This window comes from Magallana gigas, chromosome 10 (genome assembly GCF_963853765.1).
Source record: "Magallana gigas chromosome 10, xbMagGiga1.1, whole genome shotgun sequence".
Lineage (NCBI taxonomy): Eukaryota > Metazoa > Mollusca > Bivalvia > Ostreida > Ostreidae > Magallana > Magallana gigas.
The window spans coordinates 25,478,280-25,550,368 of NC_088862.1; the positions used below are offsets into that span (position 1 = coordinate 25,478,280).

The 72,089-nt window shown below is 34.9% G+C and overlaps 2 protein-coding genes across 2 annotated transcripts; both read left to right on the top strand.

Annotated features, from left to right (window-relative positions):
* The first annotated feature begins 22,814 nt into the window (after window positions 1-22,814).
* On the top strand, window positions 22,815-51,924 carry LOC105331180 (tolloid-like protein 2). Its single transcript, XM_066073688.1, has 14 exons — window positions 22,815-22,921; window positions 23,455-23,610; window positions 28,290-28,374; window positions 28,501-28,628; window positions 31,941-32,102; window positions 36,703-36,810; window positions 39,133-39,238; window positions 39,395-39,507; window positions 39,651-39,815; window positions 43,298-43,382; window positions 47,324-47,445; window positions 50,772-50,918; window positions 51,077-51,214; window positions 51,727-51,924. The coding sequence occupies exons 4-14, from the start codon at window positions 28,502-28,504 to the stop codon at window positions 51,861-51,863; spliced, it is 1,410 nt and encodes a 469-aa protein (XP_065929760.1). The 5' UTR covers window positions 22,815-22,921; window positions 23,455-23,610; window positions 28,290-28,374; window position 28,501; the 3' UTR covers window positions 51,864-51,924.
* Window positions 51,925-67,885: 15,961 nt separating this feature from the next.
* On the top strand, window positions 67,886-69,946 carry LOC117680657 (uncharacterized protein KIAA1958-like). The gene is made up of 2 exons (XM_034451992.2): window positions 67,886-69,051; window positions 69,355-69,946. Exons 1-2 carry the CDS (start codon window positions 68,097-68,099, stop codon window positions 69,759-69,761), a joined length of 1,362 nt encoding a protein of 453 aa, XP_034307883.2. The 5' UTR covers window positions 67,886-68,096; the 3' UTR covers window positions 69,762-69,946.
* The last annotated feature ends 2,143 nt before the right edge of the window (window positions 69,947-72,089 follow it).

The window sequence follows — 72,089 nt, forward strand, 5'->3', positions numbered from 1 at the left end:
GCTTCTATAACCTTTCACAAAATATCTCTCAGTAAAGGGCTACAGATTAAAGACTTAAGAGCCATTTGGTCCCCTTATTTGAGGAGCCAGCCCCTTTTTCTTGATATCAAATGAAAGGCAATTTAATTCTAAACAAATTTTGTTTAGAAATTCGTTACCGTTCTAGAGATATATGAGAATGAAGGTTTTAGGGCCGATCCCAAATCTCCTTATAGGGGCCGTTTAACGAAATTTTGAAGGCTGCATTTTGTTGAGAACATCATTTTGAACAACTTTTCTTTTGTACTGCATTTTAGAATATTTTTTCTTTCGGAGATATGGGTGATCAAAATTTTGAACTTTTGCCCCCTAAAAACCCTTAATCACGTGACACGTGATAAAATCATTACATTACTTGGATACATAACTGTAAGATAAACACATTTGCTTCTATAACCTTTCACAAAATATCTCCCAGTAAAGGGCTACAGATAAAAGTCTTAAGAGCCCTTTGGTCTCCTAATTGGAGGAGCCAGCCCCTTTTTCTTGATATCAAATGAAAGGTCCTGTAAATATAAACCTTTTTTACAATACATGTCTTAACAAAATATTTTTCAGAAAAGAGATAAACAAAGAAAACCAAAAAAAAATACGGCATTTTCTTTTAACTCAATTTTTGGGTCCAGGCGAGCTTCGGCGCCTTTCAAGCCAGATAAAAATGAAATAAAATTGCACATCTACAATCTTTCGTCTACTATCCCTGAAAGTTTAAACTCAATATCTTTTATAGTTTAGGAGAAGTAAGAGTAACAAGCCACCCCTCTAAAAATCGCTAAAACGTCAATATCTCAAAAACGGAAGTGACGTCATCAATATATTTAATACCTATAAGGTTTCGATGACTATCTATCATATCTGAAAGTTTCATGAAAATCGGTCGAGCCGTTTCTGAGTAATCGCGTGCACAAAATTTGTAAGAAAAAAAAGAAAAATAACTATATACGACCTCGTTACGAGTAACGAGGAGGTCTTCCGTCCGATTTTTTTTTAGTTTAAATAATACCATGAAATATCGATACAATTTCAAAATTCCCCACCCCCCAATTTTAAGATAAAGAATAAAAACCCTGATTACGTTAAACATGGGTCTGACGATGACTTTTTCAAACCGATAATGTAGAGATCAACAACTTTGATTTTAAAATGCATAAAAGAAAAGTTATCGTTTTCAAGTTATTCGTAATAGATTTAACTAGTCTCTTAGTCCCTAATTAAAGGGGCCATCCCCTTTTTCTTGACTTTATTGGATAGAACTTTTAATTCTCTACATCTTTTGTTCTTTATGTCTTAACAAAATATCAACTGATAAAAAGATACTGATCAAAACATATGAAAATTTTGATTCGAAATCCGTACCCCATTTTCGTGCCTAAGCGAGTTCCAAGAAATAGCGCCACTGGTGCAAAACAACTAAATAGTGCACAACTTCAAACCATGTTCTACATATCCTGAAAATTTCAAAGTCATGTCTCTAATAGTTTCTGAGATCAGCTCTGCACAAAATTGGTCGTAAACAATTACAAAATCGACCGTAAATCCGGACCGGAAGTGACGACGACAAAAAATTCAAAAACATTTAAAATTCAGATAATGTCCCATCATCTGTGAAAAATTTGTTGAGATCAGTCGAGTAGTTTTCGAGAAATCGCGTGCACAAAATTTGGAAAAAAAATAAATAAACAGTACGAAAACAATAAGGTCTTCCGTTGGAAACAGAAAACCTTAATAATAACTAGACACGATCTCGTTGCGAGCAACGAGGAGGTCTTCCGTCCGATTTTTAGAAGAAAATATGACATCATCGACTTTGATTTTCGACAAAAAGGAGTGAAGTACTAATGCTTTATTGTATCGCTTTTTATAAGTTCTATTCCATTGCTTTTTAAAATACTTGCATTTCTTCCAATTAAGAATGAAAAGATTAAACTTGTTGACATCTGGTCCCTAAAAACCCTAATTGGGTAACGCAAGAGAAAATCACTATATTGTTGGGATATATCAACGTATTATACCTAATCTAGCTTTAATAACCTTTCACAAGATGGCTCTCATTAAAGGGCTATAGATAAACATTTTTAGAGCCCTTTGATCCCCTAATTTAATGGGCCAGCCCCCTTTTTTCTTGGAATCAAATAAAAGGACATTTAATTCTGAACAAATTTTGTCAAAAAGTGTGTAAAAATTCGTTACCTTTCTGGAGATATATGAGAAAGAAGGTTTTAGGGGCCGATCACTTATAGGGGCCGTTTAACGAAAATTTGAAGGTTGCATATTGTTAAGAACATCCTTTTAAGGTAGCTCCCTACTCGTAAAATTCTCTGAGGAAAGTTGAAAAACCGAACTGATTTCGATTTAATAGACTTAAATGTCATCAATTGTTAGAAAAAATATACATGTCATCACACTTTTTGAGATGCCAGATAAACATAAACTAAAGCATATTTTAGCATTAGAAAAATGTATTTTTTTTCTGTCAAAAGTAAAATCTTGTAGGCAGAAATTTGTTTTTCTTGTTTAATTTTAATGTCAACTTTATCAGAAAACTAAAATTACAAAAATATTTTAAAAATAATCGTTGGAATAAGAAAAACTATAGCATTTAGACATACAACTGAGAGAAAAGTCAGAAAAGAGTTATTTCCCCTTTGCATAGATAAAATATATGAAAATTTGGAAATTTAGTATAAAATTAAGTGCAAAAATATCTTTAACCTACCAATAATTCTAATTACATCCATGTGATTATATTCACATAAAATAAATAAAACTATCTTGCACAATTTTTAAAGAATTCAAAGTTTTACAAAAAAGTGTGACGTCACAGAACACTGGATCTACTTTAAACAATTTTTTTTTGTATTGCATTTCCAAATATTTTTTCTTTCTGAGATATGGGTGATCAAAATTTTGGACTTTTGGCCCCTAAAAAACCCTTAATTACGTAACACATAATAAAATCATTACATTGCTTGAATACACAACTGTGAGATAAACAAATTTGCTTCTATAATCTTTCACAAAATATCTCTCAGTAAAGGGCTACAGATTAAAGACGTATAGCCCTTTGGTCCCCTTATTTGAGGGGTCAGCCCCTTTTTCTTGATATTAAATGAAAGGTCATTTAATTCTAAACAAATTTTGTTCAACAAGTGTTTAGAAAACCGATACCATTCTTAAGATATATGAGAAAGAAGGTTTTAGGGGCGGATCCCTTATCCCCTTATAGGGGCCGTTTAAAGAAATTCTAAAGGTTGCATATTGTTTAGAACATTAATTTAAACAACTTTTCTTCTGTATTGCATTACAAAATATTTTTCCTTTCTGAGATATGGGGGACCGAAATTTTGGACTCTTGGCCCCTAAAAACCCTCAATTACGTAACACATAATAAAATCATTACATTGCTTGGATACATAACTGTGAGATGAACATATTTGCTTCTATAATCTTTCACAAAATATCTCTCAGTAAAGGGCTACAGATGAAAAACTTTAGAGCCTTTTGGTCCCCTTTTAAAGGGGCCAGCCCCATTTTCTTGATATTAAATGAAAGGTCATTTAATTCTAAACAATTTTTGTTCAACAAGTGTTCAGAAAATCGTTACCGTTCTGGAGATATATTAGAAAGAAGATTTTAGGGGCCGATCCCTTATCTCCTTATAGGGGCCGTTTAACGAAATTTTGAAGGTTGCATATTGTTAAAAACATTGATTTGAACAATTTTTCTTCTGTACTGCATTATAAAAAAAATTTCATTTCTAAAATATGGATGATCGAAATTTTGGACTTTTGGCCCAGAAAAACCCTTAATTACGTAACTCATAATAAAATCATTACATTGCTTGGATACATAACTGTGAGATAAACATATTTGCTTTTATAACCTTTCACAAAATATCTCTCAGTAAAGGGCTACATATTAAACACTTTAGAGCCCTTTGGTTCCCTTATTTGAGAGACCAGCCCCTTTTTCTTGATTTCAAATGAAAGGTCCTGTAAAGAGAAACTTTTTTTACATCACATGTTTTAACAAAATATTTTTTAGAAAAGAGATAATCAAAGAAAACCAGAAAAAATTACGACGTTTTTTCAATCTCAATTTTCGGGTCCTGGCGAGCTTCGGGGCCTTTCAAGTCAGATCAAAATGAAAATAAAATTGCAAATCTACAATCTTTTGTCTACTATCCCTGAAAGTTTGAACTCAATATCTTTTATAGTTTAGGAGAACGTAGAGGAACAAGCGACCCTCTAAAAATCGCTAAAACGTCCATTTCTTAAAAACGGAAATGACGTAATCAATGTAATAAAAAACCTATAAGGTTTAAGTTATTATCTATCAGATCTGAAAGTTTCATGAAAATCGGTCGAGCCGTTTCTGAGAAATCGCGTGCACAAAATTTGTAAGAAAAAAAAATAAAAATAATAATAACTAGACACGATCTCGTTGCGAGCAACGAGGAGGTCTTCCGTCTGATTTTAGAATTTGAGATATATGTTAGATCTTGATTTTGCTAAACATGATTTAGAATAGAAAAACGGGGTCTACATTCTAAGGGCCAGAGACTATTTTGTTTCAAGGATAAGAGCTTTGTTCAACAAGTGTTTAGAAATTCGTCACCGTTCTTGAGATATCTGAGAAAAAATTTTTTTGGGGCCAGTCCTTTACCTCCTTATTGGAGCCGCTGAACCAAATTTTGAAGGTTGCATTTTGTAAAGTACATCATTTTGAGTATCTTTTCTTCTACACTGCATTTCAAAACATTTTCCTTTTTGAGATATAGCTGGTCATGTGTATGGACCCTTGACCCCTAAAAAATCCTTATTCCATAACACATGAAAAAATCATTACATTACTTGGATACAGAACTGTAAGATAAACATATTTGCTTCTATTTCATTTCATTAAATTTCCCTCAGTAAAGAGCTACAGATGAAATATTTTAGAGCCCTTTAGTTTCCTAATTTTATGGGCCAGCCCCTTTTTTTGATATCAAATAAAAGGTCAATTGAATCTCAACACATTTTGTTCAACAACTGTTTAGAAATTCGTTACCGTTCTTGAGATATTTGGGAAAGAACGTTTTAAGGGCTGATCCCTTAACTCCTTATAGGGGCCATTTAACGAAATTTTGAAAATTGCATCTTATTAAGTACATCTTTCTGAGTATCTTTTCTTCTTTACTGCATTTCAAAATGTTTTTCCTTTCTGAGATATTGGTGATCAAAATTCTATAATTTTGACCCCTAAAAAACCCTTATTATGTAACACATGATAAAATCATTACATTGCTTGGATACATAACTGTAAGATAAACATATTTGCTTTTGCTTTTGCTTTGGCGCCTTTCAATCCAGTTCAAAATGAAAATAAAATTGCAAATCTACAATTTTTTGTCTACCATTCCATGAAAGTTTGAACTCAATATCTGTTATAGTTTAGGAGAAGTAAGAGTAACAAGCCACCCCTCTAAAATCGCTAAAACGTCAATATCTCAAAAACGGAAGTGACGTCATCAATATAATTAAAAACCTATAAGGTTTCGATCACTATCTATCATATCTGAAAGTTTCATGAAAATCGGTCTAGCCGTTTCTGAGAAATTGCGTGCACAAAATTTGTAAGAAAAAAAAAAATAATAATAGGGAAAAAGAAACCGAACGAAAACAATAAGGTCTTCCGTTGGAAACGGAAGACCTTCATAATTGGGAAAAAGAAACCGAACGAAAACAATAAGGTCTTCCGTTGGAAACGGAAGACCTTAACTAGACACGATCTCGTTGCGAGCAACGAGGAGGTCTTCCATCCGATTTTTAGAAGAAAATATAACATCATTGACTTTGATTTTCGACAACAAAACTTGATATGGAAAAAGGAGTGAAGTACTATTGCTTTAATGTATTGCTTTTCATAAGTTCTATTCCATTGCTTTTTAAAATACTTGCATTTCTTCCAATTAAGATTGAAAAGATTAAACTTGTTTACATCTGGTCCCTTAAAACTCTAATTGGGTAACCCAAGAGCAAATCATTATATTGTTAGGATATACAAACGTATTATACCTAATCTAGCTTTAATAACCTTTCACATAATGGCTCTCATTAAAGGGCTATAAATAAAAAATTTAAAAGCCCTTTGATCCCCTGATTTAAGGGTCCAGCCCCTTTTTCTTGGCATTAAATGAAAGGTCATTTAATTCTAAACACATTTTGTCAACAAGTGTTTAAAAATTCGTTACCGTTCTGGAGATATATGAGTAAAAAGGTTTTAGGGCCGATCCCTTATCTCCTTTTAGGGGCCGTTTAACGAAATTTTGAAGGTTGCATAATATTGTTAAGAACATTAATTTGAACAATTTTTTCTTCTGTTCCTTATTTCAATTTTTTTTTTCTTTCCGAGATATGGGTGATCAAAAGTTTGCAGTTTTGGCCCCTTAAAAACCCATCATTACATAACACATAATAAATTCCTTACATTGCTTGGATACATAACTGTAAAATGAACATATTTGCTTCTATAACCTTTCACAAAATAACTCTCAGTAAAGGGCTACGGCCCCTAATGGGAAGGGTCAGCCCCTTTTTCTTGATATCAGATGAAAGGTCATTTAATTCTTAACAAATTTTATTCGAAAAATGTTTAGAAATTCGTTACCGTTCTTGAGATATATGAGAATGAAGGTTTCAGGGGCCGATCCCTAATCCCCTTATAGGGGCCGTTTAACGAAATTTTGAAGGTTGCATTTTGTTGAAAACTTTTGATTTTTAGTCCCTATAAACCTTTAATCACGTGACACATGATAAAATCATTACACTACTTAGATACATAATTGTAAGATAAACACATTTGCTTCTATAACCTTTCACAAAATATCTCTCAGTAAAGGGCTACAGATAAAAGACTTTAGAGCCCTTTGGTCCCCCAATTGGAAGGACTAGTCCCTTTTTCTTGATATTTGATGAAAGGTCCGGTAAATATAAACCTTTTTTACGTTACATGTTTTAACAAAAAAATTTTCAGAAAAGAGATAATCAAAGAAAACCAGAAAAAACCGACATTTTTTAAAACTCAATTTTTGGGTCCAGGCGAGCTTCGGGGCCTTTCAAGCCAGATCAAACTGAGTTTTAGAGAAATCGCGTACACAAAATTGGTTGGAAAAAAAAATAACTAGACATGATCTCGTTGCGAGCAACGAGGAGGTCTTCTGTCCGATTTTTAGAATAAGGAATGACCTTACTCTTGATCTTCGTCAACGAAACTTATCCGGAAAAGGAGGCGGAATCTATGAGTGTAATGGGTGAGAGACTTTCTATCCCTTTGGTGTCCCTTATTTGAGGGATCAGCTCCTTTTCATTCATTTAAGTTAAAAGGCATTTTTGTGTACCGCTAATAAGTGTTTAGAAATTGGTTACCGTTTTTTAGATATCTAGGAAAAATCGTTTTGATATGCGGTCCTAAAACTCCTTTTAGGGTCCAGATAACAAACAATATATGGTTGTACATTGTTAAGCACATTATTTTGAGCATCTTTTGTAAAATGCTGCTTTCCAGAATTTTCCTCTATTTCGAGATATTGAAGATCAAAGTGTTGGACTTCTGGCCCCTTAAAATCCCAAATTACATAACAAAGGAGGAAATGATTACCATGTATAGGTAAATGACATTAGAATGAACTTTATTGCCTTTATAACGTATCACAAAATATTTCACAGTAAAAAGTTATCATTAAAAGACTTTAGAGCCCCCTCAGCCCTTTATTTGAAGGGCCAGCCCCTTTTTCTTGATTTCATAAGAATGTTCTTGTCAATTCAAACACATTTTGTTCAACAAGTGTTTACAAATTTTGTACCGTTCTCGAGATATCTTGAGAGGGTCGTTTTAGGGGCCGACCCTGTAACTCCTTTTAGGGACCGCATAACAAAAAAATATGGTTGCAGATTGTTAAGCTCAATATTTTGAGCATCTTTTGTTCAATATTACTTTTTAAAATTTTCCTCCATTTTGAGATATTGAGCATCACGTTTTGGACTTCTGGCCCCTTGAATCCCCTAATTATGTAACATAGAAGTAAATGATTGTCATGTGTAAGTGAATAACGTTAGAATGAACATAATTGCTTCTATAACGTATCACAAAATATTTCATGGTAAAAAGTTATCATTAAAAGACTTTAGAGCTCCCCCAGCCCCTTATTTGAAGGGCCAGCCCCTTTTTCATGATTTCAAATAAAAGCTCTAATCAATTCACAGAAAAATATATAAACCATATGTCAGATTTACAACCTTTTGCCTACAATCCCTGAAATTTTGAACTCAATATCTTAAATCGTTTAAGAGTTTACTCCTGGACAAGCCGACCCTCTGAAAAGCGTTAAATTGTGAGTAACTCAAAACCGGAAGTGAAGTCATCATTAAAAAAAAATTCCAATAAGGTTCAAATCATTTTCTGTCAGACCTGAACGTTTCATGTAAATCGGTGGAGTTGTTTTAGAAAAATCGTGTACACAAAATTGGTTGAAAAAAAAAGAAAAAAAATAATAATAATAGGGAAAAAGAAACCGAACGGAAAACAATAAGGTCTTCCGTTGGAAAACGGAAGATGTTAACTATACACGATCTCGTTGCGAGCAACGAGGAGGTCTTCCGTCCGATGTTTAGAATAAGAAATGACATTGGTCTTGATCTTCGTCAAAGAAACTTATCCGGAAAAGGAGGCGGAATCTATGAGTGTAATGGGTGAAAGACTATCTATCCCTTTGGTGTCCCTTATTTTAGGGATCAGCTCCTTTTCATTCATTTTAGTTAAAGGTATTTTTGTGTACCGCTAATAAGTGTTTAGAAATTTGTTACCGTTTTTGAGATATCTAGGACAAATCGTTTTGATATCCGGTACTATAACCCCTTTTAGGGTCCAGATAACAAACAATATATGGTTGTACATTGTTAAGCACATTATTTTGAGCATATTTTGTTAAATACTGCTTTCCAGAATTTTCCTCTATTTCGAGATATTGAAGATCAAAGTGTTGGACTTCTGGCCCCTTAAAATCCCTATTACATACACTGTAGCATAGGAGTAAATGATTACCATGTATAGGTAAATAACCTTAGAATGAACATAATTGGCTCTATAACGTATCACAAAATATTTCACAGTAAAAAGTTATCATTAAAAGACTTTAGAGCCCCCTCAGTCCCTTATTTGAAGGGCCAGCCCCCTTTTCTTGATTTCATAAGAATGTTCGTGTCAATTCCAACACTTTTTGTTCAACAAGTGTTTACAAATTTTGTACCGTTCTCGAGATATCTTGAGAGGGTCGTTTAAGGGGCCGACCCTGTAACTCCTTTTAGGGACTGCATAACAAAGAAATTATGGTTGCAGATTGTTAAGCTCAATATTTTGAGCATCTTTTGTTCAATATTGCTTTTCAAAATTTTCTTCTATTTTGAGATATTGAGCATCAAATTTTTGGACTTCTGGTCCCTTAAAATCCCTAATTATGTAACATAGGAGTAAATGATTGCCATGTGTAGGTGAATAACGTTAGAATAAACATAATTGCTTCTATAATGTATCACAAAACATTTCACGGTTAAAAGTTATCATTTAAAGACTTTAGAGCTCCCTCAGCCCCTTATTTAAAGGGCCAGCCCTTTTTTCATGATTTCAAATGAAAGCTCTAATCAATTCCAACACATTTTGTTCAACAAGTGTTTAAAAGTTTGTACCTTTCTCGAGATATCTTGAGAGGGTCGTTTTAGGGGCCGACCCTGTAACTCCTTATAGGGACTGTATAACAAATAAATTATGGTTGCAGATTGTTAAACTCAATATTTTGAGCATCTTTTGTTCAATATTGCTTTTCAAAATTTTCCTCCATTTTGAGATATTGAGCAAAAAAGTTTTGGACTTCTGGTCCCTTAAATCCCCTAATTATGTAACATAGGAGAAAATGGTTGCCATGTGTAGCTGAATAACGTTAGAATGAACATAATTGCTTCTATAACGTATCACAAAATATTTCACGGTAAAAAGTTATCATATAAAGACTTTAGAGCCCCCTCAGCCCCTTATTTGAAAGGTCAGCCTCCTTTTTCGTGATTTCAAATGAAAGCTCTTATCAATTCAAACACTTTTTGTTCAACAAGTGTTTACAAATTTTGTACCGTTCTCGAGATATCTTGAGAGGGTCGTTTTAAGGGCCGACCCTGTAACTCCTTTTAGGGACTGCATAACAAATAAATTCTGATTGCAGATTGTTAAGCTCAATATTTTGAGCATCTTTTGTTCAATATTGCTTTTCAAAATTTTCCTCCATTTTGAGATATTGAGCATCAAATTTTTGGACTCCTGGCCCCTTAAAATCCATATTCACTTAACATAGGAGTAAATGATTGCCATGTATAGGTGGATAACGTTAGAATGAACATAATTGCTCCTATAATGTATCACAAAATATTTCACAGTGAAAAGTTATCATATAAAGACTTTAGAGCATCCTCAGCCCTTTATTTAAAGGGCCAGCCCCTTTTTCTTGATGTCACATAAAAGCTCTTGACTTAATAAAGATTTTTTGTTCTACATGATTCAACAAAATAAAATCTAGGAAAGAGATATTGAAAGAAAACCACGAAAAATCACGACGTTTTTTTTAACTGTACTTTTCGAGCTCGGGCGAGCTTCGGTGCTTTTGGTCACAGGAAAATATATATACCATGTGTCTGATCTACAACCTTTTGCCTACAATCCCTGAAAATTTTAACTCAATATCTTAAATCGTTTAGGAGTTTACCCCTGGACAAGCCGACCCTCTGAAATTCGTTTAATTGTAAATAACTCAAAACCGGAAGTGACGTCATCATTGACAAAAATTTCCAAGAAGGTTCAGACCATTATCCATCAGACCTGAAATTTTCATGTAAATCGGTGGAGTAGTTTTAGAGAAATCGCGTACACAAAATTGGTTGGAAAAAAAGGGAAAAAAATAATCACTAGAGCAAAGCTCGTTGCAAAGCAACGAGTGGGTCTTCCGTTAATGTCGGAAGTAAAGCTGGAAGTTTCTGTAAGAAGCAGAGCTCTTAAACCAATAAAAGGAGTAACTAAAATTAAAAGATGAAAAAAATCGAATATTCCTGGTACGACTTAACAAAATACGAATGATTTTAAATACGACTTAACAAAAACCTTTCCGATTTTAAGAACGACATAGCAAAATTAAATCCGAATGTGTTCAAGTACGACTTAACAATTATTTTTGGTACAGAACATTCTGAACATTACGCTATTTTTTAAAGCAAGGACGTGGAATCAAAATTTCCGGAAAAATCAATTTTTAAACCCCGATATCTCTGTAATGCATCGTCCGATTTTAAAATTTTTAGTGTTAGATTCAGCTTCATAAGCTTTTCAAAACACATTTTCATTTTTTTTTTTTTGATCAGAAAATTCATTTTTTCGAAAAATTTGTTTCACTTCCGGTTTCGACCGGAAGTGACAGATTTTCATTTCGAGCCTTATTACAGAGGTAAATCGACCAAATCATAACCATTGAAATTTTCAAGCCTCTATCTTTAAGCGTTTTTGAGAAACGCCGCGGACAAAATGACTTTTTGAAAATTTTAAAAATGACGTAACGTAAAAACGGAAGTGACGTTTTCAAAGAAAGTTCAGAAACTTTGAGGTATTATAGTTGCACATAATCTCTAAAAATTTCATTAAAATCAGTTGTAAACTTTTTGAGTTATAAAGCCGAAAAGGAGTCAGAAAAAGAAAAAAGAAAAAGAACTAGAGCAAAGCTCGTTGCAAAGCAATGAGTGGGTCTTCCGTTAATGTCGGAAGCAAAGCTGGAAGTTCCTGCAAGAAGCAGAGCTCTTAAACCAATAACAAGAGTAACTAAAATAAAAAGATGAAAAAATCGAATTATTCCTGGTACGACCTAACAAAACCCAAATGATTTTAAGTACGATTTAACAAAAACCTTATTGATTTCAAGAACGACTTAACAAAAAAATCCGAATGTGTTTTAGTACGACTTAACAATTATTTTTGGTATAAGTTTATTTTACTATAAACATTACGCTATTTTTTAAACCAAGGACGCGGAAACAAAATTTCCGGAAAAATCAACTTTTAAACTCCGATATCTCTGTAATGCATCGTCTGATTTTAAAACGGATTTCAGTTTTTAATGAAGCTTAATAAAAGCTGCTTTGTTGCATTATAATAAATATCAAATTATTGGTCAGAAAAGAGTTATCATAAAAAGACTTAGTAGCCCTTGTACACCCTAATTTGTGGGGCCAGCCCCTTTTTCTTGATATCAAATAAAAGGTCTCGCTAATATAAACATATTTTGTTCTACAAGTGTTCATGAATTGTAAACCGTTCTCGAGATATCTGTACAAATGTGTTTTAAGGGCCGACCCTTTAACCCCTTATCGAGGCCACTAACAACAAAACTTTGGGTTTAATAATGTTCAGAACATTATTTTGAACAACTTTTGTTCTACATTGCTTTTTAAAATATTTCTCCTTTTTCAGATATTAATGATCATAGTTTTGAGTTCTGGCCCCTTGGAACCCCTAATTACGTAATATATGACTTCGGTATGGTACTGTATAGATGAACAGCTGTACAATGAACATTTTTGCTTCTATAATTAATAACAAACTATTGTTCAGTAAAGAGTTATTGTTTAAAGAAATTAGAGCACTTTTGGCCCCTAATTTGAGAGGCAAGCCCCTTTTTCTTGATATCAAATTTAAGGTTTTGCAAATTTAAACATATATTGTTCAACAAGTGTTCATGAAATGTTAACCGTTCTTGAGATATCTGCACGAATCTGCACGACCCTTTAACTCCTAAATGGGGTCATAAACAAAAGCATTTAAGGTAGCATATTGACAAGAACACCATTTTAAGCAACTTTTGTTCTACAATGCTTTTAGAAATATTTATCCTTTTTCAGATATTAATGATCAAAGTTTTGAACTTCTGGCCCCTTAAAACCCCTAATTACGTAACATATGACTTAAGTATGAAACTGTATAGATAAACAGCTGTACAATGAACATTTTTGCTTATATAATTAATAACAAATTATTGTTCAGTAAAGAGTTATTGTAAGAAGACTTTAGAGCCCCCTTGGCCCCTAATTTGAGGGGTCAGCCCCTTTTTCCTGATATCAAAGGCAAGCTCGTAAAAATTGAAACAACTTTTGCATTACATGTTTTAAAAAATTATGTGCACATCGAAAGGTATTACAGAAAATGTGCAAAAATTTCGTGGAAAAATTTTGTGCTAATTTTCAGGTTCAGGCGAGCTTCGAGGCCTTGAGCAATTTTCATAATTGGAAGCATGGGGGTACATCTACAGACATTCATCTACAACCCCTGAAAATTTCAAGCTTCTATCTTGTTTAGTTTCGGAGGAGATGCGTGGACAAAATGACCCTTAAAAATTTACAAAATCATCTTTATCTGAAACCGGAAGTGACGTCATCATGCAAAAATTTAATAATATGTAGCGACGATGATGTTCTATCACTCCTAAAAATTTCGTGCAAATCGGTTGGGTAGTTTTTGAGAAATAACGCTCAAAAAAAGTCAGAAAAAGAAAAAAAAGAATAACTAGAGCAAAGCTCGTTGCAAAGCAACGAGTGGGTCTTCCGTTAATGTCGGAAGTAAAGCTGGAAGTTCCTGTAAGAAGCAGAGCTCTTAAATCAGTAACAAGAGTAACTAAAATAAAAAGATGAAAAAATCGAATTATTCCTGGTACGACTTAACCAAATACGAATGATTTTAAGTACGACTTAACAAAAACCTTTCCGATTTCAAGAACGACTAAACAGAAAAAATCCGAATGTGTTACAGAACGACTTAACAATTATTTTTGGTACGAGTTAATTTTACTTTGAACATCACGCTATTTTTTAAACAAAGGAAGCGGAAACAAAATTTCCGGAAAAATCAATTTTTAAACCCCGATTTCTCTGCAAAGCATCGTCCGATCTTAAAACGGATTTCAGTTTTAAATTTAGCTTAATAAAAGCTCATTTGCTGCTTTATGATTAATATCAAATTATTGGTCAGAAAAGAGTTATTATAAAAACACTTAGTAGCCCTTCTGGCCCCTAATTTGAGGGGTCAGTCCCTTTTTCTTGATATCAAATAAAAGGTCTCGCTAATATAAACATATTTTGTTCTACAAGTGTTCACGAATTGTAAACCGTTCTCGAGATATCTAAACAACTGTGTTTTAGGGGCCGACCCTTTAACCCCTTACTGGGGCCACTAACAACAAAATTTTTGGTATCATATTGTTAAGAAAATTATTTTGAACAATTTTTGTTCTACATTGCTTTTCAAAATATTTCTCCTTTTTCAGATATTAATTATCAAAGTTTTGAATTCTGGCCCCTTGAAACCCCTGATTACGTAATATATGACTTAAGTATGGTACTGTATAGATAAACAGCTGTACAATGAACATTTTTGCTTCTATAATTAATAACAAATTATTTTTCAGTAAAGACTTATTGTATGAAGACATTAGAGCCCTCTTGGTCCCTAATTTGAGGGGCCAGCCCCTTTTTCTTGATATCAAATGAAAGGTCTTGAAAATATAAACATATTTCGTTTTACAAGTGTTCATGAAATGTTAACGGTTCTTGAGATATCTGTACAAATGTGTTTTAGGGGCCGACCCTTTAACTCCTAAATGGGGTCATAAACAAAAACATTTAAGGTTGCATATTGAACAGAACATTATTTTGAGCAACTTTTGTGCTACATTGCTTTTGAAAATATTTATCCTTTTTCAGATATTAATGATCAAAGTTTTGAACTTCTGGCCCCTTGAAGCCCCTAATTACGTAACATATGGCTTAAATATGGTACTGTATAGACAAACAGCTGTACAATGAACATTTTTGCTTCTATAACTAATAACAAATTATTGTTCAGTAAAGAGTTATTGTAAGAAGAACTTAGAGCCCTCTTAGCCCCTAATTTGAGGGGTCAGCCTCTTTTTCTTGATATCAAATGAAAGCCCTTGTAATTTAGAACAACTTTTGCATTACATGTTTTAACAAAATATGTACACCTCGAAAGGTATTACAGAAAATGTGCAAAAATTTCGTGAAAAAATTTGGTGCTAATTTTCAGGTTCAGGCGAGCTTCAAGGCCTTGAGCATTTTTCATAATTGGAAGCATGGGGGTACATCTACAGACATTCATCTACAATCCCTGAAAATTTTAAGCTTCTACCTTGATTAGTTTAGGAGGAGATGCGTGGACAAAATGACCCTTAAAAATTTCCAAAATCGTCTATATCTTTAACCGGAAGTGACGTCATCATTTGAAAATTTGATAACATGTAGCGTCGACGTTGTTCTGATACTCCTAAAAATTTCGTGCAAATCGGTTGAGTAGTTTTTGAGAAATGACGCTCCAAAAAAGTCAGAAAAAGAAAAAAAAGAATAATAAGAATAAAGAAAAAGAAACCGTAGAATAACAAGAGGGTCTTCCGTTGGAAACGGAAGACCCTAATAAGAATAAAGAAAAAGAAACCGTAGAAAAACAAGAGGGTCTTCCGTTGGAAACGGAAGACCCTAATAATAATAACTAGAGCAAAGCTCGTTGCAAAGCAATGAGTGGGTCTTCCGTTAATGTCGGAAGAAAAGCTGGAAGTTCCTGTAAGAAGCAGAGCTCTTAAACCAATAACAAGAGAAACTAAAACAAAAAGATTAAAAAATCGAATATTCCTGGTACAACTTAATAAAATCCGAATGATTTTAAGTACGACTTAACAAAAACCTTCATAATTTTATGAACAACTTAACAAAAAAAAAATCCGAATGTGTTCAAGTACGACTTTACAACTATTTTTGGTACGAGTTTATTTTACTTTGAACATAATGCTATTTTTTAAACCAAAGACGAGGAGGTCTTCCGTCTGACTTTAGAATTTGAGATATATGTTCGATCTTGATTTTGCTATTTAACTGCTGAACATGATTTAGAATAGAAAAACAGGGTCTACATTCGAAGGGCCAGATACTATTTTGTATCAGTGATAAGAGCTTTGTTCAACAAGTGTTTAGAAATTCGTCACCGTTCTTGAGATATCTGAGAAAAAAAGTTTTAGAGGCCAGTTCCTTATCTCCTTATTGGAACCGCTGAACAAAATTTTGAAGGTTGCATTTTGTAAAGTACATCATTTTGAGCATCTTTTCTTCTATACTGCATTTCAAAATATTTTCCTTTTTGAGATATACATGTAGGTGGTCATAGTTTATGTACTCTTGACTCCTAAAAAATCCTTATTACATAACACATGAATAAATCATTACGTTACTTGGATATATAACTGTAAGATAAACACATTTGCTCATATGGCCTTTCATTAAATTTCCCTCAGCAAAGAACTACAGATGAAAGATTTAAGAGCCCTTTAGTTCCCTAATTTGCGGGCCAGCCCCTTTTTCTTGATATCAAATAAAAGGTAATTTAAATCTAAACACATTTTGTTCAACAAATGTATAGAAATTCGTTACCGTTCTTGAAATTTATGAGAAAAAACGTTTTAGGGGCTGATCCCTTTACTCCTTATAGGAGCCGTTTAACGAAAAATTTTTGAAAATTGCATATAATTTAGTACATCATTCTCAGTATCTTTTTTTTCAATACTGCATTTCAAAAAAGTGTTCCTTTCTGAGATATAGGTGATCAAAATTCTGGACTTTGGCCCCTAAAAACCACTTATTACGTAACATATGATAAAATAATAACATTGCTTGGATACATAATTGTGAAATAAACATATTTGCTTCTATAATTGTTCACATAACATTTCTTAGTAAGGGGCTACAGATGAAAGACTTTAGAGCCCTTTGGTACCCTAATTTGAGGGGAGATAATTCAGAAGCGAAAGTGAATTTTCAGACAGAAAGTAAGATGCAAAAACCGATTGAAAAATGGCTGAGAAATTAAGGGTGACCACCAAGAAACAAAATAATAATATAGAAGAATGAGAACGCGTAGAAAAACAGTAAAGTCTTCCGCTGAAGACGGAAGACCTTAACAATAGGAAAAAACGGACAAAAACAATAAGGTCTTCCGTTGGAAACGGAAGACCTTAAAAATAATAGGGAAAAAGAAATCGTACGAAAATAATAAGGTCTTCCGTTGGAAACGGAAGACCTTAACTGGACACGATTTCTTTGCGAGCAACGAGGAGGTCTTCCGTCTGATTTCAGAACTTGATATTTATGTTTGATTTTGATTTTGTTTTTTAACAGCTAAATATGATTAAAAACAGATAAGGTGTCTACATGTACATTCTACGGGCCAGATACTATTTTGTTTCAGGTTTAAAAGCTTTGTTCAACAAGTGTTTAGAAATTTGTCACCGTTCTTTAGAAATCTGTGAAAAAGCGTTTTAGGGGCCGGTCCCTTATCTCATTATTAGGGCTGCTGAATTAAATTTTAATGGTTGCTTGTCGTTAAGTACATCATTTTGAGCATCTTTTCTTCTATACTTAATTTCAAAAAAAAAATTCCTTTTTAAAATATAGGTGATCAATGTTTTGGGTTTTTTTTTACCTCTAAAAATACCTTACACACTGTATTAAGTAACACATGAGAAAATCATTATATTGTTAGGCTACATAACTGTAAGATAAACTTATTTGATTCTATAATCCAGTACAAAATATCCCTTGGTAAAGGGCTATAGATAACAGACTTAAGAACTCTCTAGGTCCCTTTTTTTAGGGGCCAGCCCTTTTTTCTTGATATCAAATGAAAGGACATCTAATTTTAAAGGCATTTTGTTCAACAATTCTTCTGAGATTTGTAACATTTTTGAGATATCTTAAAAAGAATGTTTAAGGGCCCGGTCCCTTATCTCCTTATTGGGGTCGCTAACCAAATTTTGAAGGTTGCATAATGTTAAGTACATCATTTTGAGCAATTTTTTCTGTACTGCATTTCAAAATATTTTTCGTTTTTGAAGTAAAGGTGATCAACGTTTTGGACTTTTGACCCCCTATAACCCCTTATTACGTAACACATGAAATAAATCATTAAAATTCGCTTATACGATAATTTATCGAAAACGGAAATGACGTCATCAATATAAAAAAATTCCAATAAGGTGCAGATCAATATCTATCAGATCTGAAAGTTTCAAGAAAATCGGCCGAGCCATTTCCGTGAACTTGCGCGGACAAAAGAAAAATAACTAGATCGTTCTCATTGCGAGCAACGATTGGGTCTTCCGTCCAATTTTTGAGTAGATAAGCCGACTTTTAACACGAAATTGTTAATCTACGTAAAAAAAAAATAGGGGAAAAAATCGACACTCGGGGCTTGATCCCGGGTTGCCTGGGCACATGTCCTCGACTCTAACAACTGAGGTACTCGGACTCTCGCCTTGATGCTTAATATCTCAAGAACGCTTTGATCGATTTCAAAACAAATTACATATTCTGAATCAGTGAAAGGGTCGCTATCAACTCTAAATATGAAAAAAAAAACAATTTCAAAGTTGAAAAATTCAATTTTTCTAATTTCCTACCGGTGACAACCGGAAGTGACGGCGGACATTTACTTGACAAAGGTGCAACAGAAAAACGGTGGATCTATTATCTCTGAAAATTTCAGCCCTATATCTTTACTCATTTTTGAGAAATGTCGCAGACAAAATTCACTTTTGAAAATCGTTTTTCGACGATAACCTCCAACTGGAAGCGAATTTTTGAAAATTGAAATAAAAAACCCAATGAACTTCAGATACTAACGCGTGGCTATTGAAAATTTAAATAAAATCGATAGAGCCATCTCCGAGAAATCGTCTGCATAAAATTTGTAAGAAAAAAAAAAAGAATAATAACAATAAGAAAAGTGAAAAATAAACAACAAAATAATAGAAGGGTTTTCTGCTGAAGACGGAAGACCCTAATAATAGGGAAAAAGAAACAAAGCAAAATTAATAAGGTCTTCCGTTGGAAACGAAAGGCCTTTACTAGACACGATCTCGTTGCGAGCAACGAGGAGGTCTTCCGTGCGATTTTATGAAGGTTATATGACCTTGACTTTGATATTTGACCCTTTATCTCCTTATCGGGGCAACAAAAAAAAATGTTGATGGTTGAATATTGTTAGGAATATCATTATCAGTATTTTTATTCTATATTAATTTTCAAAATGATGCTTTTAAAAATATTTGTTCTGTTTGAGATACTATGGTTTCATCAATATTCGTTGAATACCAATTATCGTGGATTTCGTTGTAAAGTTTATCCATGATATTAAGTGTTCATTGAAGTGCACTTTCTACTAATAATTTGTATTGAAAGGGTCATTGGCTACGAATTTACGTATCCTTGAAACTGTAATTTTCACTTTATCCACGAAAATTGATATCCTTGAATATTAATGAAACCACAGTATGTTATCAAAGTTTTGGACTTCTAGCCCCTTAAACCCCCTTAAAAACCTCTTATTACAGAACACATGATAAAATAATTATAATTTATTGTTGAACAATAAATATTGCTTCTTTAACATATAACACAATATTTTTCAGTGAAGTGCCATAAAAGACTCCAGAGCCTTTATGGTCCTTAAAAATAGAATGTTAGGTCTTTTGATATTAAATATATTTTGTTCAACAAGTGTTTAGAAATTCTTTGCCGTTTTTTAGCTATTTTGTAAAGACCGTTTTAGGGGCTGACCCTTAATTTCCTTATTGGGGCAATATGACAAAATTTCGATGGTTGAATATTGACAAGCGCATCATTCAAAGCATTGCTTTTCAAAATATTTCTCAGTAAAGTGCTATGGAAAAAAATACTTTAAAGCCCTTTTGGCCACTAAATTGAAGGACCAGCCCCTTTTTGACATCATATGAAAGGTCTTTTGATATTAAACATATTTTGCTCAACAAGTGTTTAGAAATTCGTTGCTGTTTTTTTAGCTATCTGGGATAGTACGTTTTAGGGGGCCAACCCTTTATCTTCTTATTGGGGCCATATAATGTAACTTTTATGATTGAATATTGTTTAAAACATCATTATAAGCATCTTTTATTCTGTATTGCTTTTCTAAACATTTATCCTTTTTGAGATTTAATTGATCGAAGTTTTGGACTTCTGGCCCCTTAAAACCCTTAATTGCGTAACGCATGATAAAAATTTTATAATGTGTAATTTTAGTTAGTAAAAGATGAACACTTTTGCTTGTTCAACATATTACAAAATATTTCTCAGTAAAGTGCTATGGAAGAAAGTCTTTAGAGCCCTTTTGGTCCCTAATGTGAGGGACCAGCCCCTTTTTCTTGATATCAAACGAAAGCTCTTGTAAATATAAATTTTATTTGCTCTATATTTTATGTTAAAATATTTTCAGGAAAGGAGATAAAGAACGAAAACCATTCAAAATCACGTAGTTTTTTCAAACTCGATTTTCGGGTCCAAGCGAGCTTCGACGCCTTTAAAGCCAGACAACCATACATGCCTTGAAACACATCTACAATCTTTTATCTACAATCCCTGAAAATTTATATTCAATATCTTTTTTCGTTTAGGAGGAGATAACAGGACAAACCGACCCTCTAAATATCGCTAAAACGTCAATATCTCCCAAACAGAACTTACGTCATTAAAATAATATATATATATATATATATATATATATATATATATATATATATATATATATATATATATATATATATATATATATATATATATATATATATATATATATATATATAAGGTTTTAATCAATATCTACAAATCTAAAATTTTCACGAAGATCGGTCGAGTCGTTTTCAAGAAACTGCTTGTACAAAAAAGCGTAAGGAAAATATAAAATAAAAGGTAACTAGAGCAAAGCTCGTTACAAAGCAACGAGTGGGTCTTCCGTTAATGTTGAGAGTAAAGCTAGAAGTACCTGTAAGAAGCAGAGTTCTTAAACCAATAACAAGAGTAACTAAAACAATAGGAAAAAAATCGCGGAATCAAAATTTCCGGAAAAATGAAATTTTAAACCCCAATTTCTCTGTAGTGCATCGTCCCTAATTTGAGGGGCTAGACCTTTTTACATGATATCAAATAAAAGGTCTCACAAATATAAACAGATGTTCTTCAACATGTCTCGAGATATCTAAACAACTGTGTTTTAGAGGCCGACTCTTTAAGTCCTTATCGGGGCCACAAAGAACAAAATTTAAGTTGCCATATTGTTAAGAACATTCTTTTTAACATTATTTGTTCCACATTGCTTTTTAAAATATTTCTCCTTTTTTCAGATATTAATGATCAAAGTTTTAAACTTGTGGTACTGTAAAGATAACAGCTGTACAGTGAACATTCTTGCTTCTATAATCGATAACAAATTATTGTTCAGTAAAGAGTTATTGTAAGAAGACTTTAGAACATTTTTGGCCCCTAATTTGAGGGGCCAGCCCCTTTTTCTTGGTATCAAATTAAAGGTTTTGCAAATATTAAAATATTTTATTCAACAAGTGTTAATCAAGTATAAACTGTTCTCGAGATATTTGTTCAAATTTGTTTTAGGGGCCGGCCCCTAAACTCCTTAATGGGACCATCAACATAAAATTTAAGATGGCAACTTTTGTTATACATTGCTTTTGAAAATATTTCTCTTCTTCCAGATATACATGATCAAACTTTTGAATTTCTGGCCCCTTGAAACCCCTAATTACGTAATATATGACTTAGATATGGTACTGTATAGATAAACGGTTGTACAATGAACATTTTTGCTTCTAGAACTAATATCAGGCAACCTTCAAGGCCTTGAGCAATTTTCATAATTGAAAGCATGGTGGTATATCTACAGACATTCATCTAAAATCCCGCAAATTTTAAATCTTCTATCTTGATTAGTTGCGGAGGAGATGCCTGGACAATATGACCATTAAACATTCATAAAATCGTCAATATTTGAAACCGGAAGTGACGTCAACAAAAAATATAACTAAAAACATTTATCTTCTCCAATGTCCTATAAGTCCTGAAAATTTGTTGCAAATCGGGCTAACAGTTTCCGAGAAATAAAGCTTTAAAGAAAGCAGAACAAAAATGTTAAGAATAATAATAAAAGAAAGAAATAGTAGAAAAACAAGACGGTCTTCTGTCGGAAACGGAAGACCCTAAAAAGAAATAAAGCAATAACAATCTGTCAATGCTAATACTGTCATTATTATTGCATCTATTATATTTTGTTTATATGTTGTATTTAATGACAAGATAAAATAAAATTACAAAAAAAAAATAAAAAAAAATTAACAATCCGGTCTTCCGTTGGAAACGGAAGACCTTAATAGGTAAAAAGAAACCGAACGAAAACAATAACGTCTCCCGTTGGAAACGGAAGACCTTACTATTTGAGAACTTTGAGAAATCAAAGAAAACATGTATAACTATATAAATTGAATATACACGAATCAAACAATCGCAACATCTCAGTGTCCGGCAGGGCTCGGACAAACACCTTATACATGTATGACTGTTTCTATATTGTAATAATTCAAACAATTCCGAACCCGATGAGATATATTTAATCGGCCAAATTCGTCCTTGTGGCACAAATATGGTTAACAAATGCTGTGGATCTTGCTACGATGCGAACATAAAATATGAATACTAGTAATAATTGATAAAACCATATTCATTGATTTTCTTTCCTTCTGCTGTGCAAATATTCGATTGGTTAAAATCTAAGTTGTATTTTATACACAGGTCCACAACATGTGTTTGGAAATTCAATACAGAAGCAGACCTGCGAATTGCTCTTGGTGGTACGGATATAACGAAAGATGCAACGGATACAATAACTCTGAGAGATTCAAACGGTATGAACTTAAAATATTTATTAAGAAAATGCATCATCAATAGCGTTGTTTCTGGTTGAAGGTCGCTAAAAGAAAACATTTCCACAACAAGGGATGAAATGTTATGTTTTAAATAATAAGTCTAACATTTTAGTAAGTCTAGTGTATAGTTAAGATTATGTTCAAATTATTTTGATTTTGATATTATACCGGTTAAAACAAATATACCGGTATAAATATAATTTGATTTACTCGGAAAACATCAATTCTATGAATAAGCTCGCGTAGTTTTTCGGGAAATGCGTTTCTTTTAGTGTAATGCTATATCTGAGAGGTTTTACATGGTGATTTCAATTTTTTTTCTCCTGATCTAAGTTAATCTAAATCCTATTCATGAGTTATTTTTTAGCAGTATAACGTAAACTATTCCTCTTTTATCATGTCATTTTAAATAACTTTGTAAAGCGCTTAAGAGTTATGTTATATACATATTACATGTATCATTTTTATTAAGCTTGACATCGTACAAATTATTCATTAACTCTGACTATCAGGGGATATTTTGCCAACTACATCTGTCGCTGTTGGAACGAGAGAAGGTTTCAAAATTGTTACCTCCACTGGAAATTCCATTTCCATACAGTTAGACACGAACGAATCTTCTAACGACGAAGAAATATATATCTACGTCATTTCTGGTGTTGATTCTGGTATGTATGCATCAATGAATAGAATACGCGTACATATTCTTTATACATGTATGTATTCTCGATATTCTGTAGCATTTCTTGTGTCATCAAACATTTGTAAATCACTCCCCTCCTAAAAAATCCCCCCTAAAAATCGAAGTCTGGGATTATCTTATTGAAACCCCTCCTATTTCAAACTCTTTTTTGAAAGAGGGTTCAGAATATTCTGGCTGCGATATATCGAACCCCCTTCACACTTCCAATTCCAATTGGTAAAGGGGTTCAAAATATTATGGCCGCGATATTTTTAACCCGTCTCCTATTTCCAATTCCCTTTGGAGAGGGTGTCCAAAAAATAATGGCTGTGAAATATTTGAACCCCGACTTCTTTTCATTGCTATTCAGAAGGGGGTTAAAAATATTTTGTTTGCGATATATTGAAACCCCCCCCCCCTCCCATCTTATGTTCATTGCTATTATGGCTGTGAAATATTTAAACCCATCCTTTTTCATATTCCTTTAGGAGATGTGTTCAAAATATTATGGCTAGAAAATATTGAACGACACCCCTTTTATTTCCAATTGGAGAGGTGGATCAGGATATTGTGTCTATGAAATTTTTTAAACCCCCTTAGATCGTATTAGCAACTTCATGGTTTTGGTATACTCAGTTACTCTATGTTTCTCATCAGGTGGGAGAAAGAGAGCTAACACCTGTGTACTGTATATACACAGGGTTCGTAAACATTCAATTCCCATACAACCTTTTTAGTATCCCTATAATGCAATACCAGTAGTGAGGGTTTTCAAAATATTATAGCAGCAAATCATTTAATCCTTAATTGATTTTGAATTCCTACTAGAGAGAGGGTTCAAAACGTTATGACTGTGAAATAATGAAAACCCCGCTTTTTCTTTGGCTATTGGAGAGGTGGTTCAAAATTTTATGGCCATGAAATTAGAATAATTGCCATCTACCTCCTTGATTTCAAGAGGGGTTTTAATATATATATTGTAATATTATAGCTATACGTGAAATATTGAAACGCCTTCTTATTTTTAATTCTCATCAATGACCCTTCCCCCCTCCCTCCCATACCAACTTCAGGCATACACATACAAAAAAAGGCTTAATTTGGAATTCCTTTTTTTTTGGTGGGGAGTCAGGTGGTATAATTGTGGGTTTATTTGTCAGTCTGTAATAAATTAAACATATTATGAATATCAAACATATTGTTTTGGTGAATCTTTTTGTTACAAAGAACATAGAATGTCCTGCTTGGAGGATATTCTAAATGCTTGTCCTAAGGTGGGAGAAAATGGGGTTAAGAACTGTGTATTGCGTATACACATCGGTGTTAGGTAAATATTTATCAGCTCCGATCATAGCTGCTTTCAACCAGTATAGTATCCCAGTATAGGGGTATATATTGCGGACATGATATTTTTCACCCCTTCTCTACTCTCCAATTGGAATTGGAATTAGGAATATATAAATTAAATAAATTGCAGCCATACTATTTTAAACCCACTCTACAAAAGCAATTGAAAAGCAGATTCGTGCTCAATATAATTATCGCTGCCATTATATTTTAATAAGAATTGCAATTTGAAGGGGGGTTGAATATATCGTGTCCATAATGTTTTCCACCCTCTCTCTTATTGGAATTTCTAACTGGAAGTGTGTGTTTAAACCTCCACTCCAACTGAAATTAAAAATTGGATGGGGGGGGGGGTTAAATATATCGCGGCCATACTATTTGGAACCCCCTCTCCAAAGAGAATTGAAAATAGGTGGGAGGGGAAGTTCAATATAGCACTGCCGTTATATTTGAAACTCCCTTTCAAATGGGCGTATTGAATAAGTAAGGGGTTCAATATATTGCAGCCATAATGTTTTGAACCCCCCCCCCCATTGGAATTGAAAATAGGTAGGATGGGGGGCTCAAAATATCGCAGCCATAATATTTTGAACCCTCTCTCAAATTGCAATTGGCAATCGGAGGGGGGGGGGGTCAATATATCAGAGCTTAAACACTTTGGACCCCTTTTCTATAAAATTCCAATCGGAATTGAAAACCAGCAGGAGGGATAACTATATCGCGGCCGTACTATTTTTAACGCCCCTCTTTACTCTCCAGTTGGAATTTGCAATAGGAGGGGGTTCAATGAATCAAAGCCATAATACTTTGAACCCCCTCTCCAAAAGCAATTAAAAAAGCAGGGTTATGTTCAATAAAATTATCGTTGTCATTATATTTTACCCCATTTTCAGTTGGAAAATGAAGGTGGGTTGAATATATCGTGTCCATAATATTTTGAACCTCTCTCCTATTGGAATTGCTTATTGGAAGGGGTTTGATATACCGCAGCCATAATATTTTGAGCCTCCTCTCCATTTGGAATTGGAATTTGGATCGGAGTTTTAATATATCGCGGCCATACTATTTGGAACCCCCTCTCCAAAGAGAATTGAAAATAGGTGGTAGGGGAAGTTCAATATATCACTGTCTTGATATTTGAAACTCCCTTTCAAATGGGCGTTTTAAATAAGTAAGGGGTTCAATATATCGCAGCCATACTATTTTTAACCCACTTTCCCAGTCTAATTGAAAATAGGTGGAATGGGGGGCTCAATATATCGCGGCCATAATATTAAGAACCCTCTTTCCTTTTGCATAAAAAATTAGAAGAGGGGTTCAATTTATCAAAGCCATTAAACATTGAACCACATTTGCAACTGCAATTGGAAATATGAAGTGGATCAATATATCACATCCATAATATTTTGAACCCTTTCTCCAATTAGAATTGAAGAAGGAGGGGGGTTCAGAATATCACAGCTTAAATATTTTGAACCCCCTTTCCTATGAAATTTCCGATTTGAATTGAAAACCAAAGGGGGAGGGGGTAATATAGTGCGGCAGTAATATTTTAAACCTCCTCTCCAAATATAATTAGAAATAGGGGGGGGGGTCAATAAATCGCAGTCATAATATTTTGAAACTCCTCTCCGAAAGCAATTAAAAAGAAGGCGAGGGTTCAATATAGTCATCGCTGCCATAATATTTTGAACCCCGTCTCTAATTTGAATTACAAATTGGATGGGGTTGCATATATCGCGTCCATCATATTTTTAACCATCTCTCTGATTTGAATTGCTAATTGAAGGGGGTTCAATATATCACGGCCATGATATTTTAACCCCCCTCTTTATTTAGAATTAGAAATTAGGAGGGGGTTCAATATATTGCAGCCATAATAATATGAACCTCCTCTCTAATAGGAATTGAAAAACGAGAGGGGGGGGGGGTCAATGTATCGTGGTCATAACATTTTAAACCCTCTCTTTAGTTGGGAAAGGGAAAATGAAGGGGGTTCAATGTATTGTAGCAATAATGTTTTTGGAATTGGAAATTGGAGGGGGTTAAATATATTCGACCATATTATTTTGAGCCCCTTCTACAATTGAAATTGAAATTATACGGAGAAACATTATATCGCAGTCATAATATTTTGAACCCCTCTCAAATTACAATTTGAAATAGGAATGGGGTTCAATATATTGCAGCCATAATATTTCGAGCCTCCTCTCCAATTGAAATTGGAAATTAGATGGATGCACATTCTATTGCGGACATAATATTCTGAAAATCTTCTCCTATCTGAAAATATGACGGGGTTAAAAATATTGGGACCATGATTTTTTGAACCCCTCTCCAATTGGAATTGCAAATTAGAGAGGGAGTAAATTTACCGCAGACATGATATTTTGTACCTCCTCTACAGTAGCAAACGAAAAGCAGGGGGAGGGGGTCAGTATATTACAGTCATTATATTTTGAACACCTCTCCAGGCGAAATGGAATTGGAAATTAGGAGGGGGTTCAATATATTGCAGAAATAACATTAGCACCCCTTACCCCTTTCCAGTTGCAAATGGAAATAGGAAGGAGATTCAATATATTGTACGCATAATATTTTGAACCCCCTCTCCATTGGCTATTGGAAAGCAGAAGAGGAAAGGGTTCAGTACGTCGCAGCCATATTATTTTAAACCCCTTCTCCAATTGAAATTTGAAATTGGATGGGAAGGAGTCATTGTATCACGGCCATAATATTTTTAACCTCCATCCAATTGGAATGGCAAATTTTTTTTTTTGGGGGGGGGGGTCAATATATCGCTGCCATAATATTTTGAATCTTTTTTCCAATCAGAATTTAAAATATTGGGGTACCAATATATCGTGGCCATATTTAGAACTCTATAATTGGAATTGCAAATTTGAGGGGGTTCAATGTATCGCAGCCATAATATTTTTAACCCCTTCTCCAATTGAAATTTGAAATCGTAGGGGAAGGTCCTTATATTGCAGCTATGATATTTTCAAACCCCTCTCCAATTCGAATTGGAAATAGGAGGTGGGCGCAACATACAAGTATCATGGCCATAGTAATTTAAACCCCCTCCCAATAGCATTTGAAAAAGCAGAGGTATGATCAATATTTTGCGGCAATAATAATTGAAACCGAATTTCAATATCTTATTTTGGGGGGGGGGGGGGGGCAATAAAACTGCAGCGATATTTTGAATATATCACATGGTTCAAAATATTATATGACACCGGTATACGTGTTGTATCGTTTTGAGTAATGCAACCCAATTAACATGGGCCTTTAAATACATTATGTGTGTTCCAGGGACATGTCCGGGCAATTCCAAAATATCCGCGACAGATGAATATCAAATAATAACCTCAAGTAACTTTCCAGACAAATATAACGAGTAAGTACTTATTTCATTCTTTACAAGCTTTGTATTTGATTTTTTAATCTTAAAAATATATACAAAATGTATGTATTGTATTGTTTGTTAGAAATGTGTTAAATAAATGAATGTGTTGTTTTACAGAATGGAAGTATGTACAGTGTCGATAACAGCTGACGAAAACAAAGTTATATCGTATGAAATACTTTTTAAACAAATAGAATACTCAACAGACTTTGATGAGTGTGGTGAAATTTTTGAAGTTTTCGACGGTATGTTGGCTACTCTTGTTCACAGACAATGTTTTACATTATACCCTCTCCCCATCATTTTACCTGATTAGAAACATCCAAAGCCAATTAACACTTATTATTTATGTGCATGATATTTAATTGCTGCTGTTACATGTACGTATTCGTCTTTCAAAATAAGGTTTCTCGACGGACACTTAAAAAGAGAAGGCATGTAACTCATTTGCATCAGCCGGTTCCGCTTACGTACAAATGACGTTCCAAATAACATTACAGACACAATGACATCCGAAACTTTCGAGAATGTTTTGATGCTAATAATCAAACATAAAAATTACGTATCTTAAAACCAAAAGACCATCATGCTATACAACATAGCTTCAAGTTTATTACATTATTTCTTTAGCAAACTTAGAGTTTAAGGATCAAGAACTGTCTTAATAGACATAGTTACAGAGATAAGAAAGTTAACAAGAGTTATCAATCTTTTTTTTTTTGACCAGCTAATACACTCGAACAAGATTTACCAAGATATCAATAATTAAATCGATAAATTTCAAAACCGATGTCACTTTCAATAAGAAAAAAATAATACCGAAAGAAAAGAGGAATGTCAAATTATTTGGTTTTCAAATATTGTCCATGGTTTCAATATACAATTACGAAGAATATAGCCGAGGAAGACAGGGATTTATGTCCTTTTTTTAATATCATATAAAAAAGCCATGTTTAATTTAAAAAAAAGCATCACTGTCTAAAAAAAATATGCAAAACAACTACATTGTACTGTTTTATAATAAAAAAAAATGGAGTCTGCCTCTCTTTTAACTCACCTGAGTCAAAACTGTCGTTGTCATAAACTGTTCTCTTTTTATCTTTTTCACAACCACTTAGCACAAAGGGGGTGGGGGGGGGGTTATATCAACTAAATATAGAAAACTTAAAAATATCTTCTACTCAAAAACTGTAACATGAAAAGAAGCCCAATTCTACCTACCGCTCCCGGTCTGAAAAAACCACAAATTGATGACGTGAGAGTTATTCAACATGAGGCTAGCTTATGTATATTCTTTCCACACAAATTCTGTTAAAAAGTGATTATTATTAAAAACAGTTTACTTCTTGTATTGTCACTTTACTTGCATCGGACTTTCTCGAAACCCGTTACATGTAACTGACCTCGGAAAAAGAAGTATGCAAAATGCACGTCGAGATCGAGAGCCGCAATTTTTACAGGTAGCCAAACGGCACCATTTCACTTTACGGGGCTGGAGCTGGTGTTTCAAATATTAACAGATGTAAGTAAAGTGACTGTAGTCAAATGGCCGAGAATTGTTTTAGAATTAAATGTTTCTACAGAATTAGTGAGGAAATAAGATATTATTAGTCCTAAACATTTTTGTGCGCCGTATATTTCCAATATTTTCTACAAATTTGTCCAGATATACTAGCGGAAAAAAGAAACTGTGCATTATAAAATTAAGTATAATTTTTCTATATCTATTGTTTGTATTTATAGAATTTAAACAGTCGATAATCGTAATTTTTTTGAAAATATCGGATGGTAACAGTCCGGGTGCACGGACTTTTTCATGGTTAGTAAGCACCTGTTGTTTATTGTAGAATTTGTACGCACGATTTTTAAGGTCAAATACCGTTTGGAATAAGAACTGTAAATGATTTGTTTAAACTGTTTATGTTAAGGTAATCACGTTAGTTTCAACAAAATGTACCCCTATGGCATGCCACGACTTAACGAAAACTAACGTAATCGCACTGTTGGGATGCTGCAAGCTGCTGGAATGGCACAAAATACTATAGCAAGACACTTTGGAGTTCATCGGAACACCATCCAGGCATTATGGAGACGTTGTCAACAATCTGGAAACACTCAAGATCGACCGCGCTCTGGACGACCTCGTGTGACGTCACGTCAACAGGACAACCACATTAGACTTGTGCATCTGAGAATTCGTTTTCAGACAGCAAGTTTGACTGCCCGTAGCATTCCAGGGCTTCGACCAATTAGTCCAAGAACTGTGCGTAATCGTCTGCGCGAGCAAAACATCAGACCAAGACGTCCAGCGGTGCGCCCAGTACTGCTTCAACGTCATCGTATCGCCAGACTAGCGTAGTGCACACGACATCTGCCATTCAGAATACAGGACTGGGCCAATATTCTGTTCACTGATGAATCTAGATTTCCTTTGGATAGCAGTGACGGCCGTTGTAGGGTATATCGTCGCGTTGAGGAGCGTTACCAGAACACTTGTGTTGTGCAACGTCGACAATTTGGTGGAGGTAGCGTTATGGTGTGGGGTGAATTATCGGCACCTGGAAGGACCCTTTTACAAATTTTCAATGGAAATCTCACCCCCGTTTCCCCCGATTCGTCGCCGATCGAGCACGTCTGGGATGAAATGGAAAGACGTTTACGCCGTTTACCAAATCAGCCAGTGACATTGGCTGATTTAGGCCAGGCTTTAACCAACATCTGGAACAACATCCCTCAAGCATTTCGGAACACTTTAGTGGCATCAATGAGGCGTCGCTGTCAAGCATGCGTGAACGCAAATGGTGGTCACACGCGTTTTTAATTTTGTTAATTCAATTTCAAATAACAATGACTTTCGAGTGTGCTGAAATTGAAGTTATTCGACGTTGACATTCATGTGTTATGAGACGTTGTTACAAATAGATTATTAACAGTATTACAAAAAAAAATTATTCATTGTAGTTTTTTAATTTTTTTTTTCATATATTAAATAATGCACAGTTTCTCTTTTCCGCTAGTATATTTTGCATTTGATTATCTAAAGACGGTATAAACCTTTCATGACCAGTTTGGGCTTCTATTGCTTAGGTCAGCGATGGCTTGTCTTAAAACCTAAATTAAATTTAAAATACAGGGGGGGGGGGGGGGGTAGTGTTTAAAGCAATTATCGGGATTTAAATATTAGAACGAAGTACTTGAGCGATAGTAAGAGCACTGTAAATTCCTTTTTTCACGCGAGCACTTAATTCCGCGATTTCGCTGTTTTGTATCAAATCGCGATCACCAATTTTTTGTTTTTATTTCCTATAGCTCAATTTGTCTGAAAAATAAAAGCGAAGTTTTAAAACCCGCGAGGGTTCCTTCTCGCAATTGTACGCGGAAATTAGTTCCTTGCGTTTCATTAGTAATCTACAGTATCATTTTTTATCCCCTTAATTTCTTCTTTACCAAGTTTACAGCTTAGTAAGCGATTTTCTTAATTTCTTTTTTCGTGTATAAGCGTATAAGCGTAATTTTGTGTTAGATAAATATCTATAAATCAGTTGTAACCTTTACAGGGTCAACATTGGAAAACAGAATCTTTGATACTTGCAACTCATTCTTACCCGGAAGGTTATCCAAATTGAAAACGACAAGTGTTGGAAGAACTCTCGATCTTCGATTCGTGTCAGATAATGGAGTCGAAAAAAGTGGATTTGTGTTGCTTTTTAAACAAGAAGGTATTTTTTTAACTAGCTGGTTAAAGATCAATAAAACTGTCTTGCCTAACCTAATTTACATTGCATTTCCTATTTGAATAAAACACTTACATAGAAAAAAAATAATTTATAGAATGGAATCTGTTTTGATCTACGTGTATTACAAGTGATCGCATCCATATTAGGTATGTATCGGGACTTTAAAAAACATGTTTTAGACACCTGAGTCGCCCAAATTACAAAGCTTTGTTGTAAGGGAAGATAATTCAGAATGATTGAAATTTTAATGTTAAAAGTAGGGGAAAACTAGTGGTTCTTGAATAGTGTCCTCCCATAGAGTTACTATGAAGTATCCTCCTGGTATCTTCCGAGGGTGTGAGTATACCAATGACGTCATCTAAGGAGTTTAAATAACGACTGTAGACTACCCCTGATTGTAGACTACTCCTTGACTGTAGACTACCCCCTGACAGTAGACTTATCCTTGACTGTATACTTCCCCCTGACTGTAGACTATATATATATATATATATATATATATATATATAAATATATATATATATATATATATATATATATATATATATATATATATATATATATATATATATATATATATATATATAACTACCCCCTAACTGTAGATAGCCCCCTGACTGTACACTAACCAAATGACTGTAGACTACACCCTGACTGTAGACTATATATATAGCTACCCCTGACTGTAGACTAACCCCCCTGACTGTAGACTACCCCACTGACTGTAAACTACCACCTTACTGTAGACTATATATATAGCTACCCCTGACTATAGACTAACCCCCCTGACTGTAGACTACCCCCTGATTATAGACTTACCCCCTGACTGTAGACTCCCCTTTGATTGTGAACTACCCATTGACTGTAGACTCCATTGAATGCTCATAAAAGCATTTGGTCACCATATTAGTTTCAATCGCTCCTTAACTGCCAATGGGGTAAATATATCAGTTGAGAAAGTTACGGTCTGTTGCTTTCTGATTGAGGCATTCAGGTTCCACGGACTTTTAAATGCATGAACTACACATTTTAGTAAAATGTTTGTAATAAATAATAAGTAAACAACAATCAATGTCCTACTACATCCATAAAACAGTTTTTCTCTACCACCCTAAACAAAAGAGATATAAAAACTCATTAATTAACAGCTTCTCAAATGACTTTGACCTTTGACCTTTATGTCATTTTGTTTGGCCAAGGGAGACGTTTCCATCCCAAGTGGCTGGAAGTCTCTATGAAAAATAATAAAAAAGTTGAAAGTGATTTTATGGAAATCCAAATACTTTCAGGGGCAATAACTAAGTACTACAAGGGGGCCTCAGATCCTTTTGGTATGAATAGATTGAAGAACCCTCTAAGTGTAATGAAGACATTGGTAAAAATTCCAAATCTCTATCTCTTATGGTTTCAGAGAAGTAGCGATAACAAACATTTCCTTTTCAAAGGGCAATAACTCTGTAAGTTCTGGGAGTTCTTTGACACAGGGTCAATTGCTACCATAACTTTCAATGAGCAATTACATTAAATTAAAATTGTTTGGATAACTCTAATAACAAAAAAGGCACCCCGAGCTAAATAGAAAAGAAGAAGAAGAAGAAAAAAAAACATAAAGAAAACAAGAGGTCTTTCACCTGAAACGTGGAAAGACCTAAAAACAAAAAACTGAACTGCATTTCTAAGAACCATGAAAAGTACATATCCCATCGATGGGAAAACTGGATTTCATTGACTCCTTTAAATTTCTGTCAACATCTCTAGAGAAACTTGTGACAAACCTTTTAAAGGAAGGCGTAGAGATGTTTAAGCATCTCCATCATTACATTGAAAAGCGGCACCCAGGTCACATTACCGAAAGGATAAATTTACTCATGCGCAAAGGGGTGTAACCTTACGGGTACATAAATAGTATGGAAAAATTTAAAGAAAAATGCCTTCCAAGGAAATCAGCATTTCACAATAATATTGACGATCGGGAGTTGTCCGAAGCCGACTATTATCACACACAAGTTGTTTGGAAAACATCTGAGACATCCAGGTTAGGGGACCACCACGATCTCTTCATGGAAACTGACGTCATTCGTTTAGCTGATGTATTTGAAAACTTTTCAAATATCTGTCTTCGTATTTATGGACTAAACCCAGCACAGTTTTACACAGCACCGGGACTGGCATGACAAACTGCTCTTAAAATGACAGACATTCATTTAGAACTTTTTACAGATCCTGACATGCATCTATTCATTGAAAAGGGTCTAAGGGGAGGTATATCTATGATATCGCAAAGATACGCCAAGGCTAACAATCCGTATATAAAAGATCACAGTCAGAGCAAACCAAACAATTACCTCATATATCTAGATACAAACAACTTATATGGATGGTCGATGAGTCAATCTCTTCCAACACATGGGTTTAAATGGCTTTCCAGGCAGGACATAAATTCTTTTGATATTAAACATATCAGTGAAAATTCCAAGGAAGGCTACATTTTATCAGTAGATCTTGATAATCCAGCAGAATTGCATGACCTTCACAGTTATTATCCGTTAGCACCAGAACCATGTGATCTATGAAGTGAAGCCAACTATGCTATCATCCAATCAGCAGCTCTTACTCAAAGATCTCAAACTTCAAGGAACATCAACTAGGAAATTGGTTCCTAATCTACACAACAAAAAATATTACGTTATCGACTACAGGAATTTGCAACTATATTTATCACTTGGAATGAAGGTCAATAGAATTCATCAAGTGCTTGCGTTTCAACAGGAGCCTTGTTTGAAAAACGATATTGACTTGAACACGAACATGCGGAAAGCAGCTAAGAATGCCTTTGAAAAAGACTTCTACAAATTAATGAATAACAGTATGTTTGGAAAGACTATGTAAATTCTCAGGAAACGAGTTGATATTCAGCTCATTCACTGTGAGCAGAGGGTTCTTAAGGTCACTGCAAATCCAGGGTTCAAAAAATTTAAGATATTCATCAAGACCTGGCATCGGTGGAACTTACAACAAAAATCTGGTCTTGAATCGGCCTATATACGTTAGATTTTCCATGTTATAAATGTCAAAGGTATTGATGTACGATTTCCACTACAACCATGTCAAAAATGCATATGGAGGAAAGGCAGAGCTACTGTGTACAGACACGGATTCCTTATGCTACAACATTTTTACAGAAGACTTGTACAAAGATCTGGAAAAAGTTTAAAAATGAACCTGATTTTAGCGACTATCCAACCGATCATTTTCTATATGATAGTACCAACAAAAAGGTCCTAGAGAAAATGAAAGATGAAACCATGTCAATACCTATGACAAGGTTTGTAGGACTGAGACCAAAAATGTTTAGTCTCACTTACGGAACAAGTGAAAAACGCAAAGCAAAAGGTGTAAGCAAATCGGTGATACGATCAAAATTACGTCATTCGTCGTACAGAGAATGTTTATTCCAAAGAGAATATCACATAAAAACTATGGTTACATTTAGATCGGACAAACATCAGATACACATCATTGCATTGAATTACCAGAATGGCCTGCTTGTCGTATTCCTTAAAACCAATATCATCTGGCAGTGGTACAAGTGTTGGATCCAATATCTGAAATGCAGACAAAAGTTTCATACTGTCATTGAATCTGTCATCAATGTTTTCAATTCGTGCATTGGTGTAGTTGGTCAGCATTTTGTAAAGATATTCTGAATCTCCGACATTCCACTTGATATCTCCACACATGTTTGTAAAAGAGTCAGCATCGACTTTTAACTTTTCCAAGGGCTCCTCTGTTTCTTGTATCTCTTTTATCTTGTCCTTGGTCATTTTTACTGCAGGGTTAATTGCAGAAAAGCTGATGACATCCTTCTGAAAATATTTGGAAAGTTGTGCAAGGATAAGAAGAATGTCCTTTAAAATGTAGAGAGCACCTAAAAACTGGATAGACCTCATCTTTTTCAACAGACCACAAGCTGTTGAATCATCATCCATCTGAAAAAGTGTTTGTAGCAAAGACTCATAGTCACTCACAATGGCATCCACAGCCGCCTGAAAGCCATCTTGTTCTACATGCTTTTTTCAAGCGCTTGCCTACTGACTTTTTGGCTTCTTCTCCTAATATTATGTTTTTCATATGAGTTTGCACTTTTAAGTATGCTGCCATTCTCTTTGGTGAGTTCTCAAAAAACTGCCATAATTGTCTAAAAATTGTTTCAATAGTTTTTATGTACCTAACTGATTCATTTGTGTCTGTACAGGATAAAGGAAGTCGGTGATAGATACAGTAAATATTAATGAACTTAAGTCACTTGAATAACCTATTACCGTTGGTGTCCATGTCCGTTAACAAATTTAAAGAGATGGTGCTCAGGATACCGGCAAGGCCTGTGGGCCTCCTGTTTGGTCAATAAATAAAAAGAAAATCAATGTTAATATACTTGTTTGTTTCCGAGTATCCGGTTTTTTCCCTGCAATGCGCAACAGAGATGTCCGCATTTGTTTTTTACAGGAATGTACACGTATGTTAATTTTTGAATATCTTCTTAAATGTCTACTATTTTTTTTGTTTGTGTTTCCATTTACAGATGTTAATGAATGCTTGGAAAAAAACTGCTCACCAAGAGATATATGTTTTGAACCCGAAAGTTTGAACGAGTTTGAGTGCAACGGACATGCCGAAACTACTGCAAAACGTAATCTTTAAACATTACAATTTTTTCCTTAGATGCTAAGGCGCTTTGACCTTATAGTAAGATTCAAACGTTTTTTTTTAATTGAAAGACATGTTTTTATATTTCCTTTTAATAAGTGTTAAAACCGAATGCCGCAAAGATTAAAATACAAATTCACGATTTTTCCATGACATATATAACATTTTCAATATATAACTTTAAAAAAATTATATTTATCTAGGATTGTTAAAATATGCGTGATATCTTGCGGGTTTTGATAGATAGATGTAGTTCTGATACAATTCTCGGGATTTATGTCCCCTCGAACAGTATTGGAAGATACCCATGTGATATGGTCTCTAAATATTACTTTTCCTAAATTATGGAAAGGTGTATCTATATATAAGGCTGCTACGTTTATGCCTTAATGAGTTCGTAAGATATGTTAAAAACAATTCATCCGGTCTATTATAACAAAGCTCTGGTAGCGAATATATACTTTGTTAACCTGGAAGCGATTCTTTTAAAAGAAATAAACAACATGATAATATAGTTTTATTAGTCCCCTACCGGTTTTCACCGGAGGGGACTATAGCTTTCCTCTGCGTCCGTCAGTCCGTCTGTCCGTCCGTCTGTCTGTCCGTCCGTCTGTCTGACCCACTCTAGTTTTCCACACTTTTTTTCTTTATGCGTTTGAGAAATAATATGAATTTTGCTGAACAGCTTCAAAATGTCAAACTACAGATCAAGTTTACACTTTTGTAGCGTCTGGTTGACATATTTTCGAGAAAATTTATTTTTTTTATTCCAATTTTTTAATGTTCGGGTTCGATATTCTGCATAACAGTGCATTGTTTTCACAATTTCCACAAACCGGTAGGGGACGTGTATTGCTGATGCAATACTCTCAGAATGCTTGTTAATTATAGTTTGATGATTAATAAATCAAGAAACAATATATAACCAGTTACGTTATGAAATGAGTCATCTCATTATTAGACATACTTTTTACATTAAGAAATCCATAAAATGTTAACACCTTCAAACATATCACATAACCTATTGATTCCATCAGTTTCATCAAATTGGACCTTTCTTTTTTTCGAAATAAGGTCAGGTCAAGGTCCTTACCATTTTTCTCAACTAAAACGATATAACAAGATATGTTGCTATCTCCAGTTATATAGACACATGTTTGAGATATAAGGTTTCTATTCTTCAATGACACGAAAGAAAAATAGAATGTTTGTCAGCTTATATTACTCAATTGGACTAAATATTAAAACTTCAATTGATATTGCTTAGCCAGAATTTTCTGAAATTTTCATAAATTTTGAAGATATTTCGATTATTTTTTATGCTTCAAACATTTTTTTATTTCTGGATTTTAGATATTATAAAGACTTTATATGAAGATATCAATTGACAAAAAAGCTAATGTGTTGATCATTTAATTAGAAAGAAAATTCAATTTTATGGCTTTTTTTTTTACATACATCTATTTATAGAATAAGCGCTGAAAAAGCGTATAAAAATGTAATTTGATAGGAAAATAAAGTTATTAAAACAATTAATGAAATTTATGTTAAACATATCGAAAACCCAGAAAAGACTTCTTCGTTAAAGGTAAATGTAAATTTTCATAAATATAATATCTTCGAAAAAAAAATCCAATAACATGCCATAATGGGGTTACATGGCAATGACGTAAGACATTGGTTATGACTTTTATAAATAATTTTATTCCAAACTCTAAGAAATACATCAGTTGACTTCAAACCCACTTTACATTTGACTCCCCAAACTAACGTCAAATACTGACTTAATTAAAGTTTAAAAAGCTCACATAAATATATATATATATATATATATATATATATATATATATATATATATATATATATATATATATATATATATATATGACGTCAAGCAACCTAACGTAACGTTGCACAACCCATTTGGTCGACGATGCTTGGTTACCGGAAGTGACAGGAATGAAAACAAAACATAGGATAAATATATGATTAATTTTAAGGTAAAAGTAACAATATACAACAAATCAAATACATTTGAAACATATCGTAATGATGAGTGACGCTTTTCGGTTGTTACTAATGTAATTATCAATATAACATACATTTTGCCACTACAAATAAACACACATACATCAAAAATCGTTACAGGACTTTGCATTAATTAATGAATTATAGTTTACAAATTTACCACTGTATCCGATATATAATGTACAAGGTATGAAATAAGCAACAAAATGCGATGGATGAAATATTAATTGATTCACAGTTTTATTAATATTTATTATGGATTAAAATTTGACTGTAGGATTCTTGTCCTGTCCAAACGATGGATCGGAAGTTGTTATAGATGTTCCTGAATTTGAAGCCCAAACGTTCTCATTTCCACCGCCAGAAACAGACGGATTTCCAATGTGATTGTTTTTTAAAGTATATGTAAAAGCAATATCAGAAAAGAAAAGATGCAAAAATATCATTGGGCACTATATATGTCATGTTTTCGTCTACTCAATCAAAAATGCATGCACGCAATTAACGAAATTCAGCTTATATATTTTTGTGTATATCAGCTCTTCTACTTGTACATGGACGTTTAAGGGGGAAGAAGGGTCAGGAATCATCATTCACGTTTTTAACATGACGTTTGAAGGATCCGACAGCCTCAGTGTTGATGATGATGCTGGTATTTTTTTAAAATCTATTCTGAGAGAAAGAGAGGGAGAGAGAGTCTACTCTACAATAACGATATCATATGTATTTTGTAATACTATTTGAGTTTCTCATAAAAGTTTCGTTGCTTTAATGTGAATTTTTAAAAAATTTCAGTAGGCTTTGGGACACGAACAACTTTCAGAGGCCCGCTCACCAAAGAGTCAGATAATCGAAATCGGATATCAATTGATAGTTCTATGAAAGTCATATTGACCACAGACAACAACTTCAACAAAATGGAGAGGTTTACGGTATCAGTTAACAGCGGCAGGGATTCTGGTAAGAAATTATCAAGGTCATTGTAAAATCTGGTTACAAGGAGGAGCTATTTTTGTGATCGGCTTCGGCCGATCACTATTGTGTCCATATGAGGCATCCGGCACATGCTTCCACGTGCGCACACATTTCGCTTGCAAAAGTAGTTCTTATCAAAACTTGAAGTTCGGTTTAGTATTAATATAACATTTTACTCAGTTTTATTTCAATTCTTTTACCTTAAGAAAAGCAAACATACATAAAATACAGTTCGACTTGTTAATTGAAGAATGCACATTTTGTCTCACGCGTAAGAATTCCGATCGGAAGATTCATTCAGTAATGCAGTTGACCTCAATGAACTGACCTCAATCATAAGAAGATAATCCATGAACTACCTCGATCTATTGATGTTGCATAATAGTAGCTAGGAAGACGGCTTGATTTATAAACAAGGTTACGTTATAATGCGACCTCAATAGCAAGTTCTGATGGCATTCAATGTTTTTCACCGGCATGAATTAAATTATTTTTATACAACTCTTTCTTTGTATAAGTGTTAATGCTCTTTGAAGACCCCTACTCTGTATTCTGAAGACGAAGAAGAAGAAGATACATTCACATTTAATAATTACGTTAAAAATATAAACCTAGACAATGAGTTTACGAACGGCTTTCCCAAAATTTATTTCAAAATTAAATTTGTTGACGGTTTATAATGATGAAATAATGGTGTACAGATTCAATATATTCTATATTTTGTAAAAATACAGTACTTTTTAAATTATTTTACATCAAACTGATCATGATAATTGCTTCTAGCTATCAATATATCATTATTGCCGATCATTCCTTTAAAAGGAATACTTGTTCGTCTGTGTCTGTCGTCAGGCAGTGTGTAACGTGCATCGGGCAATTGTTGAATATTTTGGCTTTCAGTTTTTTTCATAAACTTTCAAGCTTAACCAAACTTATTTCGATTTCTTCGAATATGCATTATCGTTAATAGTTTAACATACACCTCTAGAACCGGAAAGGTTTCAGAGCAAAAAAATGAGGAATAAAATGGTAGTGCAATCTTCTTCTTAATTATGGGCGTTTATACCTGGGTCACCTTTAAAGTCCTTCACTACATCAAAAACTATTTGAGACAGTACGCCACATGATGGCTTTAAAGGTTGTTAAACTTGTTGTAACGATTATATTCGTTGAAAATCAGCATAGCTCAGTGGTTAAACCATTAGTCGCGTGAACCGCAGATCATTACGAGGTCCTTTGCTCATATTTTTTTAATACAATTTGTGAAAATAGTTTTCAACTTATTTTATTTCCTTTTTATATCTATAATCTTTTATAAAATCTATTATAATCAAGTAATTTTTTGTTGATTTGAGAAATTATTTCAAGAGGTAGCTAATGAGCAACCGTAGGTCTAGGTAACAAAATTTTATTAATTCGTCGGCTTAAGAAGAAACATGCCCTGTCACGCTGAATCCTAAAAATAATTATGACTTCAAATATTTTAATTATCTTATTTGGCGAATGTTTACCCTATCATTCCCATCGCTTTGCAAGCGACAGACGAATAATGCTGAAGGTAATCCGAATATAGTCAGCCTTCGTTAGTAGATTTATCAATAACGATCAAAAGCCCTACAACTCTCAATTGATATTTGGTCGTCATTGATGTATGTCTATCGACGATTAAGAAAGTTCAATATCAAGATGTTGACCAACTGAGGACTGCTAAAACAAACTGTCTGCCGATGGTCAGTCGATGATCAAGTTTTGCTCGGCGAATTCTTCAACGTCTGCCCTACACGACAAATCAGTCATCGACGATGAAAACAAACGAAAATACGTTTAACCCGATATGCAAAACGGGCCAGCTAAAACAATATATGTTTAAATCGAACAGGAAAATGCGTACTGCTAATGAGTTGACGATTGTTACCTGAGAATCCCTTTTTAGACTAAAAAAGAGTCGATAGTTTGTTGTTTTTGGAAATGTGACTTTGATTTTAGCATCAAATTTGCTGATAACTACTGGAAATGATAAAGTGAAAGACCCTTTTGCAAGAGGTGCCCTTTTTAGTCAACTTTAAAGACAGCGTCAAACACTGACATGTAGATTTATCTCAGAGAAATAAGGGTATGCTGTTGTATTTCTGTGTGTTCAATTAACAGACTTTACAGATATATCACGAAATACTGATATACTATGTGTGAAACTTTCAATGACCAAAACCTCGGTACAGTTGTATAAATTCAAAATATGTGCTGCGACACTGTTTGAGTAAGTGCAGAGTACTCGAGCTCAAGTAAAGTAACCGGGAGAGAGAATAACAAAACCCCCCAAAAATTTCAAGGCTTGAAACATAACAGTCCGAAATAGTCCAGAGCCTCCAGGAAACCCAATAGCACGCATAAACACAGAAAATATTTTTATTGATATGCGTAAGAGATTACTCAATATCGACCTCTCCAAAGAAGACATATATACATATAGGTAATACCCCAAAGGAAAACCCAATAATGTAACAAACAGAAAAGTTAGAATCATTTGTAACTTTAAAAATTGAAAAATTAAATTCAAAAGTGTACACAAAAAATAGAACTAAAACAAAACATTTCAATATAACTAGCATGATCTAACTAAATATTGCAAAGGTTTAGTCCAATATCTTTCTGGGGCAACATGTGCAACGTCAATAAAATCTTTTCTGGACTAGTGTCGATCTTTCAATGACCTGAATCACATCGTCTAATGCACGAGTCTGACAATTTAACGTATGGACATTCCCTAATTGACCATCTCCACTCAAACGTTGATGTTTATTTCATATGTACACAATTGTACGAATAATATTTGATGAAACTTTTGTATTCTTTTGTATGTACACCTGTACGAAAAATCAACTGGAAATATAGACCCCTAGGTACTTGGCCTTAGTGGTAACACACAGCTCCAATAGAAGGAGCTGGCCGTTGAAAAATGTACCACCAAGGCAAAGTTTGGGTCAATTATTTCTATCCTATCAAGAGCCGCGTTATAACAAGAATGAAATTATTAACGTTAAAATAATCTATGATATAAAAATGTAATATTTTAATAATGCATACAGACAATGTCTGTAATAGGATCAATTTTACCCTTCGTAGACCCAGTTTGTTTTATCATAACAGTACTTAGAAACATTTTTGGCGTATAACATTCATAAAACGCAATTCAATCAGTTACATTTATCATCATATCATATCAAAGCATGTTACAAAATATACATGTGGTATCGAGAAACATGCTGCCATAGTATCATGATGTTATTATTTAATGTACTTATAATGTAACATTTGTTAAAAAGCCTTGAGGTATTGAATTAGATATATGCAATGTTTAAATATTAAATAATTGTAACAAATGCAAAATATGAATTTATAACTTCTGAGAAACATTCATTAACAATTTGTGAACATACATAAAATTAAAGTTTCAAATATATTTGTAGGAACATGTCCTGGATCCAAGACCATTCAAGCTACCGACAGTTTCCAGACAATAACCTCGGCAAACTTTCCCGAATCATATGGAATGTAAGTGAGAGATAGAAAATTGTATTTGGTATTATGTCATCATACATATAATATACATATTGTTCAGAGTAAGATTCAATATCAAATGGTTATACGTTATAGACTAGCTGTTCAAAATTCATTATACAAATGATACCAGGATAACCCATTAAAGCTTGGAAACTTCCCATAGACTTTTAAATAATTACATGACATTTTTTTTAGCTTTTACAGCGACCCTTTATATTGTTGAAACAAAGTGTTGGCACTGTGTTGATTCTACTATTCAAAGCGCTATAAACAATTCCTAGTATACAATGTGTACATATGATAGCATCGTTAATATGCATTTAGTTATATTATATACTGTCTTATAAACAACATATCACCATTATTAAGTCTAAAATGTAAGATAAAACTTTTATATTTTGTGTTTAGAACACCCCCCCCCCCTCCCCCCGTTGGAACATTTAATACGGGGTGGTAGAATATTCAAGTCTTAAATGTCATTAAAGTAAAAGGTGTCGGTTTGACATGCCTTGACACGAGGTATAAAAATTCTTCAGCTGAGGATGCTCTGGTATTTCGTACAAATACAGCTGATCTCAGTGTATTTTTTTAATGACAGTGCACTGCCATAACAGACGTTATATGCATGGTTTAGTCAAGTTGTTGAATCGTGTCTTCCACATTCAAACTGTCAAGTGAACTAAGTACTTTGTATTTAAGAATACTAAATGGAGATGTGTTTTAAATTAATATACCGACCCATTTTGTTTTGACATATTTGTAATCGATATCAATAATTTGTAAAGTATACTTAGTTGCATTTTGTTCAAATAACTTATAAACAAAACTTCAAAATAATGTTTAAACAATAATAGAAATATCATTGTATTCAATTTTCGAACCATTGGGACTCATTGTCTCTTTATCAGTGGTTAGAAAAAACAAATTCATTGTCTGAAAATCTTTTTTTTTTCAATTGTAGTTTCTCCCTCCCGGAATATTGACTTATTAGTTGGATTTTCTCTTTTTAAAGTCATGCTTCAACCCTACTATAACATATTTTTATGTAATTTATCACCAATATCCGTTTAAAATTATTTGTTTCAGAGTATTTTCCTTTCTCCTGAATATCTAGTTCTGTGCTAGGATCAAATAAGAAATATTTAACTTCACATTCTACGTACAATTATACCTTGTTACAGATAATTAGATGATACTGTTTTAGTTTAAAATGAATGAAATCAAATTCAAAGCACATCAAATTGATAATTAAACATCAAGTATACTTATATGGTACTCTTGCGTATTTTGTGTCCATTATTACCTTGTTTTGATGATTGAATTGGTTGATGAATTATAAATTTATATAAAATCAATATTATTCAGTTTAAAGGACTTATCGTCAATTCTAAAACATCAAATTTATGTGATTTAATATGCATTTTTCTTCCAATGCCCATTAGTAATTAGATTAAGGTATCCGACCCTCAATGTTAGAGTATATTCTTTATAAATGAAAAGAAAATTAATAATGGCATCCAAGCATATTTGGAAAGTTATTGCAAATTTGCTCTCGGTGAATATAATTGAAAAAAATATACAAGCTGAGATTAAATTTAAATAAGAAATTGTACATCTACATTGGTGGACCGTGGCTCAAACCCATTTACATATACGTAGTGGATCTCCATAGAGACTCGAATCCAAGCATTTTGTTAAATAACTGAGCGTAATATTAACACTAGAACAGTAAAATTTTGTCTATAAAAAAATTGATAGTTCAAATAAAAAAAAAATCCAATTATTAAGAATTATCGAACGTGACTGAGGATCGGAGATCGAGAGATGAGATCGTGAGATTAGTATCATCATTTTTAATAAATTTATTTTATCATTTAAAAGGTGACCGACCGAATCAAGCAGAACCATCTTAAATAAAGCTTGAACTTTGTGCAGTTGTGTTAGACAGCGTGTTTTTTTCATGGCTAGCCACTTAGCCATCAACAAAATGTGTATGGCTTTTTAGCTAAACCTTTGCAATGGCGCAAATTTTGCTTGAAACCAGCGTCATCCTGAATTTGTTTTGACGCATAAAAGTTGACAAGATTAGGATATAATGCAGGATGCACAAAACATTATAGAAATAGAAATAATTAAGTTAAATACTACCTTATCCTATCCTATCCTGCATTTCGTAGCCAATCAGATTTGAATATATGTTTACTAGTGATTTGCGAAACGAAATTTATGTAATTAGTTTCATTTGTAATACAAAGTACAACATTTATTGTATAAATGATAGATAGTGTGATAAATTCGCAAAACGGTGAAGAAAATTGATGCGCGCTACACTTTTGTTGATTCGGAAAAGCGTAAGTATGCAAATACTGTAAACAATTTATGTTACACAATACAGCGTGAAATTAAAATATGAATGATTTTTTTCATTTGTTTTATTTAAAGACCTTTACAGTTTAAATACTGAAGAATCCAATCGACGAACAATTCGACATATAAATTGTAGACGAATAAAAAAAACGGACGCCATGTATGTGTGTGTGTGACTTTTAACATTTCTTATTTCTTCAATGTCTGATCACAAAGACGTATATATGTACCCACAAATAAACTGAATAATTATGAAGTATAAGCTAACTTTAAACGCGAATACATTTATACTTTAACAATAAATCCGCATCATATAAGAATAAATGCAATATTTATAATGATTCATGAAGTAAAGAATAAAACTGAAAAAATAAGTTCTACTTAGCCTAATTTTGTTTAGTTGTAATTACAAATAATTGAACTGTTTTTGTGCTATGCCAAACGTTCATGTAAACCTTGAGTTAAATAGGTTAAATCGCGCTTTTTGTTGCTTTCACAAAAACAAACACAAAAGAAAAGAAAAACAAAGCGTGATTAAGATCATTATCATTATTATTATTAAAGTTAAAATCTTAAGTCAAACACATCATTCTACTGTTCCTTATTTATAACAATAATAGTTAAGAATTTACATATATCGTTTACTTATAGTCAACAAATGGTGCGAAGCGTAATGTATGCGTAAAAAGTGAAATGCCTCAACAGGTATAAGTGTGATCGACTAAAGTAAAATACAAACACTGTAACAAAAGCCAAAATATTAGCACCCCACCCCCTCCAAGAAAAAGACAACAAATACGGAAGAGATATTCTTTGCTCGCTACTTGATTTTGTTTTCCCTTGGACTGAAATGTCACACTTTCATTGGTTTAAACATAGCAGGTGATTGCCTCATATATCTCTATATTTGTTCGGTGAGAAATAATATTAGGCAATATGGCCGTCATTTGCCGACGCTTCGCTTACTCATTTCGACACGTCATAGTATTTAATACTAACCCGCATGCCATAAGTTCTTATACTATTTGGAGTAGTTGCCCTTTGAAATTCTTTAAAATGAGAGTAGTTGCCCTTCGAATATTGACGTCAAATTGTTCTGTCTGGAGCAAAACAAAATGGCAGCGTCGAAATTTGCTCAAATCTGTGCGGAAATGGAGAAAACATATAAAATTGAAAAGCCACAAAACATTGTAAGTAAACATGGGTTAAGCAAATATTTTTAAAGAGTATTTTAAAGGTGAGATTGAAAATTTTAAAGAGTTTAAATGAGTTAAATTGAACGAGATGTTAGGCATCTTGTACATGGTTTTGCGTAGGTCATCGTTATTTGTGATTAAATATATCGCTTGATAGTCCTCGGGAAAACAAAACACTTATTTGGTTAGTTACTGACTCACTACGGAAATATATTGGGTTGATCATTCTCATAGACGGCTCGGTTTCGCCTCGCCATCTATGAGATCGATCAACCCAATATATTTCCGTAGTGAGTCAGTAACTAACTAATAAGTAATAGTATCAATATATCATAGAATTATGCTAGCACTTTTTTAATCGTTTTACAGAGACGGAGACTGTGACGTCACAATAACAGCTGACGAAGGAATGGTTATTGTTTTCTCTTTCCCCTGTCTTATCATCGATCGATATCGGGATTTATGTTTTGACTACTTGACTTTGTCTACAGGTACAAGTATAAAATCCTTTTTGGATGATTTGGTTCTACGAAAACTCATTTTTATATTAATTAATTTTTATGAAATGCAATAAAAATTGCACGATACATTTGTATTTTCAAGATCAGCCCCTAACTACGTAAGCTTTCGATCTCAAATTCTTTGATTTATTACTTGTCACCAATTTATAACATTTGATATCAATTTTAAGCTTGGAATTTCGGGAGTACGTGATATTTTACGATGTAGTGAAGTTGGAAATTCGATATATTGATTAGTTAGAGCTTCAAAAATAACTATTATTATCAGAATTGTGTAAATCAAATGGTTTGATTAAAGCAAAGATTAAAATGTTTTCATTATCTTTAACCATATTCTACATTAAAGGCTCAATTTTTATGTAAGTAGATTTAGAAATGATTCGTGTCTTGTAACAATACCTACTCAAATGGGATAAGGGAACTTAATTTTGCATTAGAGTACAGTTTCCCAGTTGACAGTTACAACAACTAAAAACACATTTGGCCTAAAAGCTCTAATCGGTATGGAACCATCCTCAATTAATTAGGATTTAATGTTGCTCAAATCAGGATCCAACATTTGGTAGGGGCATTTTACATAGGTATATATATAGAGAGAAAATCCTGGAAACTATCGTTCTAAAATTACTATAAAAACCCAAGAGGACTCAAAGTTGAATAGAATCAACCTCAGGGAATAAAGATTTAACTCGGTCCAAAGCATCCCATTTTCAGGGTTTGGGTGGGGCCTCAGTGTTTTCCCAAAGTTTTACTTTGGAATATATAGATAAAACAATTAGAAAATATTATTCTTAAAATCGCCCCCCAACACAAATATCTGAAAATTGTATGGAATCATTCTCAGGTAGTGTAGATTAAAATACGTCCAATTAATGAATCCAAGGGTTAGTGTGGTACCTGAATGGGAAAGGAGATGAAATTTTACTTTCGAATATATTGAAAAAAAATCTTCAAATCTTTCTCAAAAAAACTAAACAACAAAACCAAATTAATATGTAATTTCAGAATATGTTGATACGCTAAAGACAAACTTCTTTTAACATTACTAGTGACATTTCTAGACATGATATATTAGATATAAATAGAATGTATAAATCCATACCATATTTTCAACTGTGCAGTGTGTTACATGTACTATCAGCCAATAAAGATTTTCCACTGTTTCATAAAAAACACCAAAAATCGTATAAAATAATGAAAAGCATACATTCTTCTTTGAACGACAAAATCATGTTTCCCAAATAACTTTATAATGATCCATAAAAAATGTTGGTGTAGCATTCCACCTAGGATTTGGTTGGTTATTGTTGCTCAGATGAAAGATTTTATCCCTGCGCCACCTGTGCTGGTTTGATTATAATCAAAAATTAACATATGCAAATTATTATTACCCGCTTGCATAAGAATCAGAAATTATTTATACACTTAAGTATAGTACTTATTTTATTTGAAGTTGACGATCAAGAATAAATCCTAGGTTATAAAATGGTTGATGTATTATTCTGCATTATGTAAAAAAAAACCACACATGTTAAACTAATATTAATGGGGAACAAGACGTTGCAATGGAAAATTAATTGTCAATGTTTTTTGGGGTTTTTTTTTGTTGGGGGGGGGGGGTTACAAGTGCTCCCCTTCTCTAATATTATGATTATTTTTTTATATTTTCATTTTTCTGCAATAAATATTATATTCGATGGCAATCCTTTTCGCGTCATTAAAAAATTCTAAGAACAGAAATAAGTTTTTAAATTATTTACAGCATTAACTTTTTAACATAGAAATATTATAATTTTATGAAAATATTGCTAAAATTAAAACTTCAAAGTTTTGAGTTTTTTATTCTAAATTTTAACAAAATGTAATGGCACATAAATTATACCCAGTGATTTAAAAAAAAATATTACTCAATATTAAATATACTTTATAATATAAAATAATATCATGACAACTTTCTTGGCATTGAAGGTAGATAATGAAATACGAATCACACACATAAATCTGGAATAATGACTATTTGTGACAGTTTCTGTTTTGAACCGTCAAAAAAGTAGTCAATTGTTATACCCCCGAAAACGAAGTTGGGAAGGGTGGTATATAGGAAACACTTTGTCTGTTCGTCTGTCTTTCCTTCCGTCGGTCTGTCCGTCTGTGCAAAATGTGTGTCCGGTCCATATCTTTCTTATTGAGACACACTGAAAGTTCCTACTTCATACTAATATTGCTTATGACCAGAGGGTGTGTCATGACCTTGAACCAAGTTCAATTTCGCAAGATCAAGGTCACTTGCAGGAAGAGTGCAAAATTCGTGCCAGGTCCATATCTTTCCAATAGAGAAACACTGGAAGTTCCTACTTCACTCACAGATTGCTTTTGAGCTTATGGTGTGACGAGACATTGAACTTAGATCATTCGGGCAAGTTCAAGGTCACTGGCAGGAAAAATGCAAAATTCTTGTCAGGTCCATATCTTTTTAATGGATAAACAATAGAAGTTCCTACTTCACACAAAGATTGCTTATGACATGAGGGTGTTTCACGACATTGACCAAGGTCAATTGGGTAAAGTCAAGGTCATTGACTGGAACATTAAAAAAAAATTGTCTTTTATGTAGAAACATAAGCAAGTCCAGAAAGATCTCTTATGACCTGAAGGTGTGTCTGACCTTGACTCAAGGTCATTCGGGCAAGTTAAAGGTCATTGTTTATAAAAATGCTTAATTTCTGTCTGTGTCATGTGTTGTATAAATGGAAATTATAGTTTTCTTTTAAATTAACAGTTGTTATCGATAGAACATGGACGGTTAGCTAGATAGCATCCATTATTTGTTATCATAAAAAATATTTGAGTTATGATTTTTTCTTAGCGGGGATTATCATTTGTGAGCTTGTTCACAGTACCTCTAGTTAAGATTTATTCATCAACGTGAAGTGAATGATCATTGCAATGAACTAATGATTATATTAACCACTTAAAAATTTGTACATTAATATTTATGAAATTAGAAATGTTAAATTTCCCCAACTTTTGAACTTTTATTTAGGACATTATACTTTATACAACTGATCAAAATATATTACCCTATAAAAAAGAGGAATATCTGGGTTTTGGACAACACACAACAAAATAAAGATTTTTTTCTTTACATAAATAAAGATTATATAAATGATTCAAACAACTTGATGTCCATAATAGTCATTGCATTTTACGACGTCATATATCTCCAAATATATTCATGTGTAAAGAATTTTTTAAAGTTTGTCCACTAGTAGCTAATAATCGTCTATCCTCTACAGAAAAGGAAACGTATTATACATGCCTTCCATTCCGAAATGCAATCAACAGCCAAACAACGGGAAATAATCTTCGTATCAAATTTAAATCGAATGACAGAGGTGATTTAGCAAAAGAGTTTGGATTTGCTGTAACTTTCAAGCAAAAAGGTATTAAAATGAAAAAAAAAATAACCTTGATTTATTGACCAATTACCATAAAGAGTATCAGATAAATCAATTTTGAATTATCAAATCATTATTAAACAGCTGAACAACAATCTTGTTTTTAATGATGAATTTTAACTTACTTAAACTCCTGCGTGCAGCCATTGAAGAGTGCAAACAGAATGTCACAGGAACAGAGTCGGGTGTATGTGACATCAACGCTGTATGTATCAACACAGATGGATCGTTTGAATGCGAATGCAAGGACGGATTTACAGGAAGTGGCTTTGCGTGCATAGGTATAAGCAAACATTTTATACAATTGCAGTTGACAGTAGTTTTAATATGAAATACCTCAGACCATTTATAATATGTATTTTACCGTGTCACTAAAGTGAGAATTTTTTTTGTGCTTTGTTTGTCAAAACTAGAGCATTCCCAACTTCCTTATTGGAAATCGGCAATATAACAAAGACAACATTTATGTAAAGCAGCTTTCTGATGAGAGAAACTGAAATATTAAAATCATGAATCTCCTCCCCGAAACTGTCATATAATTTCTCAAAAACTATAAATAACGATAACTTTTTAAAAAACGCATGCTATTTTATTTGCCAATTTTGCAGATTTTTTGTTTATTATAAAATAATAGTCGAGAAAGATAAACTCGAGACAAAAAGAAAAGTAGTTGATATGTAAAAGAAGCAGGTAAAAAGATAACCAATTTCTTCGCCATATATTTCTCATCAATCTAATTCTAAACGTTAACAATTTTCAAGTAACATACATGTCATCATTATTTCTGTTAAAGCATCGACTACCATGTCAAGAAAGAAGATACTGCTGCCCCTGTACCTAGTCTGGTCCCTGGGGACAACTGTCAACGGAGCAATGCTCTTGATTCTGCTGTACAAAATGGCCGCTGCACGGAATAGCGACATTTGGTAACCATTTGGTAACCACGGAAAGCAATTGTCCATCTATCAGATTAATAAAATGTTGATAAATTTCTGGTTTATTTCTCTTCATCTATTTGGATCTAAATACTACAACCACACATAGACACATTCACACTCAAATAAATGTTAGTTCTATAAAGGGCGATCCTACATTTGTATAACAATGAAATCCCCGTAAAATTTTAAAAATGTGGTTGTTTTACCAAAATGTTCGTTCCATGAGTCGTATTCAACTTTTGCAAAACGAGGAGTACTGTTTGATTTTGTAATGAGTTCTATGGATTTTGTCGGCTGAATGAAAAATAAGACTTTGAAAAGAAAATAAACAAGTTTAATTTGAATACGAATAATACTAAACAAAACAAATTAATATTCTCACTCCCCCTTTCACTCCATTCTCATTCGAAAATGACTTCCATAATATAATTCAATTAAACAAGTTAACAAATAGCTGATACTATTCCAAACTTGAATGTGTTTTTCATCACAGTGCGTCTGAAATAAAATGGTATGAAACTGAAAAAAAAAATGTTTTTTTAGAATCTGTTTCAACCAATAAAACGCTGGTTGAAAAATTACTCAAACATTGTCAAAGTTCAATATTTAAAAAAAAAACAACGTAAAAATACATGAACTTTAAATTTCAGCTTTGCATAAAGAAAAATTAAATTGTGACAACAGTCACTTTAATACTGATAACCTCACTTTGAAAAGGAAGCCAGTCACGTAATACATCAAGAACAATATGCTACTGTGACGCCCCTGCGCTAGTCACACTGCCTGTATCGTGCGCCCTTACCAAAAGCTCCAGACTCACAGGTCTCTCGCTTGCAGCCTGCAACCAATTCTTACTAGTACGCCCCGCTCAATGCAGCATGCGTCCCCGACATTCGTCTGTTACCCACGACCTTCCATAGGGTAGGTTCAAATCTAGCGCCCACAGTCTGAAGTACAGGGAATTGAACCAAACACCTCTTTGCACTGAAATATTGCACTGTGACTAATAAACTCCCGATGAAAATACCAAGATATAAACGGCATTCAGAAGTTGGAGTTCTATTCGCTTTTCGCTATTCACTATTCAAAAAGCGAATAGAATTCTGTTGTCAGTTCTCTATTCAAATTACCGTAAACATGCTAATAAACGTATATTCAAAATTTCATAATAACTTCCGTTTTTATTTGAAAAAAATAGTTTTATGGTCAAAATTATTACATGTTGACCTACCCTAAACATTGACATAATGATCACGACCAGTAAGAGGCGTAGCCTGGCGAAAAATGCGACATTTCGTATAATACAGTTATAATGGGATTCCTTTCAAGGGGCTGGCTGACACCCTGTATCCCATTTTTGGGCCTTCATATTTGGTGAGGAAGGGGCCCCGGGACAGCCCAGTCGACCCTCAAAAGGAATTGGGTTTGCACGACCAGTAAGAGGCTAAGCTAGCCTGGCGAAAAATGCGACATTTCGTATAATACAGTTATAATGGGATTCCTTTCAAGGGGCTGGCTAACACCCTGTATCCCATATTTGGGCCTTCATATTTGTAGAGGATGGGGCCCCAGGACAGCCCAGTCGACCCTCAAAAGGAATTGGGTTTACACGACCAGTAAGAGGCTAAGCTAGCCTGGCGAAAAATGCGACATTTCGTATAACACAGTTATTATGGGATATCTTTGAAAGGGCTGGCTTACACCCTGTGTCCCATTTTTGGGCCTTCATATTTAGTAAGGATGGGGCCCCGGGACAGCCCAGTCGACCCTCAAAAGGAATTGGGTTTACACGACCAGTAAGAGGCCTAGCTAGCCTGGCGAAAAATGCGACATTTCGTATAATACAGTTATAATGGGATTTCTTTCAAGGGGCTGGCTACCACCCTGTATCCCATATTTGGGCCTTCATATTTGGTGAGGATGGGGCCCCGGGGCAGACCAGTCCATCCTCAAAAGGAATTGGGTTTACACGACCAGTAAGAGGCTAAGCTAGCCTGGCGAAAAATGCGACATTTCGTATAATACAGTTATTATGGGATATCTTTGAAAGGGCTGGCTAACACCCTGTATCCCATATTTGGGCCTTCATTTTTGGTTAGGATGGGGCCCCGGAACAGCCCAGTCGACCCTCAAAAAGAATTGGGTTTATACGACCAGCAAGAGGCTTAGCTAGCCTGGCGAAAAATGCGACATTTCGTATAATACAGTTATAATGGGATTCCTTTCAAGGGGCTGGCTAACACTCTGTATCCCATATTTGGGCCTTCATATTTAGTGACGATGGGGCCCCGGGAAAGCCCAGTCGACCCTCAAAAGGAGTTGGGTTTACACGACCAGTAAGAGGCTTATCGAGCCTGGCGAAAAATGCGACATTTCGTATAATACAGTTATAATGGGATTCCTTTCAAGGGGCTGGATAACACCCTGTATCCCATATTTGGGCCTTCATATTTGGTGACGATTGGGCCCCGGGAAAGCCCAGTTGACCCGCAAAAGGAATTGGGTTTACACGACCAATAAGAGGCTTATCTAGCCTGGCGAAAAATACTACATTTCGTATAATACAATTATTATGGGATTCCTTTCAAGGGGCTGGCAAACACCTCGTATCCAATATTTGGGCCTTCATATTTGTAGAGGATGGGGCCCCGGGACAGCCTAGTCGACCCTCAAAAGGAACTGGGTTTACACGACCAGTAACAGGCTTAGCTAGCCTGGCGAAAAATGCGACATTTCGTATAATACAGTTATAATGGGATTCCTTTCAAGGGGCTTGCTAACACCCTGTATCCCATTTTTTGGCCTTCATAATTGGTGAGGATGGGGCCCCGGGAAAGCCCAGTCGACCCTCAAAAGGAATTGGGTTTACACGACCAGTAAGAGGCTTATCTAGCCTGGCGAAAAATGCGACATTTCGTATAATACAGTTATTATGGAATTCCTTTCAAGGGGCTGGCTAACACCCTGTATCCCATAGGATGGGACCCCGGGACAGCCCAGTTGACCCTCAAAAGAGATTGGGTTTACACGACCATAAGGAGGCTTAGCTAGCCTGGCGAAAAATGCGACATTTCGTATAATACAGTTATAATAGGAATCCTTTCAAGGGGCTGGCTGTATGCCATATTTGGGCCTTCATATTTGGTGAGGATGGGGCCCCGGGACAGCCCAGTCGACCCTCAAAAGGAATTGGGTTTGCACGACCAGTAAGAGGCTTAGCTAGCCTGGCGAAAAATGCGACATTTCGTATAATACAGTTATAATGGGATTCCTTTCAAAGGGCTAGCTGACACCCTGTATCCCATATTCGGGCCTTCATATTTGGTGAGGATGGGGCCCCGGGACAGCCCAGTCGACCCTCAAAAGGAGTTGGGTTTACACGACCAGTAAGAGGCTTATCGAGCCTGGTGAAAAATGCGACATTTCGTATAATACAGTTATAATGGGATTCCTTTCAAGGGGCTGGCTAACACCCTGTATCCCATATTTAGGCCTTCATATTTGGTGAGGATGGGACCCCGGGACAGCCCAGTCGACCCTCAAAAGGAATTGGGTTTACACGACCAGAAGGAGGCTTAGCTAGCCTGGCGAAAAATGCGACATTTCGTATAATACAGTTATAATGGGATTCCTTTCAAGGGGCTGGCTATATCCCATATTTGGGCCTTCATATTTGGTGAGGATGGGGCCCCGGGACAGCCCAGTCGACCCTCAAAAGGAATTGGGTTTGCACGACCAGTAAGAGGCTAAGCTAGCCTGGCGAAAAATGCGACATTTCGTATAATACAGTTATAATGGGATATCTTTCAAGGGGCTGGCTGACACCCTGTATCCCATATTCGGGCCTTCATATTTGATGAGGATGGGACCCCGGGACAGCCCAGTCGACCCTCAAAAGGAATTGGGTTTACACGACCAGAAGGAGGCTTAGCTAGCCTGGCGAAAAATGCGACATTTCGTATAATACAGTTATAATGGGATTCCTTTCAAGGGGCTGGCTATATCCCATATTTGGGCCTTCATATTTGGTGAGGATGGGGCCCCGGGACAGCCCAGTTGACCCTCAAAAGGAATTGGGTTTACACGACCAGTAAGAGGCTAAGATAGCCTGGCGAAAAATGCGACATTTCGTATAATACAGTTATAATGGGATTCCTTTCAAGGGGCTGGCTAACACCCTGTATCCCATGTTAGGGCCTTCATATTTGGTGAGGATGGGGCCCCGGGACAGCCCAGTCGACTCTCAAAAGGAATTGGGTTTACACGACCAGTAAGAGGCTAAGATAGCCTGGCGAAAAATGCGACATTTCGTATAATACAGTTATTATGGAATTCCTTTCAAGGGGCTGGCTAACACCCTGTATCCCATAGGATGGGACCCCGGGACAGCCCAGTTGACCCTCAAAAGAGATTGGGTTTACACGACCATAAGGAGGCTTAGCTAGCCTGGCGAAAAATGCGACATTTCGTATAATACAGTTATAATAGGAATCCTTTCAAGGGGCTGGCTGTATGCCATATTTGGGCCTTCATATTTGGTGAGGATGGGGCCCCGGGACAGCCCAGTCGACCCTCAAAAGGAATTGGGTTTGCACGACCAGTAAGAGGCTTAGCTAGCCTGGCGAAAAATGCGACATTTCGTATAATACAGTTATAATGGGATTCCTTTCAAAGGGCTAGCTGACACCCTGTATCCCATATTCGGGCCTTCATATTTGGTGAGGATGGGGCCCCGGGACAGCCCAGTCGACCCTCAAAAGGAGTTGGGTTTACACGACCAGTAAGAGGCTTATCGAGCCTGGTGAAAAATGCGACATTTCGTATAATACAGTTATAATGGGATTCCTTTCAAGGGGCTGGCTAACACCCTGTATCCCATATTTAGGCCTTCATATTTGGTGAGGATGGGACCCCGGGACAGCCCAGTCGACCCTCAAAAGGAATTGGGTTTACACGACCAGAAGGAGGCTTAGCTAGCCTGGCGAAAAATGCGACATTTCGTATAATACAGTTATAATGGGATTCCTTTCAAGGGGCTGGCTATATCCCATATTTGGGCCTTCATATTTGGTGAGGATGGGGCCCCGGGACAGCCCAGTCGACCCTCAAAAGGAATTGGGTTTGCACGACCAGTAAGAGGCTAAGCTAGCCTGGCGAAAAATGCGACATTTCGTATAATACAGTTATAATGGGATATCTTTCAAGGGGCTGGCTGACACCCTGTATCCCATATTCGGGCCTTCATATTTGATGAGGATGGGACCCCGGGACAGCCCAGTCGACCCTCAAAAGGAATTGGGTTTACACGACCAGAAGGAGGCTTAGCTAGCCTGGCGAAAAATGCGACATTTCGTATAATACAGTTATAATGGGATTCCTTTCAAGGGGCTGGCTATATCCCATATTTGGGCCTTCATATTTGGTGAGGATGGGGCCCCGGGACAGCCCAGTTGACCCTCAAAAGGAATTGGGTTTACACGACCAGTAAGAGGCTAAGATAGCCTGGCGAAAAATGCGACATTTCGTATAATACAGTTATAATGGGATTCCTTTCAAGGGGCTGGCTAACACCCTGTATCCCATGTTAGGGCCTTCATATTTGGTGAGGATGGGGCCCCGGGACAGCCCAGTCGACTCTCAAAAGGAATTGGGTTTACACGACCAGTAAGAGGCTAAGATAGCCTGGCGAAAAATGCGACATTTCGTATAATACAGTTATAATGGTTTCCTTTAAAGGTGCTGGCTTACACCCTGTATCCCATGTTAGGGCCTTCATATTTGGTGAGGATGGGGCCCCGGGACAGCCCAGTCGACCCTCAAAAGAAATTGGGTTTGCACGACCAGTAAGAGGCAAAAATAGCCTGGCGAAATATGCGACATTTCGTATAATACAGTTATAATGGGATTCCTTTCAAGGGGCTGGCTGTATCCCATATTTGGGCCTTCATATTTGGTGAGGATGGGGCCCCGGGACAGCCCAGTTGACCCTCAAAAGGAATTGGGTTTACACGACCAGTAAGAGGCTTAGCTAGCCTGGCGAAAAATGCGACATTTCGTATAATACAGTTATAATTGGATTCCTCTCAAGGGGCTGGCTGACACCCTGTATCCCATGTTAGGGCCTTCATATTTGATGAGGATGGGGCCCCGGGAAAGCCCAGTCGACCCTCAAAAGGAGTTGGGTTTACACGACCAGTAAGAGGCTTATCGAGCCTGGCGAAAAATGCAACATTTCCTATAATACAGTTATAATGGGATATCTTTGAAGGGGCTGGCTAACACCCTGTATCCAATATTTGGGCCTTCATCTTTGGTGAGGATGGCGCCCTATTTAAGCCCAGTCGACCCTCAAAAGGAATTGGGTTTACACGACAAAGAAGAGACTTAGCTAGCCTGGTAAAAATGCGACATTTCGTATAATACAGTTAAAATGGGATATCTTTTAAGGGGCTGGCTAACACCCTGTATCCTATTTTTGGGCCTTCATGTTTGGTGAGGATTAAATGTAGGGGAGACATGGTCAGGACTCATTTCAGACATTGCAGAATAAAAAAATGTACAACTTACATAAAACAGTTACTTAAACAGCCAGGGTCGATCTCAAAAGTTTTTGAAGATTTGTCCCTTATTCGCTGTTTTTGATATACGTAGTCCCATTATACTCTCCAATCCCCGGCACTTCCCATACCCTACGACAGAATTTGCAGCTATATCCATGTAAATATTCAAGAATTTATTTCAAATCATACACGTTCCCTCTGAGTGAGATTTCATGTGTTGACCCCCCCCCCCCCCCCATTTCCTTTGTAAAATCGAAAGTGAAAATCAACGTCACAGTTTCGCATTTAAAGTGTCGCTTGTCAATTACATAGACTTAAGGTCTTCTATCCACAAAATAAATGAAATAGATATTTTAGGAATTTTTACCCCTCAAATACCTAATCAAACCTCACATTTACCTTTTTTTTCTAAAATTTAACCGGGTCTTTTCTGCGAAACCACCTATCCTAATAAACAAAATATCCGTTTGTTGATATGACAGTCGAGCTCGCTTTCAATATTTTGAAGGAAAACAACGTGCAAGACACAAAATTGCTAAATCTTGTTTATTTCCTAATCAACACTATGCATCGGATCCAAATAGTTTATAAATAAGCAGCAATGACCCCCAACCCCACCCCACCCCATCCCACCCCAACACATGAAATATGCCTTTCCTTCGACCAATTACTCAATGTTTTACATCATTTTATGTAAAGGAGGCGGTGTGTATATAACATTATAAAATTTATGACTTTAAAAAAACAATTTTCTTGATCTTGAAGGCACCCTCTCTCTCTCTCTCTCTCTCTCTCTCTCTCTCTCTCTCTCTCTCTCTCTCTCTCTCTCTCTCTCTCTCTCTTTCAATCCGCCGATGAAGATGATAGAAAATTTCGCGATACGCCAGAACAAATGTTCCCACTTTTATCTACATGCAAAATTGTGATAGTTTTAGAGAACTGAACCTACTGTAAACGTACTACATTTAGATGTGTATTCTATTTAGCGCTTTTGGTGGTCTGTGGCTTTCGCTAAATCAGGTTCATCGCCAAATGCCATGCATATATGTTCATGAATAGTCACATTCAGGAATACGCTAATTCAAATCTACGCCAACTTGTTCAAAAACTCATTTCCGCCAAATATCGTACACGCCAAATATCATACGTTTACATTATGTTCCGGTAGCAAATTGTAAAAAAATAAGTTTTAAATTGCATATACATGTATGAGGCACTTAGCATCTGTTTTTGAAACTGATTGCGAGAATTATCCAATATATTGATAAGCAAATACTTTTTTTTAAAAATTATGAAAAAGTCTTCAAAGTTTAAACCTATCATAAAAATTAAATAATTCTTAAAAGCTGTAAATTTCAATTCCAATTCTTAATGGATCATTAAGGGTCCTAAAAGGGTAAACAGGAAAAATGTATAATAAACATTCATAATGTACAGTCAACACATCCACAAGATAGAACAATTGTATGATTGAAAGGTTACAGATATAAACCACAGCATTCATGTACAGTAAAACAGGGTTATAATTAACAAAGTGCCAGAGGTTGATTTTGCTTAGTTATAACCGAAAGTCGTTATATCCGTCAAATTTAAAACGTGCTATTTAGTCACGGGGAATAAAAATCACTTCACTGTAAGCTTCAATTCATTATAAGCGTGTTCTCTATAACTGTGTGTTTACTGTATATCTAATATATGCTTAATAAATGTATGTATATTTATATATACATGTGTTTCACGCCCATATATAGATATTTAAGGAATATGGAATCATTCTTTGAGTATAACAAGGTGATAATTTCGGTCGGAATGAAAATCATGTGCTGTAAGCGTCAATTCATTATATGCGTGTTCTCTATAACTGTGTGTTTATTGTATATCTATATGCTTTTAAAATACATGTATATATATTTATATATACATGTATTTAACGCCTATATATAGATATTTTAGGAATAAGGAATCATTTTTTGAGTATTATGAGGTGATAATTTCTGTCGGGGCGTGGTCAAATCTATTGATTACATTGATTTACATTATTTTAAATCTGTACACTCTAAAACAACATTATTTTAAAACCACTATTATCTATGTAGCACATGCTATACTATGTATTACTACGCGGCACAGCCAATACCGTTTTTCGGTTATGCTATAAGACACGCCCATTTCGTGTCACTCATGTTATATGAAGTTATTGGGTTTTTAGGGTTCAAAATTGATTCGTTATGTTATCACAGACAGACAGTTGAAAATGGAAATATGTCAAAATACATACAAAATTGAAATAATTCATCACGTGTTGAAAAATTTATCATTGTCTCCGTAATACACACTGATCATGAGACAATGTCCATTAAATACATTCTATGTAAAGGGAAAACTTTCGTCTCGGCAACTACCAGGTTTAATTTCACACTCGTACAAATTTCTTTTTTAAGCCTTACTTATTGGATTAGTAGATAGTAAGTTTCGACTTGGAAAAAATATAGTAGTTGCAGATTGATGATATTTAAAACAAAAGAAAGTTTCTCCCGATTCAGCGGTATTAGAACACGAACAGATGATTTAATGTTCTGTAAAGAGGGGAACAAGCTTGTTGGAAGTATTTGCATTATTGATAGTATTTCGATTCTTTCTCCGACAAATGAGAGTGAATGTCCTTACACATGTATATATTCAGAACAATAACTCCTTCTTAAATATCCATTGATTTCATCAAGTACCACATTTTGACAAAAGAAGATATAGGTATGTAAGTCACTTCCTACAATAGCTTTCCCATATAGCAATTTACATGATATTTGCCATTTCAAATAGCTATTTACATATATGTCTTAAAGTCATGTAAACCAAATTCCAATGGATGGTAGACTGGAAAGCCAATATTCCAATTATAACTGTATCATACTATTTTCGCCAGGCTAGCTAGACCTGTTAATGGCCGTGTAAACCCAATTCCTTTTGAGGGTCGACTAAGCGTTCCCGGGGCCCAATCCTCACCAAATATGAAGGCCAAAATATTGGATACAGGGTGTAAGCCAGCCCCTTCAAAGATATCCCATTATAACTGTATTATAGGAAATGTCGCATTTTCGCCAGGCTAGCTAAGCCTCTTACTGGTCGTGTGAACCCAATTCCTTTTGAGGGTCGACTGGGCTGTCCCGGGGCCCCATCCCCACCAAATCTGAAGGCCCAAATATGGAATAGAAGGTGTAAGCCAGCCCCTTGAAAGAAATCCCATTATAACTGTATTATTGGAAATGTCGCATTTTTACCAGGCTAGCTAAGCCTCTTACTGGGCGTGTAAACCCAATTCCTTTTGAGTGTCGACTAGGCTTTCATGGGGCGCCATCCTCACCAAATACGAAGGCCCAAGTATGGGATGCAGGGTGTTAGCCAGCCCCTTCAAAGATATCCCATTATAACTGTATTATAGGAAATATCGCATTTTCGCCAGGCTAGCTAAGCCTCTTACTGGTCGTATAAACCCAATTCCTTTTAGGGTCGGCTGGGCTGTCACGGGGCGCTATCCTCACCAAATATGAAGGCCCAAATATGGGATACAGGGTGTTAGCCAGCCCCTTCAAAGATATCCAATTAAAACTGTATTATAGGAAATGTCGCATTTTCGCCAGGCTAGCTAAGCCTCTTACTGGTCGTGTAAACACAATTTCTTTTGAAGGACGACTGGGCTGTCATGGGGCGCCATCCTCACTAAATATGAAGGCCCAAATATGGGATACAGGGTGTTAGCCAGCCCCTTGAAAGATATCCCATTATAACTTTATTATAGGAAATGTCGCATTTTCGCCAGGCAAGCTAAGCCTCTTACTTGTCGTGTAGACCCAATTCCTTTTGAGGGTCGACTGGGCTTCCCGGGGCCCCATCCCCACCAAATATGAAGGCCCAAATATGGGATAGAGGGTGTTAGCCAGCCCCTTGAAAGATATCCCATTATAACTGTATTATTGGAAATGTCGCATTTTTACCAGGCTAGCTTAGCCTCTTACTGGTCGTGTTTATTATGTCAATGTTCAGGTTAGGTCAGCGAGTAATAATTTTTACTATAAAACTGGTTTTTTTTAATTAAAGAGGGAAATTTACATGAAATTTTGAATTTACGTTTATTAGCATGTTTACGGTAATTTGAATAGCGAACCGACCACCACAGGATGAATCTCTGCCATTCAGTTAACTGAAAGGTAACTGATAGGTAACTGAAATGTGGCTGAATGGCATAGCTATGCCATTCAGTCACCTTTCCAGACCTTTCAGTTATCATTCAGTTGACTGAATGGCAGAGGTTCATCCTGTGCACATTATTCTATTCGCTATTCGAATAGTGAATAGCAAAAAGCGAATAGAACTCCAACTTCTGAATGGCATAATAACTTTTTAAAATCATCTCCACGATGATAATATTATCTTCATCGTAAATCAGTATTTTGTTTTGCTTTAAAAGATATGTTCTATCGGGAGCATAAATTGCCAGCGTACATTTGTCATGTCAGTAATACACATTGTGCTTTATATGACGGCCGTGTACATACGTATTGTAGAAAAGTTGAGTTTAATTACCATGCATTGGAACCATTTTATTAACACATCTCCCAGTACTGAAACAATTCAAAATGTCTCCGTTACAGTAAAACAATGGGGCGTTAAACATGTGTATGTCCAGCTCTACAGTACAAGCACATGCACTGTCGTCTAGGCGACGGCCTGAATACAGCTAGCGACTCTCCTATCGATCGGTAACCTGAGTCTCGTAATGCATCTACATATAGAAAGGGGCACAGTTATGAAACAATCAACAAAAACAAGTATTCTTTTTAAAGGAATGCTCGGCAAGTATGATATATTGATAGCTAGAAGCAATCAACATAATCAGTTTGATGTAAAATAATTTAAAAAGTACTGTATTTTTACAAAATCTAGAATATTTTGAATCTATACACCATATTTTTATCATTATAAACCGTCAACAAATTTAATTTTGAAATAAATTTGGGGAAAGCCGTTCGTAAACTTCTTGTCTAGTTTTATATTTTTAACGTAAAATTTATTAAATGTAAATGTATCTTCTTCATCTTCAGAATACTGAGTAGGGCTCTTCAAAAAGCATTAACACGTATACAAAGAAAGAGTTGTATTAAAATAATTTAATGCGACTGAAAAACATTGAATACCATCATAACTTGCTATTGAGGTCGCATTATAACGTAACCTTGTTTATAAATCAAGCCGTCTTCCTAGCCACTATTATGCAACATCAATAGTTCAAGGTCAGTTCATTGATTGAGGTCAGTTCATCGAGGTCAACTGCATTACTGAATGAATCTTTCGATCGAAATTCTTACGCGTGAGACAAAATGTGCATTCTTGAATGAACAGGTCGAACTGTATTTTATGTATGTTTGCATCTCTTATGGTAAATGAATTGAAATAAAACTGAGTAAAATGTTATATAAATACTAAACCAAGCTTCAAGTTTTTAAAAGAACTACTTCTGCAAGCGGAATGTGTGCGCACGTGGAAACATTTGCCGGATGCCTCATATGGACACAACAGTGATCGGCCGAAGCCGATCACAATAAGGTCAAAGAGGTTCATCTTTCTGAAATGAAAATGTATATATGAATAAAACATTTGGGAATTTTATGTGGAATTATCTGTGCGCGCTGTATGTATCAGTTAGTGCATTACAAGAAGCCCTTTCATAACCTCATAAACGTGCACATCCCTATAAAAATGGACCGAACTGTCAACAATTGTTTCTGCAAATACTATCTATAAATTACGAAAACATTAAATTAAATACTACGGAAGGATTCAAAATTAATTTCTTTACAATTTTGCTTCAATAATGCATTGAACATTTTTATTCCTTTACAAGTTATTGACAAGAAACTTTTGACGCCTGATTATAGGGGCCAGCCCCTTTTTCTGTATACCGAATGAAAGGTTTCGGTAAGACCACGAAGTTTTAAAATACATCTTTTAACAAATTATTATTAGGTAAAAAACTAAAACGGAAAATACGCAACTTTTTTTTGCAATTTTTCTAACCTTTGTTTCAACATCTATACCAATCCTTTTACTTGCATTTAAATAATAAATAAAATATGTTTTGCACAAATTCAATGTATCAGCTTCTAAACCAGCCCATCTTTTTTTCTTTTTTTTTTTACTGAACTTTATTTATTTTACAACGATTGATAAGCAAGTTCTACAACTTATATCAATATCTCTCGTTGGCACGGATGTTAGCGCGAGGGGGTCAATGGTGTGGGAAGAAGCCAGAGTACCCGGAGAGAACCCACTTGTCCAAGCGGGCGACCGCCATACCCTATTGAACTCGGGTCGCAACGGTGACAAGCGAGTGCATTCTCCACTACGCTACTTGGACACCTAAACCAGCCCATCTTTGAGACTCTGCCAGTCATCATTAAAGCCAAACCTCCTGGACGAAAGAAGTCGTTATATTTTACTAATAGGGGAATAACTCAAAAACTGGATGGGGATTTTCCTCAACTAAAATATGCAACGACAACATCGCGCGGCATGTTATCAGACCTGAAAATTTCAAAACAATCGGTGAACAAACGAGCGAGATATTCAGGATCAAAGTTGGCGTCTAGAAGAAAAAAAAATAAGAAATCTGAAAATTTTTCAGAATAATAGTAAGGTCTTCCGCTCCCAGCGGAAGACCTTAATTAATAAAATTAATGTTACGAGTCATGTTTTGAATGAATTGGATTAGAAAGGTTTATCATAAAATGATATGTTAATTAAAAAGACACAGTAAACTAGGTATCGGGGGTTTATACTTGGGGTTGGGGTGAAAGGGGACTATGGGACGATGGGGAGGACATTTCTTATCCTCAAGCACGTGTGAATACGTTAAAACAGTTTGTAAGACTTTGTTAGAAATTTCTATAATGACATGTTAAATCACTGATTTGTTTATTATGGTAACTTTATATAAATGCAAGTTTTGTTGAAAGCAATGTGCTTGTTTTAAAGTAAAATTACAGCTCATTTTCCTTATCTTTTAAGTTTTTTTAAACATAGTAAAATAAAAGAATATGCTAAAAGATTGAATCTCTTGACTGCAATAATAAGCTTGCGATTGCGTGTATAGGTGTTCCGGAATTCAGAATTTGCATCATAAAGACTCTAAATTAAACAATTTATTTTGAATGGTAGGAGAAGTCAATTAAATTGGAGGTAATTTAAAGGATATAAACAGGTAGTGAGAATAGTAGATGCACAGGCGCATGCAAACGGCAAATACAACGTCTTTACTCTTGTCACGTTTAGAATATGTTCTACTTTTGGTAGGAACTCGTAACGCTCCCCTCCCTATCCCCCCCCCCCCAAAAAAAAAAATTCATCGACACTTCCAAGGAACCCTCAATCTCTCCGTTTGTTGCTTTAAAGTCTTGTTGCCCAGGTTGGCGGACAGCAGATTGGAATTGTGAGATACACGACAAAAGACACTCCTATTATTTCTTCTAGATCACCAGGTACTCAATGCTATATATATTCCAGAGCACAGTACAAATATATCATTGCTTTATTAATCGTAGTGTAATAATAATTACAGTATTCAGTTTGAGTTTAAGGAACATCGATGGTCGACAAATTTTCTATCAGACTCTTTTTGTATTTGGTACTTTGAAATTTTGGTCACACATTTGACAGTAAAATGTTTTTAGTAAGATAAAAAAAAATATTTGTTCAAATCTGAAAAGAAGTACTTTAAGCTGGTGTTTTTAAATAGTGAATTTCAAAAATCACCACGATATGACATTTTTTTTAAGAAAAAAAATTACAAGCAATACGGTATAAACAATCGTTTATTTAAACGCATAAAACATGTCGATAATCTTACTCATCTGAACATAAAGAAATCGTATGTGATAAGCCGTGAATAATGTTATTTCGATTTTGAAATATGATACACATTCAGATCTATTAATCAAGTGTGTTGGTGGCTTTCAAACTTTGTCACTTGATTCCTCCTTAAGTCTGCGGTAAAACCTTATATTCCCGACTTTTCTGTATTAGCCTTAACACCTATTATGGATACACTTTCTTGACAAGAGTGATATATACAATCTTCGAATATTTTTTGAAATATTTGCCTCCTCTAATTTTGCCGATATTTTATGATCTTTATTTTTTTTTTTACAATTTAATTCATCAGTATATATGTACTGGACTGAACGGGAACAAAAATGTATTACACGTATTACATTACTGTCAAATGTATTACATGAATGCCAGGGTTTGTTATGGAAATGTCAGAAACTTGCTTGGTTACCACATCCCATCCTCCTTCTTTTGCTTTTTAATAAAGAGAATGATACTCTTTTCTTCAAATTTTGATTTTCCAATTTCAATATGAAGAATGCTTAACAAAGGTATTTCTAATGGTCAGCAAAAAACAAAAAAAACAAAAAAAAACCCAACAAATCAAAGTGATAGTGGCTATACCCGAAACACAGAGCACAGAGCTCGCTTTGTTTTAGCTGTACCTAAACAAAGCCACCTCCCCCCTTTTTACATATATACAGTTTGTATTTGATAGTAAAAAAATCGTTTATCTTAAATTTTGAAACTACAATTTTACTACATGTATGAGCATGAGTGAAAAAAAATAAGTTCGGGTGTTGTCACTTCTTATTTTGTTTGTAACCATCTTTAATCCATGCAGTAGCCTAAATGTACCCAAAAACTGTTCGAAACCAACTAGATAACTAAAGTTAAGATGATTGTATACCTAGTATGTTTCAAGTGACATTTTACATCTTGACGGCAGTTTTCACTTTCAATAAATCAATTTTTTAAAGGTTCCGTATCATGTCAGTGTCTCCCATTCAAATAATTCGATAGCGAAAAAATTAAATCAAATGTAATATTCGGTTTTTATATTTTGAAAAAATAGAGCACAACGTAAATCGATCCTCGCATTAATATGTACATGTACCATGTAAAGTTATTATGCTAATTTTCATTTGAAAAATTTACCCGTCATTATTTCAGGTACAATTGTAAATAGATAAGATAAGCAATGATACGTTAGCTCAATAATCCATGTGAACAATAATAAGAAAACGTGACTGGTGTTTTTGTCATTTTGGTAGGGTGTATTACTACATGTACGATGGAAGTACACACAGCTTTCAAAACTCGGGTAGAATTTAAAATTACACTATATAATACACGCCTGAATTTTAAATCGCAAAAAAATCAATTTATTTGGTAATTAAATAACAATTGAATGACTGTTCCGCTACATGAGAGCATTTACTGAATCCTACACTTAAAATTGAAAAAAATTATTTTCTTTGTTATATTTAGAGTACGAGTTTCCTATTTTATCAGATATACAGGGCGTGGCTTAAGGCGAGAGCGAAAGCTCGAGCCGGGCCCGCCCTGTATCTCTGATAAAATAGGAAACAAGTATTCTAAATGACTTGTGACTCGACCCCAAATATAGGAAAAAAGGTTATAACACTCTCCCTAATAAAATGACCAATCATAAATTATCATTCCAAGATCACGCAATCAAATGACCAATGAGATATGTTTTATTTAGCTGATCATGCTATTAGTCTTTAATTTTGACATAATGCGCCGAAACTTTGAAGACGATGGACGGAGAACTTGATCTAAAGTTTGATTTTGATTTGCTCACCGAACTGGCGCCGATTGACGAATTTCTGGTCAACGAAATAGATGACATTACCCTATCGCAAGTATGCGAGACGTTAGAATGTGAAAACGCCGCATTTGAGGGACTGTTGGACCTATCTTTAACTCCCGACTCGGCAGGCTGTGGAGCAATGGATGTTGATGGTATACAAACCGGAGCAATGGACGTAGATTGTAAAGACAGCGCATCTACATCAAGCGACAGTCGTTTTGATCAACCTGTAAGTGATGATGAAATCTTGAAACTTATCAAAGATCAAGAAAACGTTAATACGAAAAACAACACGAAGTGGGCCATGAATCTCTTTGAAAAATGGCGGGCCAACCGGCGGGAAAATATTCCCGATTTTAAGCTGATGACCACGGAGCAGATGAGTTTTTGGCTTGGACGGTTAGTAATGGAGGCGCGGAAGCGCGATGGAACAGAATATCCGCCAAGATCTATCTACCTCATACTATGCGGACTTTTGCGATATTTGAAAGACAATGGTGTCTATGATAAGAATTTCCTTGACGAAAATAACGGAGAATTTACCGATTTCCGGAAATTGGTTGATGCAAGAATGAAATCCTTAATTGACAAAGGATTCAGGTGTAGTTTAAAACAAGCGGACCCTATTCTGCCTAAAGACGAAGAGACTTTGTGGCAAAAGCACGTGTTTGGAAAGGAAAGTGCCGAACAGTTGCAACACACCGTTTTCTTTTACGCATGCAAAGTCTTTGGAGTAAGAGGATACGACGAACACCACGACTTGCAGTGTGAGCAGTTCACGATCGGAGAGGACAGCGCTGGGCGATTTATTCAGTTCTCGGGAAGGGCCACAAAGACCTACAAAGGCGGCCTTGGGCATCTGAATGTGCAGTCAAAGAACCTGAGACATCATTCATCGCCAGGTAAGCCAATAAATGCACTTTTTAACGGTGATAAAAAACATATTTAGAGCATGCGCGAATCTAGAGGAGTCTGAAGGGTCCAGAAACCCTCCCCCTTGCAAAATTCAAATTTCTTTAAATTTTTATTATAAAACTACCATAAATATGCATCGTTACCCAATCCCCCCCCACCCCCGTCAAACTTGAATTACCGTTGGACCTTCCTGGAAAATTTTTTGAATCCGCGCATATAGAGCTTATTAACCGAAAATAACATTTTTAGAGTTTACAGTTAATCGAATCATGTTTATTTTTTAATTGAAGGGGACCGGTGCTTAGTTGATTACTTCGAGCTATATCTGGGATCATTAGGAAATACCGGTGCGTTTTATAGACGGCCATTGCCTCCTACAGATGAAGAGCAGATTCGCTTCGGACAGCAGGTGGTTGGAGTAAATAAACTGAAGTCGTTCATGAAAACCATAACTCAAAAGGGTGGATTAAAAGGAAACTTCACTAATCATAGTGGAAAACGTACGTGTGCCACACAGTTGTATATGAATGGAGTATCTGAGCAGGAAATCATGCGACGCACTGGTCATAGGTGCGAGAAAAGTGTAAAAAAGTACAAGAGAAGCAGTGAACAAATCGAAATGGATGTGTCAAAGATCTTAGATCCACCTATGAACGAACCAGCGTGTGATACCGATCCCCCGAGAAAAAAAAATTAAACCTGAAAATATTCCATGTGAAAACATTCTGCAGGATCTTACAAATTCAAACAAAGCCGTGTTTGCCAATTGCAACTTCAATTTCAGCATTGGAAATTAAATTTTAAAAAAAATGCATGAAATGGTTTTTTTTTCAGGATTTTGGTTTTTGCCAAACAGCAACATTAAAGTTTGATCAATTTATTCATGTTTTTTCTTCTTAAGGTTGGCAGCAATCCAAAGAGTACCGATGTTTTATCAGTGATGTTTCTCAGATACAGAACACTTTTGCCTCCTTTGCATAAGAAACGCCCATCAAAAGTGTTCTGTATCACAGATACAGCACAAACAAATCCTATAGTAAAAGTTACCAAGTCGTGTCACAATGAAAAATAAATCAGATTATTATAGCAATGAACAAACCTAACTGCACTTTTAAAAAATCTGGGAAATTTCATACTCCGTCTACATTATGACGTCATACTTTTTTCTCTTTGCGTCACATTCCACAACGGTTGAAAACTGATCAGCTGGGTAAAAAGAGGAATGAAAATTGATTGAAATGCAGCCCCGTCAGGCTTCCCGTTCAAAGGATGTTTGGCAGACCGAAAACAGGGAATTGGTCGGTAAAGCTCGTCTACCGGGTAGGGCAAAGAAGTCGAAACTTCAAAACGTACCGGACCATACAGACCCGACGAATAGCGGAGTAAGCATCGAGGAAGTAGCTGCATCTGTATCACAAATATTCCTCCCTGAATTAATACAGACGACTCAGACATGAATATCCCAGAGGGGAGATAATGGCGTGGTCTCAAGAAACCAACAACCGGTTGAACAATCTTCAGCGGCAATCGATATTTAGAATCCCAGCTGGCAGGCCCGATTACTGACTCTGAGCAAAACATTGAAACGATCAGCAACCAACATCAGCCAGATTCATGTGAAGGTACCAGTTTTGATTGCATAAATTTTCATTCAAACAAAGCAGATTTAGAGATTTAGAAATTAACAATGCTATTGGCGTGCGACCGGGGCCTGGTGCCATAAAACTTAGACGAGTTTACTTTTGATCTAAGTCTCACTTTACCACTATATGTTCCTTTTGTAAAAGTGAGACTTAGATCAAAAGTAAGCTCGTCTAAGTTTTATGGTCCCGGGGCCAGTTCTCACCGAGTACCATTTCTCGCCAGTACATTTTGACGTCATTTTATCAACGCATAACATTATAGACGAAAAATGACGTCACAATGTACTGGCGAGAACTGGTCGCACGCCAGTATAATAAGCGTTAATGGTGAACTATGTATGCACGTAGCTCATGCTACAAAACAAAAAAAATATGAAAGGAGAAGCCGTTGAATTGTAAGGTTTTTTTTTAAAAAATAAACATCAAGTTAATGACCAGGAAAAAAAAAAGTTTTGAATAATGGTCAATATAGCATTGAATGACTTATTTTTGACGTCGTCGTGTCAAAAATAAATCATTTAATGCTTATATTTACATTCCCTTACTAAGGAAATCAATTGTTTACTTAAATAAATCGATATAAATTGCAGATCACGGAGGGAGTGTATAAGTAACAGGAAGAACAGCTGTTTTGTAAAACCGGTTTAAACTGGTTTTCATATAAACTGTTGAGATAAGATCGACGAGCATGAAAATATAATCCATGATAAATAACTCTTGAAATGTTGCTTTTAACAATAAAGTCAACTTTTTTGTGGAATAATTATAAAACATGGTGTTTTGACAATATTCATGAAATACATTTTTTAACTGAAAACATAGAAATCGCTGTTTGAGAACAACTGTAAATTACTTGTAAATTCATACGCAGTGAATAGGTGTTGCATTTAGAGGCATTTAAACATCGCGGAATTTAATGGAAAATCACAGTAGAATGTAAATATTTTTCTTTCAAACCAGTGAATCAATATAGCATTGAATCATGATTGTTTGAAGTATACACTCTCATAACTGCATACAAATTCAGTAACGCGCGTTGTATGCACACACTGCTGCAGTTATGAGAGTATATAATTCAAAAAATCATGATTTAATGCTTATATTTACGTTTTTTAACTTCTTGCCTTGTCTGCAAATGTGATTCATACCTTAAAATTCCTATCTTATCCTAAGGGTAAGTTAATATTAATGGAAGAGCCACTGTAACAGCCACAAGCGTGAACTTTGATTTTCGCTTGTGACGTTGCAGTTTACAGCGTTCAACGTTTGTGACGTCATAATAAAACTCATCATTTTAACCTTTGACTACTTGTTGCATTTAGAGGCATTTGAAGATCACCGAATTTAATGGAAAAACACAGTTGAATGTAAATATAACAAAA

What these genes read in the sequence shown, in the direction of transcription:
- LOC105331180 (XM_066073688.1), top strand. Translation starts at nt 28,502, where the DNA reads ATGGAAGTATGTACAGTGTCGATAACAGCTGACGAAAACAAAGTTATA. An exon ending in GAAACAGACGGATTTCCAAT is followed by an intron (nt 39,239 to 39,394) that starts GTGATTGTTTTT and finishes TGTGTATATCAG; the next exon opens with CTCTTCTACTTGTACATGGA. An exon ending in TAACAGCGGCAGGGATTCTG is followed by an intron (nt 39,816 to 43,297) that starts GTAAGAAATTAT and finishes ATATATTTGTAG; the next exon opens with GAACATGTCCTGGATCCAAG.
- LOC117680657 (XM_034451992.2), top strand. Translation starts at nt 68,097, where the DNA reads ATGGACGGAGAACTTGATCTAAAGTTTGATTTTGATTTGCTCACCGAA. An exon ending in GAGACATCATTCATCGCCAG is followed by an intron (nt 69,052 to 69,354) that starts GTAAGCCAATAA and finishes TTTTAATTGAAG; the next exon opens with GGGACCGGTGCTTAGTTGAT.